The sequence below is a fragment of the Scyliorhinus canicula genome, chromosome 15 (genome assembly GCF_902713615.1).
Source record: "Scyliorhinus canicula chromosome 15, sScyCan1.1, whole genome shotgun sequence".
Lineage (NCBI taxonomy): Eukaryota > Metazoa > Chordata > Chondrichthyes > Carcharhiniformes > Scyliorhinidae > Scyliorhinus > Scyliorhinus canicula.
In genome coordinates, this window is record NC_052160.1 from 73,983,358 (window position 1) to 74,055,446 (window position 72,089).

Genomic DNA, 72,089 nt, shown 5'->3' on the forward strand with positions numbered 1-72,089 from the left:
ACAGCGTCTGAGGGAAAGGCGTTGGAGTTAATCGTTGATGTTCATGAGTAAGTGAGGTCATGGGTAAGGTTTCAAAGTTGCAGGAGTGTACTGGCAGGAAGGAAGGTGGTCTAAAGTGCGTCTACTTCAATGCCAGGAGCATCCGGAATAAGGTGGGTGAGCTTGCGGCATGGGTTAGTACCTGGGACTTTGATGTTGTGGCCATTTCGGAGACATGGATAGAGCAGGGCGAGGAATGGTTGTTGCAGGTGCCGGGGTTTAGATATTTCAGTAAGTTCAGGGAAGGTGGTAAGAGAGGGGGAGGGGTGGCATTGTTAGTCAAGGACAGTATTACGGTGGCTGAGGGGACATTTGATGAGGACTCGAATACTGAGGTAGTATGGGCTGAGTTAAGAAACAGGAAAGGAGAGGTCACCCTGTTAGGGCTTTTCTGCAGGCCTCCGAAAAGTTCCAGAGATGTAGAGGAAAGGATTGCAAAGATGATTCTGGATAGGAGCGAAAATAACAGGGTAGTTGTTATGGGGGACTTTAACTTTCCAAATATTGACTGGAAACACTATAGTTCGAGTACTTAGATGGATCCGTTTTTGTCCAATGTGTGCAGGAGGGTTTCCTGATGCAGTATGTAGATAGGCCAACAAGAGGCGAGGCCGTATTGGATTTGGTACTGGGTAATGAACCAGGACAGGTGTTGGATTTGGAGGTAGGTGAGCATTTTGGTGATAGTGACCACAATTCGATTACGTTTACTTTAGCGATGGAAAGGGATAGGTATAAACCGCAGGGCAAGAGTTATTGCTGGGGGAAAGGCAATTATGATGCGATGAGGCAAGACTTAGGATGCATCGCGTGGAGAGAAAAACTGCAGGGGATGGACACAATGGAAATGTGGAGCATGTTCAAGGAACAGCTACTGTGTGTCCTTGATAAGTATGTACCTGTTAGGCAGGGAGGAAGTGGTCGAGTGAGGGAACCATGGGTTACTAAAGCAGTTGGATCACGTGTCAAGAAGAAGAAGGAGGCTTATGTGAAGATAGACATAGACATAGAACATAGAACAGTACAGCACAGAACAGGCACTTCGGCCCTCGATGTTGTGCCGAACAATGATCACCCTACTTAAACCCATGTAACCCGTATACCCATAACCCAACAATCCCCCCATTAACCTTACACTACGGGCAATTTAGCATGGCCAATCCACCTAACCCGCACATCTTTGGACTGTGGGAGGAAACCGGAGCACCCGGAGGAAACCCACGCACACACAGGGAGGACGTGCAGACTCCACACAGACAGTGACCCAGCCGGGAATCGAACCTGGGACCCTGGAGCTGTGAAGCATTGATGCTAACCACCATGCTACCGTGAGGCCCCTCCAATGAGGGGATGGACACAATGGAACGTGAGACGTGATGGTTCAGTTGGGTCGCTTGAGAGTTACAAGTTAGCTAGGAAGGCTCTAAAGATGTGAATGTGTCTCTAATTTACTTGTCTCTCAGTCCGGAAGAAACGCACGTTCGTACTTTAGAATATTCTTTATTGGGCAGCCCTCTCGGTATTCCAAAGAAACACCTGTGGGAGAGTGCCAAAGTTTTGCTCAAAACCACCTATCTTTATATGGTTTTTAAGGGGCTGTCCCTTACATTCACTTGAGCTTGCCCCCATTACAAATGTTTTTACCAAAGATCTAATACATGATTAACTTGTTATTGCCATGTTTTCAATACATGATTTTACAGACATTGAGGTTATCTATTGGCACTTGAGCATATAGCAATTTTAGCAAAACAACAGGTGTTCGGCCACTTTATTAATGGCTCCCACATTTCATATTCCGTCATCCAGCCATCTTCCTTGTTTCTCAATGCTATTTGGCTTCCTGTCATGAGTCGGCTCACAAATTCAATAAATACTCCCTTATTAGTGACTTTCCACTAATGTGTCCCATTAATTCTGGCTTGTTCTAGCTATTAACCCTTGCTTCACATTCTCAAAGAGAGAGCTAAGAAGAGCCAAGCGAGGACATGAGAAGTATTTGGCAGGTAGGATCAAGGAAAACCTAAAGCTTTCTATAGGTATGTCAGGAATAAAAGAATGACTAAGGTAAGAGTAGGGCCAGTCAAGGACAGTAGTGGGAAGTTGTGCGTAGAGTCCGAGGAGATAGGAGAGGTGCTAAATGAGTATTTTTCGTCAGTATTCACACAGGAAAAAGACAAAGTTGTCGAGGAGAATACTGAGATACAGGCCACTAGACTAGAAGGGCTTGAGGTTCATAAGGAGGAGGTGTTAGCGATACTGGAAAGTGTGAAAATAGATAAGTCCCCTGGGCCGGATGGGATTTATCCTAGGATTCTCTGGGAAGCTAGGGAGGAGATTGCTGAGCCTTTGTCTTTGATCTTTAAGTCATCTTTGTTTACAGGAATAGTGCCACAGGACTGGAGGATAGCAAATGTTGTCCACTTGTACAAGAAGGGGAGTAGAGATAGCCTCGGTAACTATAGACCAGTGAGCCTTACTTCTGTTGTGGGAAAAGTCTTGGAAAGGTTTATAAGAGATAGGATGTATAATCATCTGGAAAGGAATAATTTGATTAGAGATAGTCAACATGGTTTTGTGAAGGGTAGGTCGTGCCTCACAAACCTCATTGAGTTCTTCGAGAAGGTGACCAAACAGGTGGATGAGGGTAAAGCAGTTGATGTTGTGTATATGGATTTCAGTAAAGCGTTTGATAAGGTTCCCCACGGTAGGCTATTGCAGAAAATACAGAGGCATGGGATTCAGGGTGATTTAGCAGTTTGGATCAGAAATTGGCTAGTTGATAGAAGACAAAGAGTGGTGGTTGATGGGAAATGTTCTGACTGGTGTCCAGTTACTAGTGGTGTGCCACAAGGATCTGTTTTGGGGCCGTTGCTGTTTGTCATTTTTATAAATGACCTGGAGCAGGGCGTAGAAGGATGGGTGAGTAAATTTGCAGATGACACTAAAGTCGGTGGAGTTGTGGATAGTGCAGAAGGATGTTACAAGTTACAGAGGGACATAGATAAGCTGCAGAGCTGGGCTGACAGGTGGCAAATGGAGTTTAATGCAGAAAAGTGTGAGGTGATTCATTTTGGAAGGAATAACAGAAAGGCAGAGTACTGGGATAATGGTAAGATTCTTGGTAGTGTGGACGAGCAGAGAGATCTCGGTGTCCATGTCCATAGATCCCTGAAAGTTGCCACCCAGGTTGAGAGGGTTGTTAAGAAGGCGTACGGTGTGTTAGCTTTTATTGGTAGAGGAATTGAGTTTCGGAGCCATGAGGTCATGTTGCAGTTATACAAAACTCTGGTGCGGCCGCATTTGGAGTATTGTGTGCAGTTCTGGTCGCCACATTATAGGAAGGATGTGGAGGCATTAGAAAGGGTACAGAGGAGATTTACAAGAATGTTACCTGGTATGGAGGGAAGATCATATGAGGAAACGCTGAAGGACTTGAGGCTGTTTTCGTTAGAGAGAAGAAGGTTAAGAGGGGACTTAATTGAGGCATACAAGATGATCAGAGGATTAGATAGGGTGGACATCGAGAGCCTTTTTCCTCGGATGGTGATGTCCAGCACGAGGGGACATAGCTTTAAATTGAGGGGAGATAGATATAGGACAGATGTCAGAGGTAGGTTCTTTACTCAGAGAGTAGTAAGGCGTGGAATGCCCTGCCTGCAACAGTAGTGGACTCGCCAGCACTAAACGCATTCAAATGGTCATTGGATAGGCATATGGACGATAAGGGAATAGTGTAGAGGGACTTTAGAAGGGTTTCACAGGACGGTGCAACATCGTGGGCCGAAGGGCCTGTACTGCGCTGTAATGTTCTATGTCTATGTTTGTATGTAAAATTGGATAGTTTGATTTATGAATTAATTTCAAACGCTTATTTTAGTCATGAATTTTATTTTTTGCATTGTGGCCAAGTGGACACAGTGATGATGGTCAGGGAAGGAGGCAAGGAAACGTATCAGATTGCTGGTGAATGAGATTGCATTTGCTTGGAAATGAAAGTGGCCAAAGTCCCAGAGGCTGCTCTCTCTCTTTTTTCTCAGTGCTTTTGGAATAAGGAGGCTCAGTGACCTCACCAGACAACCAACTGGGAGACGTTTAAACATCTCCTTCTCTAACCTGGAAGAAATCAGGCGTATTAAAGTTCATGGCCATGGTTACCTTTGAAATGAAAATCACTTATTGTCACAAGTAGGCTTCAAATGAAGTTACTGTGAAAAGCCCCTAATCGCCACATTCCGGCACCTGTTCGGGGAGGATGGTACGGGAATTGAACCAGCGCTGCTAGTCTTTGTCTGCTTTACAAGCCAGCTGTTTAGCCCACTGTACTAAACCAGCCCAGTCCCTTTAACTGGACTGGTAATGCTGTCCACACCCTGCTTTGATAATAAAGTCGAAACAGCACGCATTGTTTCACACTGACTTTTAAATAAGAGAATTGCTCCCTAAGACCCTGGGTAGAATATGGGCCGGGATTCTCCCTGCCCGGTGGGGCAGGGGGGTCCCGGCGTGTTGGAGTGGCGTGAACCACTCCGGCGTCGGGCTGCCCCAAAGGGGTGGAAGTCTCCGCGCCTTTAGGGGCCAAGCCCTCACATTGAGGGGCTGGGCCTGCGCCGGAGTGGTTCCTGCTCCGCCGGCTGGCATGAACGGCCTTTCATAGATCATAGATCATAGAATTTAAAGTGCAGAAGGAGGCCATTCGGCCCATCGAGTCTGCACCGGCTCTTGGAAAGAGCATCCTACCCAAGGTCAACACCTCCACCCTATTCCCATAACCCAGTAACCCCACCCAACACTAAGGACAATTTTGGACACTAAGGGCAATTTATCATGGCCAAGCCAGCCGGGGCCGAAAGGACTTCGCTGGCCGGCATAAGTCCACGCATGCGCCCGAGCGTCAACGGCTGCTGACGTCATCCCGGCGCATGCGCAGGGGAGGGGGTCTCTTCCGCCTCCGCCATGGTGAAGACCATGGCGAAGGCGGAAGAAAAAGTGTGCCTCCACGGCACAGGCCCGCCTGCCGATCGGTGGGCCGCGATCATGGGCCAGGCCACCGTGGGGGCAGCCCCTGGGGTCAGATCACCCCGCGGGGGGGGGCCCCAGGACCCCGGCGCCCGCCCGCGCCGCCAATCCTGCCGGTCAGGTAGGTGTTTTGATTCCCGCCGGCGGGGGAGGCTTGTCAGCGGCGGGACTTCGGCCCATCGCAGTCTGGAGAATCGCCACGGGGGGCCCGCCGACTGACGCGGTGCAATTCCCGCCCCCGCCGAATCTTGGTTGGCGGAGAATTCGGGACACGGCGGGGGCGGGATTCACGCCGGCCCCGGGTGATTCTCCGACCCGGCGGGAGCCAGAGAATCCCGTCCCTGGCCCCCTGCTGAAAGCCCTTCTCCCTCTGTCCCTCCCTCTTCTAAGCAGCTTGCCCTTCTTCAGCCCATTGAATTTGCACCAACCCTCAGAAAGAATACCTACCTAGGCCCACACCCTGCCCTAACCCCATGTCATCTAACTTGTACATCTCTGGACACTAAGGGTCAATTTAGCATGGTCCAATCACTTAACCGGCCAATCTTTGGATTGTGGGAGGAAACCAGAGCACCCAGAGAAAACCCACACACACAGATGGAGAAAGTGCAATCAACCACACAGTCACTCAATGTCAGAATCAAACCCTGGTTCCTGGTGCTGTGAGGCAGCAATGCTAACCACTGTGCCATCATGCCGCCAACCACTTCTACTAACTCAGCCACAGCCAATGGAGATCTATCAACAACAAACATAAAAGTAGTTACTGATCTCATTAAACAATGGGAGTTAGTGCCTGCTGCACTAAACGTGAGTGAGTGTGGTGCAAATGCCATTTTGGACCATAATGGCACCCATAGCAGTGAAAGTACGGGCGAGAGGCAACTATATTTTATCCACTACAATCTGAGCCCGCGCTGTTCCACACACAGTTCCCAGATGCCCTAAAGAGTGAACCATGCTGGATCAGGCATGTAATGACAGCAATTTGTCATTTAAATGATCATGGGAAGACTGTGAGTACCTGTGCGATGGTGGACAATGCTGTATCTTCACTACTAGTCACAAAGTATGTGCTTAATAACTCTGTTCACACTCTCACAACAGCTCCAGCTACTTTAATCACATTTAGTTATTTGATAATAGAACTTGAGTACTATTGAAAAAAAGACAGCTTGCCAAAACTTTTCATCTTGCACTCATCAGAACCTGTTTCAGCTGAACAAATTAAGTGTGGCCATTGATGCACGATCAATTGCACAGAGACGAGAGTTGAATACAACTGAGGCTTTATTACTCTAAGATGTGTGGCCTCCTACAGCAGCTGGCGAAATGGCTGCTGTACAGGGAGCATACATATTTATACTTCCCCTACTGGGCGGAGCCAGCAGGCAGGGACTACCCCCCATACCTGTAGTACAGGGTCTTACTACACATTTCCTAATATACACAACAGTGGTGATTATCATGGCCATTTATTGGTTTAATCCTCAGGTCAATGCCTTAACCAATCAAGAGTGAAGCTGCCCGGTTTAAATTTTTAAACAATTCTTGGTAACTATCTGTCAGGCACCATCAGCTAATGCATTCTTCATTGCAATACCTCTACCTTCTCCTTAGTGGGTGCAGTCGCCATCACTAAGGAGAAGGTTCTGGGGAAACTGAAAGGTCTGAAGGTGGATAAGTCACCTGGACTGGATGGACTACACCCCAGGGTTCTAAAAGAGATAGCTGAGGAGATTGTGAAGGCTTTGGTGGTGATCTTTCAGGAATCACTGGAGCCAGGAAGGGTCCCAGTGGACTGGAAAGTGGCTAATGTAACACCACTGTTTAAGAAGGGAGGGAGGCTGAAGACGGGAAATTATAGGCCGGTTAGCCTGACTTTGGTCATTAGAAAGATTTTAGAGTCCGTTATTAAAGATGAAATCGTGGAGTATTTGGAAGTGCATGATAAAATAGGACTGAGTCAGCACGGCTTCGTCAAAGGGAGATCATGTCTAAAAAATCTGTTAGAATTCTTTGAGGAAGTAACAAGGAAGTTAGACAAAGGAGGACCAGTGGGCATTGTTTATTTAGATTTCCAGAAGGCCTTTGACAAGGTGCCGCATAGCAGACTGTTAAATAAGTTAAGAGCCGATGGTGTTAAGGGTAAGATCCTGACATGGATAGAGGATTGGCTGACTGGCAGAAGGCAGAGATAAAGAGATCTTTTTCAGGGTGGCAGCTGGTGACTAGTGGTGTGCCTCAGGGGTCTGTGCTGGGACCACAACTTTTCACAATATGCATCTGGAAGAAGGAACTGAAGGCATAATTGCTAAGTTTGCAGATGTGACAAAGATCTGTAGAGGGGCAGGTAGTATTGAGTAAGCAAGGGACTTGGACAGGCTAGGAGAGTGGGCAATGAAGTGACAGATGAAATACAATGTGGAAAAGTGCGAGGTTATGCACTTTGGAAGGAGGAATTTAGGCACAGACTATTTTCTAAATGGCAAAATGCTTGGGAAATCAGAAGCACAAAGGGAGTCCTTGTTCATGTTTCTCTTCAGGTTAATGTGCAGGTTCAGGTGGAAGTTAGGAAGGCAAATGCAATGTTAGCACTCATGTCAAGAGGACTAGAATACAAGACCTGGGATGTACTTCTGAGGCTGTATAAGGGGTATTGGAGTATTGTGAGCAGTTTTGGGCCCCGTATCTAAGGACAGATGTGCTGGCCTTGCAAAGGGTCCAGAGGAGGCTCACAAGAATGATCCTTGGAATGAACAGCTTGTGAGGAATGGTTGAGGACTCTTGGTCTGTACTCGTTGGAGTTTAGAAAGATGAGGAGGGATTTTACTGAAAGTTACAGGATACTGCGAGGCCTGTGCGGAGTGGACATGGAGAGGATGTTTCCACTTGTAGGAAAAACTAGAAGCAGAGGACACTATCTGAGATTAAAGGGACAATCCTTTAAAACAGAGATGACGAGGAATTTCTTCAGCCAGAGGGTGGTGAATCTGTGGAACTCTTTGCCGCAGGAGGCTCTGGAGGCCAAATCACTGAGTGTCTTTAAGACAGTGATAGATAGGTTCCTGAATAATAAGGGGATCAGGGTTTATGGGGTGAAGGCAGGAGAATGGGGCTGAGAAATATATCAGCCATGATAGAATGGTGGAGCAGACTCGATGGGCCGAGTGGCCTAATTCTGCTCCTGTGTCTTCTGGTCTTATTGGTCCACTTGCCAACTAATCAGCACTCATTTCTCATACAATATAAGGCTGTTGTTTCCTCTGACACTGTTATTTTTTGCAATTGTCCTGATGAGTACACGATCAAAAGCTTCAACAAAATGTATTTTTTCAGCGTTTATCACGTTTATTCATTCAAGAGTTTTTTAATTCATCCACCTTAAAATATTGATTTCAAGTGATTAAACTTATGTAACAATCCAAGGTTGCACCCACAGGAATATCAATATGATTTGTATAATTGGTTGCCTGTGGTAGGAATTCTCAGGAAACCAGTTGTTATAATTTAATCAGTTGATCAAACATCCAACCTGTTGCTTTCAACTTCCAAAACCGAAGAAAGCAATATTGCAATTGCACCACACTTGTAAAAAATATACAGTGAAAGCAATTTACAAAAATAGGTCAACACTTGCTGATAGGAAAGATCGAAAAGCAGCTGATAGAAATGGGACTACAAAGGGTGAAGTTACTTCTTGTGCTGTGAAATGCTGCAACATTTAAAACAGAAAGAAGAGTGATTGCAATTTCTTTCCGCTCCTAATCCAGTTCTTAGGCTACGCATGTCTGTCAAAGTGCTCTCGGAACAATTCTCTGGCTGTGTTATGCCCGACGTCGATCCAGCTATGTCGGGAGAATAGCGGAAGAGCGCCAAAAACGGGGGTTCGCCATTTTTTCCTGGCCGGATCCAGCGGACGTGATCAGGCTCTCGCCCAGAAACGGCGGGAGACTGATCGCACCTCATTTGTATTAATTTTAATTTCATTAGTAAGATTAGTCAAATGCAGCAGCAGCCCAGGAGTCACACCTCCACCCCCACTCAGCGCCCCCCCCCCCCCCCCCCCCCCACGCAGCTCGCCGGAATGGCAGCAAGATGTCATGTGGGTGTAATTTAGCGCTGCTCTACAAAAGCGGGGATCAGTTGCCATGGACCCCGAGGGGGAGCAAGGAGAATAGCCCTCTCCATTTATCTGCATGCAACTCAAGGCCACTGTAGCTGATGGCCCAGCGCTGTGGGTGGGGTGTCGTTCAAGAGGGCTGGGGTTGTTTGGCAGGCTGGAGGGAGCCAGGTCAGGTGTCACCTTTTGGCTGGCGTGGGTTAGTGGTTTGCATATGTGAGGCGTTCAAGCCATTCCTATGCCTTGTGGACAACCACAGCTGCAGCCTGTCCCACCAAACTCTCACAGGACAGAGTTCTGCTGCAGTTTATGAAAGTCCATTTCACCCCCCTTGAGGTTCCAATAGGCTCTGTGGTTCCTTTTGTACCTTTGTTCTTTGTTGTTGACTTTCTGCCAGGATTCTCCTTTTGGGAGACTGTGGGTGGAATTATCCATTCAGCAACACCAGAATCGCGAAACACGGGCCAGGAATCGGCGTCAGCTGAAAACCATGGTCGGTGCAGACCGCCAAACGGAATGTCATGCTCCAGTCCATGGCCAGCTAGGTGAATGCGTTCTACGCCCCGTTGGCATGCTAACTTTACAGTAAACGCTGTTGTCATGTTATTAATGGACCAGACCTGGCAATTTCCGGGTACAGGCGATAGTCTGCCTCCGCCAGGAGGAATTACTGACGGTGAGGTTCACTTGCGGTGTTCAAAATTGGGAAGCAGATGGTGTGGCTGGTGATGGGGAGTGAGAGGGTTATGAATGGTGGGCATGGACCACCATTGTCGCAACCTGCAAGGCAGCCATCCGACTGTGCACGCTGCTGACTGTCCACTGTGAACTTTGCGGTACTTGTCGAATGGTTACCTCCCAGGCCCCCTCCCGAGGTATTCTCTGGCCCCAGCCGACCCATCAACAGAATAGGCATGCTCCAGTGCCATCTTCTTGGCTGAGATGAGGGTGCGTGGGGACTGGGGTGCCTATATCCAACACCTGCTTGCCAGGCTCTCCAGGGAGGATCCTGACCCCATTGTATCACATGCCGGCAAGCATTGGAATTACACTAGTTCCACATGGCACCAGTGTAAGCCCATTTAAGATGTCCTGAATCACTCTGGGACTGGCGCTGCTATCATGAACATAGAACACTCGCAATTAAGTCCCGGTATCAGCACTTAGTCTCTCAAACGGACAATTCCGCCATATGCATACCAGCCTCCCCGGACAGGCGCTGGAATGTGGCGACTAGGGGCTTTTCACAGTAACTTCATTGAAGCCTACTTGTGATAATAAGCGATTTTCAGTTTTCATTTTCATATGTTGTCCTGCTGGAGCTGTAATTGCTCCGGATTTGCACTCACGCTGGAAGCGCAAATCCGGAAGCGATTCCCAATCCTTAGCCATGCAAATTCATGCCTGGCGTGGACTGCGAGAGATTCCCAAGCGAATCCCGCTATCGACCCCATTTTGAGCGGGCGGCCCAATACTGAGGTCCAGTAGGTCTATCCCCTGCCCCCCTGCAACGCAATTCAGCCCCCAATTGCAGAGACCCCCACCATTGACCCTCCAATTAGAGATACTCCTGCCAGGTAGACCCCCCATAAGACGCCGGGCACCTATTCAATTTTTTGCCCGAAGCTGGATTCTCCACCCGATCGTGAATTGCCCTTCCGACGTAGGGAAACAGAATCTAGCCCTGCATTTCACACTCCATTATCTGTAACAAATCTCTAGCTTAACAGCTGAATGCTATCTCAAAGGAGGGAGTAGCCTTGTTAGTTGTGGTAGTACTTGACAGTCCCCAAACTCTGAAGTGGCTCCTTGAAAGATCAGCTGGCCTGTCTGAGAGGATGATTAGTGAACTGGATGTCCTGAATATTTGATGCCTGAAAAGTGTGCTTGAACTCTAGGAGCATCAGCATCATAGAGGCAGCAGCGAGCAATCAAACACTGAAGAGCAAGGCTTTACCACTAAGGACCCTCTCATGGCTAAAGAGTAAAGATCTGGCTCAGCGGAGGACAAATTGCTGATGGGGAAGACGGTTTAAACACCAATTTCCCTTTGGGGTTAAACGCAGAGTGCATGCTCTGGCAGCCCAGGTGCTTTAAATGCGATGGCATGACAGGAATAAGGTCTAGGTTTGTCCAAAGGCTGGGTCCCGGCCACGCATGGCTGTTCATCCCCTCGTTGGCTCTGTTAGAACTTGTGTCCTCTCACAGTTCAGTGAGTCAGGTCACTACAACCAGTTGGCCATCATCATTAGGCCTCAGTACCCTTGGCTGTATCATTCTCCAAGTCAGGGCCAGGGAACAATTCCCTCAAAAGCAAAGGCTGAGGGTCGCGGGCCAGGCAACTTGCGTGATGACCAAGGGGAGGCGGGGCAGTGATTGGCATAGCTCCAAGTGTCATGAGGACAAGGTGGTGTGGAGAGTGTTGGTGGATTTGAAAGTCCTGGGATGGAAGACCTAACTGAATGTCGGACTCTCTCCTCCAAATCCTTTCAGGTACAAGATGAATGTTGGGATTGATCCAGCTGAAGTTGTTGCCGTCCTGATTGTCGCAGCCGAAGTGGGCAAACATCGCCAAAGGCATCAAGGCCAACACAGGCTGGAGCCTGCACCACATCGGCAGGGGGCTGCCGCACAGGCGCAGGACCCTGACGCCCATCAAGCTGAGGGGTGGGGGACCAGAAGGGGAGATCATTGGCGAGCAATGGTGTACAGGGCTCAATAGTCCTACATGGACAGGAGGACGAGGGAGACTCTCATAGCCTCCAGATTCGCATGACAGGAGGTGGTGTGCCTGTCAGCTCAATACCCCTCCCCCCAGTCACCCTTCCCCGATCTCCCTGTTCCCTCTTTTTATATCCCCCATTCCCCTTCCCTTCCTTCAAGGGTCTATGTTACATGACACCAGGGTGATGGGCCTGTGTTGGCACTGGCAGATGACCACTCACAGTGAGGAAAGCTCTGGTACTCCTCATGACCTGATAAAGTCTGACTCCTGTCTTCTTCTGATAGTGTGCCCACACCCATCCTCATGACAGAGTCTGAATCAGGAGCATTTCATTTTGGACCACTGTGGAGAGGTGGTGGGATGCTGATCGTATGTGCCCAGTGAGTGATGGGGCTTACAGTCCAGGATGTCCGTCACTGTGGGTTTCCTAGGTTCTCATTGATGCCGTCTCTAGTGGGTGGGCATGTAGATTGAAGTGACTCCAGATGGGAAGAGAGTCCCCATTGTGAAGATTAAAATGTCAGAGGTGTTACATGTTGCAGGTGTGACATATTTTAATGGTGAACATTTAATGTGACTATTATCCGTTCCCCCTAACTATGAATACTGAGTTTACCAGTGCCCACTCAGTGCTCCGAAAGTCTGACTCCTGTGTTAAATGTTTTAAACTTCTACGTCTATGTGTGTTCCCAGGATGCACATTAGAGGTAGAGGCAGTCTGCTGCTTTCCACCCCCTGGGGCCTTGTATGCCCTTGGCAGATGTTATCTGGTGGGCCTGGAACCGGAGGGCCTCGGCCAACTTACTGGTAACACAGGTGTCACAGTGCCACCTGTTCTGTCTGCTGCCCTTGAGATAGAACATAGAACAGTACAGCACAGAACAGGCCCTTCGGCCCTCGATGTTGTGCCGAACAATGTGTCAGAAGGACTGGAGACCAATGGTGGGAGTCCCAGGGATAGGCTCCAGTGCTTCCTTCTCCCTCAGTTTGCTCAATAGGACGTGGGTGACTGCATGTGAGCTCCAGAAGCCTGTGAGTCATCTGGCTCCATCAGTCCTGGAGACTGCCCCCCACCATGTTCTGCAGTGCTTCAACAATGTCCCCTGACTTTTCCCCATACCCTTGTGCATAGAACATAGAACAGTACAGCACAGAACAGGCCTTTTGGCCCTCGATGTTGTGCCGAACATTGTCCGAAACCAAGATCAAGCTATCCCACTCCCTGTCATTCTGGTGTGCTCCATGTGCCTATCCAATAACCGCTTGAAAGTTCCTAAAGTGTCCGACTCCAATATCACAGCAGGCAGTCAATCCACACCCTAACCACTCTCTGGGTAAAGAACCAACCTCGGACATCCCTCCTACATCTCCCACCCTGAATCTTATAGTTATACCCCCTTGTAACAGCTAAATCCATCCGAGAAAATAGTCTCTGAACGTCCACTCTATCTATCCCCCTCATCATTTTATAAACCTCTATTATGTCTCCTCTCATCCTCCTCCACTCCAAAGAAAAAAGCCCTAGCTTCCTCAACCTTTCCTCATAAGACCGATCCTGCAAACCAGGCAGCATCCTGGTAAATCTCCTTTGCACCCTTTCCAATGCTTCCACATCCTTCCTGTAGTGAGGTGACCAGAACTGCGCACAATACTCCAAATGTGGTCTCACCAGGGTCATGTATAGTTGCAGCATAACCCCACGGCTCTTAAACTCAAGCCCCCTGTTAATAAACGCTAACACACTATAAGTCTTCTTCACGGCTCTATCCACTTCAGTGGCAACCTTCAGAGATCTGTGGACATGAACCCCAAGATCTCTCTGTTCCTCCACATTCCTCAGAACCCTGTCGTTGACCCTGTAATCCGCATTCAAGTTTTTTCTACCAAAATGAATCACCTCACTTAGGGTTAAACTGGGCCCAGCTCTGCATCCTATCAATGTATCTTTGAAGCCTACAACAGCCCTCCACCTCATCCACTAATCCACCAATCTTAGTGTCATCAGCAAATTTACTGACCCACCCTGCAGCCTCCTCCTCCAGATAAAAATCAAAAATAGCAGAGATCCCAGCACTGATCCTGTGGTACACCGCTGGTAACTGGTCTCCAGTCTAAAAATTTTCCATCCACCACCACCCTCTGTCTTCTATGTGATAGCCAGTTACTTATCCAATTGGCCAAATTTCCCTCTATCCCACACCTCCTTACTTTCTTCATGAGCTGACCATGGGGAACCTTATCAAACGTCTTACTAAAATCCATGTTTACAGCATCAACAGCTCTACCTTCATCTACACACTTAGTTACCTCCTCAAAGAATTCAATCAAATTTGTGAGGCAAGACTTACCCTTCATGAATCCATGTTGACAATCCCGGATTAAGCTGCATCTTTCCAAATGGTCATAAATCCTATCCTTCAGGACCTTTTCCATTAACTTACCGACCATCGAAGTAAGACTAACTGGCCTGTAATTACCAGGGTCATTCCTATTCCCTTTCTTGAACAGAGGAACAACATTCGCCACTCTCCAGTCCTCTGGCACTATCACCGTGGACAGTGAGGACCCAAAGATCAAAGCTAAAGGCTCTGCAATCTCATCCCTTGCCTCCCAAAGAATCCTTGGATATATAACATCTGGCCCAGGGGACTTGTCAACCCTCAGGTTTTTCAAAATTGCTAATACATCCTTCCTCAGAACATCTACCTCCTCCAGCCTACCCACCTGTATCACACTCTCATCCTCAAAAACATGGCCCCTCTCCTTGGTGAACACTGAAGAAAAGTATTCATTCAATGCCTCTCCTATTTCTTCTGACTCCATGCACAAGTTCCCACGACTGTCCTTGACCAGCCCTAACCTCACCCTGTGTTTTCCTTGATCCGACCCGCCAAGGACTTCTCATGCCCCCTCCTAGCTCTCCTAAGCCCTTTTTTTTAAGCTCATTCCTTGCTACCTTGCAACCCTCAAGCGACCCAACTGAACTTTGTTTTCTTATCCTTATATACTCTTTCTTTTTCCTCTTGACAAGACATTCAACCTCTTTTGTGAACCATGGTTCCCTCACATGGCCATTTCCTTCCCGCCTCACAGTGACATACCTATCAAAGACATGCAGTATTTGTTCCTTGAACAAGCTCCACTTTTAATTTGTGCCTTTCCCTGACAGTTTCTGTTCCCATCTTATGCTCCCTAATTCTTGCCTAATCGCATCATAATTACCCCTCCCCAATTATAAACCTTGCCCTGCCGTATGGCCCTATCCCTCTCCATTGCAATTGAAAGACACCGAATTGTGGCCACTATCTCCAAAGTGCTCTCCCACAAACAAATCTAACACTTGGCACGGTTCATTCCCCAGTACCAAATCCAATGTGGCCCCCCCTCTTGTCGTCCTATCCACATATTATGTCAGGAAACCCTCCTGCACACACTGTACAAAAACTGCCCCATCCAAACTGTTCGACCTACAGAGGTTCCAATCAATATTTGGAAAGTTAAAGTCACCATGACAACTACTTTGACACCTCCACATCTATCCATAATCTATTTTGCAATTTCTTCCTCCACATATCTGATACTATTTGGGGGCCTATAGAAAACTCTTAACAATGTGACTGCTCCTTTCCTATTTCTAACTTCGGCCCATATTCGGCCATTATGGGCAGCACGGTAGCATTGTAGATAGCGCAATTGCTTCACAGCTCCAGGGTCGCAGGTTCGATTCCGGCTTGGGTCACTGTCTGTGTGGAGTCTGCACATCCTCCCCGTGTGTGTGTGGGTTTCCTCCGGGTCCTCCGGTTTCATCCCACAGTCCAAAGATGTGCAGGTTAGGTGGATTGGCCATGATAAATTGCCCTTAGTGTCCAAAATTGCTCTTAGTGTTGGGTGGGGTTACTGGGTTATGGGGATAGGGTGGACGTGTTGACCTTGGGTAGGGTGCTCTTTACAAGAGCCGGTGCAGACTCGATGGGCCAAATGGCCTCCTTCTGCACGTAAATTCTATGAAATCTATGAACATTTGCAGGCTTTTTCCCAGGACGAAATGACAATTTCAAGGGGGAACAAGTTCAAGGTGAGGTGGGAAAGGTTCAGTGGAGATGTGCGGGGAGCATTTTTTACACAGAGGGTGGTGGTGGCCTGGAATGCACTGCCAAGTCAGCTGGTTGAGGCAGATACGTTAGCGACCTTTAAGACTTATCTGGATAGGCACATGAACAGACTGGGTATAGAAGGATACAGGCAGTTGGTCTAGATAGGACATGTGATCAGCGCAGGCTTGGAGGGCCGAAGGGCCTGTTTCTGTGCTGTATTGTTCTTTGTTCGAATATACACTCCCCTGCATTGAACTTAATCTGCCACATATCTGCCCACTCCATCAACTGTTTTAAATCCTTTTGTACACTGTCCTCTGTCAGATACTTTTCCCCACCCTCTGGGAGTCCTCCAATCGGCCCTATCGTTTCATTGTTGTTGACATTCCCTCCTGAATATCAGGCTCTGGTTTACCATATCTAGCAGCTCTGGGAGAACCTTGTCCAGAGGCTCGGCATCTGGTTGGGGCCCAGCTGAGTCCTGGGATCCAACACACCTCCGACTGCTGACTCCCTCGGATGTTGCTACCACCACCTGATGCGCCGCAGCAGCTCTGTGGTGCTCACCAGATTATGGCTTCAAAATGTCGCCCACCAAGATGTGTCTTTCTGCACTGCTGGAAGGTGTGGGTGATAGCTGTGACGGATCATTGGTGGTCTCCTTGGAGCTCAGCTCTGAGGTGTTCTCTTGGGTGAATTCTCTGAGTGGTGGGTGGGGCGGGGGAGGGGGGGGGGGGAAGTACAACTTGGTATGGCCCGGCCCAATCAGATGGAGATCCTGTGAGAGACAATGGAAGATATGGCTAGTTAGAGGGAAGGATCATTTTGCCTGGCATGAGCAACTCTCTTGAGGCCGGTCACCTGGGTGAAAGGGCAGTGGATCCTCACTTCTCTGGCACAGGCCCACCTCACCGTTGGTCATTGCTCTCTACTCGGGCAACACCACAATTTCCAGGTCCCGTTCTTCAAAGGGGGTGAGGACTGGATCTCTCGCATCCCACCCCCCATCTTCTCCCCCCCCTTTCACTCTTATTATGGGCTATCTTCCCCCGCGAGGACAAAAAGAGGACATTGTGAGCTTTGCGCTTGATGGGTCAGGGGTCTACAGCAGGTGGCATGTGTGGACACTAGACCAAGACATGAAGGGGCTGTGATGGTGACAGGGGGTTCTGAGGAGCAGTTTGATGGTTGGATCTTGAGAGGGTGCAAGGTGACAGTCACTGAATTGGGGGGGGGAGTTGGGAATTTGAGGGGTGGTTGGCGGGATTAATGCCAGGAGAGTGGTAACAATTTACCCTTGCAGCTCGTAGGATGCTGTTCATCTTCGTCCTTCATTGGATGGCGGTCATTCAGGTCATGTTGATTCAAAGCAAATTACTATGGATGCTGGAATCTGAAGCCAAAGGAGAAAAAAATGCTGGAAAATCTCAGCAGGTATGGCAACATCGGTAAGGAGAGAAAAGAGTGAACGTTTTGAGTCCAGATGACCCTTTGTCAAAGCCTTTGTCAAAGCACTCATTGATGATGCCTCCCAGCCGGCATTTGTCACTGAGTCGTTGGGTCTCCTCTGCCCTGCCTCTCCTCCATAGCGTACAGAAGCCTGGCCAGGTCTATATCCAGAAATCGAGGAGCAGATCTCATTGCTGCCATCCTCTGGCATGACTGAGAGTGAGTGCTGAGGGAACATTGAATTGCTGCTCCCCCTTGCCAGCAGTGAACAGCTGAACACCAAGTTGGCAAGTTGCACGCCTGGGGTTTCAGGCTCGGTGTGTCTCAAGTGGGGGTTTGGTTTTTTTGCACTCAGAGTGAGTGAATAGCGATCTGGACCATGCCATACACACGGCGGCACTCATACTGCGATCCCTGCCCAAGATGACACTTAATCATTGTTCAGGAGAATCACTTCCCTTGTCAATCTTTGCCACAAGAGCCTTACTTCCCTGATGCACTCTGAGTTTTGAGATAGTTAATTTTAACAAGGATTTTGCTCCTGAAGAAGCTCTATTTAGTTGCACATTAGTCTCACTGGTAAATATCTGGATTTATTTCTGTGCTTCAATTTCTAATATTTCCTGCTCATTCTCTTTTAACATAATTTTAAGGCCCGGCAGTATTTTTATGGGAGGGCTATCTGGTGAATGTGGGACATGGTGAATGGGGGCGAAACATTCCTGCTCCTCCCGTCCCGTCAGTTAAACTTCCTCCCTGACCCTGTCCTCCCTTCTCAGTGCTGAATATTGAGCAACATGACTGACAACTGTGAAAAATACAAAGCAGGTTAAACAGGGTGTTTCCACTTTCAACAAAACACTCACACGCCTGCTGGGTGAGTATCCAATCCGTGTCTCAGTGCAGTTAAAATTAGGTATCAGTTGTTTCCGGGTGAGTTGATTTAATTAGGGTAGATCATCAACTCCAGAGCAGATATGACCTAAATGGCAAAGACACTGGGCGCGATTCTCGGCAACGGCCGGCGCCAGGATGAAATCCGGAGTGTTTCACTCGGGCGTCGGAGGCCGCTCCTCGCCCCTATTCCCTCTCTCTCCCCCCCCCCCCCCCCCCCCGGGGGGGGGGGGCTAGGAGCAGCATTTGGTGAATCTGGGGCGCCGGGCCTTGACACATGCGTCAAAGCGGTGCGCCGAGAATGACGTGGCCGGCGGCACCTAAGTGACGTCAGCCGCTCATGCGTAGGTTGGCGGGCTCCAATCCACGCATGCGCGGTTGCCGTCTTCCCCTCCGCTGCCCCGCAAGATGTGGCGGATTGATCTTGCGGCGCGGCGGAGGGGAAAGAGTGCGTCTCTTAGAGACGCCGACCCGACGATCGGTGGGCACCGATCGCTGGCCAGTCACCTCACGAGCACGCCCGTGGTGCTCGATCCTCTCTCCGCCCCCCACAGGCCCCACACTAACCTGTCGCGTGATGTTCACACCGGCAGTGACCAGGTGTGGTTGCTGCCGGCGTGAACCGTTGGGGTCGTCAGGCCGCTCGGCCCATCTGGGCCGGAGAATCGCCGGTCGCTGGGAAAAACAACGAGCGCCGATTCTCCGAGCGGCGTTTCGCAAAACGCGACACGCCATTTTGGGGGGGGGGGTGTGGGAGAATCGCGGGGGGTGCCAGGGTGGCGTGGCATGATTCACTCGGCCCTCCTGCGATTCTCCCACCCGGCGTGGGGAGCGGAGAATCGTGCCTACTGGGCTGCATTTTTCAGCAATAGGATGAGTCACCAACTCATGATTTCCTCCCTTTCGCCTTCCCACTTCTAGATGAGGGTAACACTGCCTTTCCTCATGAATTCTGATGTGCGGCTGTCCAGAGGCGTACGCTTACAGCAGGTTGATCCAATCCCACAGGGATAAAAACAATTCAGTCAGTAAACCGCTGCTTCCGAGATTTATACTCGTCTCAGAGGCCCCGAGGGCCTTTGTCAACACATCCAGAGCTGTATGTCCCAGCTCTCCTGCTTGCTGTCGTCCTCCGTGATAGAGGACAGGAAGGATTGGGAGGCCATCCGGTCTGTGGGCTTCGGGTCACACAGTCCAGCATAAAAGGATTTGCTGATCCTCAGGATGTCAGACTGCGATGACTTTACTGAGCCGCCTTGTTCCTTCAGACTGCTGATTACAGAGCTCACTCTGTGTACCTTTCGAAGAAGAAACGCAAACGCCTTTTGGCCTGCTCCAAAGATCGGACTCTAGACCGGAAGATGACCTTGGAGACTTCCAAGGCAAAGTGCTATACTTGCTGACCCTTCAACTCTCAGAGATCCTCTTAGACAGCAACTCCAATACACTGCTGGAGCAGATGCTGTATACTTTTCTGGAGTCGCGACATTACCCTCTGCTCCTCACTCACCTCCTCAATATCTTTGAATATTGGAGAGGTGGTGGAATAGTGGTATTGTCAGTGGACTAATGCTCTGGGGTTCCAAGGTTGTATCTGACCATGGCAGAAACTTGAGTTCAATAAGAATCTGGAATTAAAAGCATAATGATGACCATGAAACCCATTGGTGATTGACATAAAACCCATCTGGTCCATCAATGTCCTTCAGTGAAGGAAGTCTTCCCTCCATACCTGGTCTGGCTGACATGTGACTCCAGAACCATACAGCAATGCGATTGACTCTTAACTACCTCTTAATTGGTTGAGCAAGCCACTCAGTTCAAAGGCAATTAGGGATGTAATGATATGTAGAATATCATTTGTGTATAGTTTAACAACTGAACTGTTAGTAAAGATAGGTGCCATACGCATTGGACAGAGATTCTAGCATCCGATCACTAGGTGGCATGATGACAGGAGAACGTTACTGGAACATATAAGTTGTGCAGCAGAATGTGGATTGCAGGTGTAGAGTCCAGTCGCATATCGAGTAGCTCCTTAGTCAATAGTAATTAATACTAGTTAATCATAATTAGCCATAGGTTCCAACTGTACTCGTTTAAATCGTAGAAACCTTTCTATTATTTAGTCAGTTAATAAATAGTTTTGTTCTGTAACAAAGCTGTATTATCTCTAATTGATTCAACCACAAAGACCTCGCCTTCCTTGAACATAGAGAACATTACAGAGGATGGGCAACAAATGCGGGCCCAGCCAGCGATGCCCATCCAAAGAAAGAATTTTTAAAAAAGGATGAAAAACCTCTTCATATTCACAATGATCACTTCCCACAAGTGTGTTGGAAACTCGAAGAAGGGTTTCACGGTTCTCCAAACTTCATGACACCTTTTGAGCTCTGTGATATTTCCTGAGGTCAACAGTTTCATATTCAGCTGCATCAATGCCAGTGAAAATCACCGCCCAGAATGACCAGTCTGGATGTCACCAGCAGCAGTGAGAGCCACAGGCTGCTTTGTGCCGGGGTGTACTCCTTAATTAACCAGTGTTTCTGCACATTACATCTGCCACGAGAAGGAACCCGCACACCACCTCCTTAACTGTACAGATGTGAAGTTGCCTCCCTGCAAGAGAACTTTCCCACCCAACCAGCTCGATAGCCCGAGGGACAACCCCATCACGACCAACAGGAGCTGAGGAGCGGTATTCCATGCTCCTGAAACAACAGATTGGCTTTGGCCTTGAAAGGGTAACCCAAGGTTGAAATCCATCGCTTGGTAGATTTAACACACACATAGTAGCAGAAGTGATCTTTATACCCAGTTTAAAGTTTTATTTTGTTTACAAGACCAATTGTCTTTGACAATTCCAGTGCATGGGTCTGCTCTTGCATAACGACAGTGTTCACAAATTGTCCTCACTTGTGAATAACTAAGGAAAACATGGCCGAATCTTGTTGATGTACCTGGTGAGAAAGGTGATCACATCCATGATAGAAACATGACTGCTGCCTGGTCCTGTTGTGATGCCAGAGTAAACTGTGGCTACGCTGTGAGGATTCTCAGGGATCTCTTCGTCTTGAATACCTTGAGGGATTTAATGCAGGCAGCAACATTCTTGAAGATCATGTCAAAGTATCCAGCACTGGGGAAGTCCTGCAAACGATAGATGTCTGCAGCTAAGAATCCACAGGATTCCGAACAATTTTTTCTCAAAGAAGAAGGCACGGTCAAGGGGTACATCTCTTTCACTGTCTTTCACCACCACCCTAACAGTGTTATGTAGCTCCTGGTTTGGGGCAGGATCGGTTAAAGCCACACCTCTCCAAATTCCTGATGTGAAACCCCTTCAAAAAAGATCATACAACCACTGAAGAGCTTCCAAAAGCAAAGGGCAAAAATGCCAAAGCCTTCACTGAAACCCCCAAAAAGTAAATTAAGGCTCAGAAGAGTCCCACAAATTTACAGATGTAAGGGGTGGATCATGACCGTGGTCTCTCCCCTGCCTTTATGTGGGACAAGAGGTTCCTACCCCTCTCATCAGCTTTACCAGGAGAGGGCCTTTGACAGAATATTGTGCATCTAAATGCGGGGTGTGCTTTCCAAAAATGGGGCGTGGAGCCTTGATGGCCCCAGAGAGCGAGATCAGGGCACAGCTGAGGCAGGGCAGCATGGTGGCATAGGGGTTAGCAGCGCTGCCTTGCAGCACCAGGGAATGGAACAATTCCGGCCTTGGATGACTGTTTGGAGTTTGTAATTTCTCCCCGTGCCTGCGTGGGTTTCTACCGGGTGCTCCGGTTTCCTCCCAGTCCAAAAATGTGCAGATTAGGTGGGGTTGCAGGAATTAGATGGAGGGGTGGGTCTGGATGAGGTGTTCGCTCAGAGGATCAGTGCATACACAATGGGCCGAATGTCCTCCTTTTGCACTGCAGGTAATGTACTATTCTAATACTCCAGATGTGGTTTATATTGTGTGGTTCTAGGTGGGGACGCACTAGTCCAGACATCAGCAAACAGGTAACCAGGAGCTCAGCCAAATAATACATAGGTGGCACAGTGGTTAGCACTGTTTCCTCACAGGGCCAGGGACCGGGGTTTGATTCCCACCTCAGGTGACTATCTGTGTAGAGTTTGTACGTTCTCCCCATGTCTCGGTGAGTTTGTTCCGGTTTCCTCCCACAGTCCAAAGATTTGCAGGTTAGGTGGACTGGCCATGCTAAATTGCCCCTTAGTGACCAAAGATGTGCAGGTTAGGTGGACTGGCCATGCCAAATTGCCCCTTAATGCAGGTTAGGTCTTGGAGTTGTGGGGATTGGGCGGGAGAGTGGGCTGAGGCAGACTGCTCTTTTGGAGAGTCAGTGCAAACCCGAATGGCCTCTTTCTGCACTATAAGGTTTGTATGAACACTGTCGGGGAAACCTGCACTGCTCTGACTTGGGCATGATTGCAGCCTTTTATGCCTATGGCCCTGTCATTGGAGAGCAGAGTTTCTGGCTTGAATGACCTGACATCAGACAATCTTGATCTCAGAACGTTTGGGGTAAGAGAAAGCTCAAAAGTGAGCAACTTCCTCAGTTGAATGAAAACGAGAGAGCATATATGGGACTGAGTTTTCGCTTGAATGACCCTCCAATGTGTCACAGAGAGGCTGCCTCCAATGAAGCAGCGGGATGCTCTCCCGGTGACAAAATGCTGATAAGACTGCCAAATCTTGCTGAATTCAGGCCTTAGCCAATTGACTCGATAGCCACTTCAAGGTGTACAAAATCTGGTTCGCGTCCTAACTCTGGTAACACTGCTGGCAGCAGCTTTGTACCGTGCTTCCGCCCGCACATACAGCCACCCCCCTATACCTCTCCAAGCCATTTCCCCCGGCTATCCCCTACTCCAATCCTACTTCTAGAAGGCCGCGAAAACTCAGTCCCATATATGCTCTCTCGTTTTCATTCAACTGAGGAAGTTGCTCACTTTAACTTTCTCTTACCCCAAACGCTCTGAGATCAAGATTGTCTGATGTCAGGTATTATGGAGTTAAAAGCTACAACCAGCCACACTGTAATAGAGAGTAATGATTAACAGTAAACAGGATACTAGCACTCTGGGCCACGAGTGCTCCAATTTATTGTTACCAATTAAAATGTCATGGAAATTTTCAGTTTAATTTTACATCTTATCAAGATTTACCAGCACCATTTGCTAATGGTGAAAGCGTACTGGCCAAATGTCCCAGTTATCTTATTTACTGTTCAAACAATTTGATCAGCTAGCTTTATGGCTATCGATATTTTAGAATGCCACAAAGAATTTTAAGAAGTAAATGTAAAAATAAACATTACGAGCACTCATAGTACTGAAGAAGTAAGTTCTGTTACAGCAACTGGGTTTGTGAGGAACTATTGTATGACAAGCTGAATTCAGCTGATAAGATAAAACATTTTGATGTTATGCTAATGCTGCTAAATATATATTTAAGATATGCAAACAGATTTTTTAAATGTTTATGTTTTTGGAGTTGAGTACAGAGATATTTATACAGCATCTGGATTGTTGGGCGATATGCAAGAAATTATTTGTTGAATAATTTGAGAAACCAGCACAATATAAATTTGTGTTAATGGTAGGTATCTGTCTGAAAATCAGCATATATATAAGTCTGTAATCTTACACAAGGATTGCACATTGGGAGCCACATTTCGAAACATTCCACATTTTGTAATATTTCACTTTGCCATATATGTGAAGATTCTGTAAGTAGCAACACAAAGCTTTGCATTTTGATCCTTCAGTCCTTCTCCCTTGAAATGCTTCTTTGATAACAGTTCAACTATCTATCCCAGGTTAAACAGGGCTGATTTATGTCAGTTGGTTGGACAGCTGATTTGTGATGCAGTGCAACACCAACAGTGTGGGTTCAATTCCTGTACTGGCTGAGGTTATTCATGAAAGCCCCACCTTCTTAATCTTGTTCCTTGCCTGAGGTGTGGTGATCCTCAGGTTAAATCACCACCAGTCAGCTCCTCCCCTCAAAGGGAACAGCAGACTAAGGCAAATTAATTCTTTACACTGAGGGAGCAATAGGACAGGAAAAGACAGGCACTAAGAGAATGCAGAAGGATTAAGTCGATATCTATTTGCAAAATGGCAGACTTTGGCAACTTTACTTTATCCCAGGCTGCAGAACAGAAAGAAGAAATGAGAGGGTCAGGGAGGAGAGTTCATCGTCCTAATGTTGGCTCAGAATCCTACACCTTGGCGTCCCAAACAACCACCTGTCCATGTGTAAACAAAGACAGGACAGGAACTGGCACGAAACAGTGCAAACCGCAGTCAAAAATCTGAACCAGTTATTTTATAGTGCATAATCCTTTCAGGAACTACAACATTTTCCTAGCTTCAATATTCTTATCATTGTGTACAAATAAAATAGCTGGGTGTGTGTGTGTTTTTTTTGGGGGGTGGGGGGGCTAACATTGTGGTTGTCAGCTGTCAGCCAGCCAGCCCAGACTGTTGCCGCACATGGCGAGCTGGTGCCCACAAGGCCCAAAGCTGCTACTGGTCGTCCTGCAAGGCCATCAGCAGTCTGGTCCAATGAAGGTCACCAGCCTTTCAACAGCCATGCTGTAACCACTGGGGGCTAGTTTAATCCAGTTGGCTGGACAGCTGGTTTGTTATGCAGAGCATGGCCAACAGCACGGGTTCAGTTTCCAGCTGAGGTCATCCACGAGGGGCCTACCTTCTCAACTTTGCTCTTCGCCTGGACAGCACGGTGGCGCAGTGGTTAGCACTGCCACCGCGTGGCACCGAGGTCCCAGGTTTGATCCCGGATCTGGGTCACTGTCCATGTGGAGCTTGCACATTCTCCCCGTGGTTGTGGGGGTTTCACCCCCACAACCCAAAGATGTGCCGGGTAGGCAGATTGGCCACGCTAAATTGCCCCTCAATAGGAAAAAATGAACTGGGCGCTCTAAATTCTTTTTTTAAAAACCTTGCCCCTCGCCTGAGGTATGGTGATCCTCAGGGTAAATCACCACCAGTCAGCTCTTGCCCCTCAAAGGGGAAAACAATCTACGGTGACTTTACTTTTTACTCTGAGGGAACAATTTTTACTCTGAAGGAAAAGCAGGCACTAGGAAAATGCAGAAGGATTAACTCGATATCTGTATGCAAAATGGCAGGCTTTGGCTTATAAATTTGCTTCCCCCCACTTTGCAGATATAAGTCTTGTGAGGTCAAATTAGAAGGATATTAGAATATTGTTTTTGTAATGGGATGTGGAATGTCAAGAAATATATATTTAAAATGGGGCAAAACTGCTCATCAGATGTGGATGCCAAATGACTGAGTGTCTTCAAGAGAGAGATAGATAGGTTCTTGATTAATAAGGGGATCAGGGGTTATGGGGAGAAGGGAGGAGAATGGGGATGAGAAAAATATCAGCCATGATTGAATGGCGGAGCAGACTCGATGGGCCGAGTGGCCTCATTGTGCTCCTATGCCTTATGGTCCAATTATATAAAATTTATCTTGTCTCGCTACTGATTTAAATTTAGAATTACAATGATGCTGAGAGCACCGTTGTTCAAAACAATACAGAAAATATTTCTCACTTCACATAATTTAACACTGCAGATGAATAGATATTGTAATTTATTTCATAGTTGATATTATTCATAGTTCTTTATTCCCCCATTATCAGTTTCAAAACATTATTGTTTGGAGATGATATAATGAGATAATTCATTCATCAGTTGTTAGAGCTCCATCTGCTCCAAGCTCCTTGTAGCAGTTTTCGAGATAATTGTAAATGATATTGAACACCTTCACCCAAGATTCACGGATCTGTGGTGTAAAGGATCCCCCCAGTGACTCTTCCAGGATCTTCACGATTATATTAAACAGAATCTGCAATAACAGAAAGCAAAAAACAATAAGAAAAATACACTAAGCTTCAGCGGGACATATTTGGCTTCAGGACATAGCAACGGAAGTAGGCCATTTGGCCCTTCCAGCATGCTCCATCATTCAACAAAATCATGGCTATTCTGGTTGTGGTCTTAACTCCATTTTCCTGTCTGCCCCCCATAACCTTTGACTGTCTTAGAGTCATAAAATCATACAGTACAGAAGAGGCCTATCAAGCCTTTGCCAACAAAAAACTCTAATCTACACTAATCCCACTTTGCAGCCTTGAATGTTATGACGTTTCAGGTGCTCATCCAAGTACATTTTAAAGGTTGTGAGGGTTTTCTGCCTCACTTACCCTCCCAGGCAGTGCATTCCAAACTACCACCACCCTCTGTGTGAAAATACTTTTCCTCAAATCCCCTCTAAACCTCCTTCCTTTCACCTTAAAATTATCCCCCTTATTGTTGGCCCTTCAACGAAGGGGTACAGCTGCTTTTTATACACTATTTCCATGCCCTTCATTATCCTCTATCAGGTCACCTCCAAGCCTTCTCTGCTCCAAAGAAAACACCCCAAGCTTATCCAACCTCTCGTCATAGCTAAAATGTCGCATTTCAAGCAACATCCTGGTGCATCTCCTCTGCGTCCTCTCTAGTGCAATCCCATCCTACCTATAGTATGGTGACCAGAACTGAACATAGTACTCCAGCTGTGGCCCAACCGAAGGTCTGTACAGCTCCAACATAACCTCCCTGCTCTTATAATCTATGCCTTCTTAACGACTCTGTTGACCTGTCTTCAGGGATTTGCCTTCAGGGATCTGTGAGCAAGTACCCCAAGATCCCTCAGTTCCTCTGAACTTCCTAGTGTCCTGCCATTCCATGAGTACTTTGTTGTCATGTTACTCCTTCCAAAGTGCATCACCTCCCACTTTTCAGGGTTAAATTCCTTCTGCCCATCTGATCTGCCCATCTGACCTACCCATGAATATCGTCCTGAAACCTAAGACCCACTTCTTCACTGTCAACCACCTGGCCAATCTTTGTGTCATCTGCAAACTTACTTATCACCCCACACTCCCCCCTCCCCCCACATTCTCATCATATCATTTTTATATACCACAAACAATAAGGGACCCAGCACTGATCCCTGTGATATGTCACTGGACATCGACATTCAGTCACACAAAAGGTCTTCTACCACCACCCTCTGTCCCCTGAGACTCAGCCACATTACCCTGGATCCCATGTGCTTTTACCTACTTTACCAGTCTCCTATGTGGGACCTTGGCAGAGGTTTTGCTGGAACCCCATATAAACAGCATCATCTGCACAACCTGAAGCTACACACCCAGTAACCTCAAAAAATTCAATCAGATTTGTTCGGCATGACCTCCCTCTGACAAAGCCATACTGACTGTCCCTAATCAAACATTGCCTGTCCAGGTGGAGATTGACTCTATCCTTCAGAATTTTCTCCCTACCATCGATGTGCGATTCACTGGTCTGTAATTCCATGGTTTATCTCTACAACCCTTCTTGAAAAGTTGTCCTCCAGTCCTCTCGTACCTCCCCTGTGACCAGAGAGGAATTAAAAAATTGGGCCTGAGCCCATGTAATTTCCTCCCTCGTTTCGCACAGCAGCCTGGGGTACAACTCCTCTAGATCTGGGGAGTTGACCACTTTTAAACCCACAAAGACCTCCAGTATATCCTCAAACTGCTTGAGAAACTCACAGTCCCTCTGTCTGAATTCTACACCTACATCCTCCTTCTCTGAGAAGACAGATGTGAAGCACCTGTTTAACACCCCACCAATGTCAACTGGCTCCACTCCCTTGGTGCCAATGGACGATCTTGGGTTTTCCTTAATCTTAGCTGGCAGTCACTATTCATGCCCCCCTTTGCTCTCCTAATTGTTTTTTGAGTTCCCCTGCACTTTCTATTCTCCACAAGGGCCTCTGTAGATCTTCTCCCTTTGTACCTGTTAAAAGCCTCTCTTTTCCTTCCTATCCAGTCCTGCATATTCTTAGACATCCAGGGTTCTCTGGACTTGTTACGCCTGCATTTTAGTCGAAAGAGAACATGTTGGATCTGTACTCTCGCCAATTCAATTTTGAATTCCCCCCCCGTCACTGTTCTGCTGTAGATTTATCCTGAAGTAGTTGTTCCCATTCTATTTGGCCAGATCCTGCCTTATTTTAATAAAATCTGACGTCCCCAATCCAAAACCCTTTTTTGCAGACCGTCTTTTCCCAAATTTAAAATGTACAGTGTTGTGGTCGCTATCACTAAAATGCTCCCCGACTGCTATCTTAAACACCGTCCGGCTTCGGTTCCTAATATAATCTGTGGGATTCTCCGTTGGCGGGATCCTCTGCTTTGCCGGCAGCGTACCCATAACCGTGGGTTTCCTGACGGCATGGAAGTGCCTCAATGGGAAATCCCATTGGCCGGCTGCCGGAATGGAGGATCCCACTGAGGATTGGGGTGCGCCGCACTGGAAAACAGGGCTGGCGGGACTGAGAATCCCACCAAGTGAACTGTCCATAATATCTGCTCCTCTATTACCCGCTGACTATTTGGTGGTTTATAATACACTTCCAGCGTGTGACTTCCCCCTTTTTATTCCTAAACTTTACCCACAAATCCTCATTTGAAGACCCTGATAAGATATCGTTCCTCCTTGCTGCAGTAACTGACTCCTTAATCATGAATGCCACACCACCTCCACTTTTCCATCCTCCCTTTTCCTGGGTGAAAATCGCATTCCCTAGAATCTTGAGCAGCCAGACATGCCGCTCCCTCAACCACGTCTCTGTGATGGAAACAACATCAAAACTCCAGGTGCCAATACATGCTGTTAACTCACCTGACTTCCTATGATACTCCTAGCCTTAAAAGTAGATGCCATCCAGCCTCGCCTTATTCCCTTGAAACACAACATGCCGCATTAACACGGTGCCCCCTCCCCCTCCCAACAGCACTAGCAAACCCACCCGCAAGGATGTTCATCCCATTCTGGTTCAGGTGCAAACTGTCCAGCTTGTACAAGTACCCCATTCCCCAGAAACAATCCCAGTGATCCAAAAATATAAACCCCTCCCTCTTGCACCAACTCTTGAGTCGCGCATTTATCTGCCCCATTCTCCTATATCTGTACTCAATAGCACGTGGCATCGGGGGTAATCCAGAGCTAACAACCTTGTCTGTCAAAGATCTGTCCACCTCAGCTTTAAATAAATTCAAATAATCAACCGCCACTACTTTCTGAGAAAGAGAATACCGCACACCAATGACCTTTTGGAAGAAACAAGTTCTCCTCATCTCTGTCTTAAACGGGAAGACCTCTTATTTTTAAACAACGCCCCCTCAGGAGGACAGTAAGAAGTCTTACAACACCAGGTTAAAGTCCAACAGGTTTGTTTCAAACACAAGCTTTCAGAGCACTGCTCCTTCCTCAGGTGAATGAAGAGGTATGTTCCAGAAACATATATATAGACAAAGTCAAAAATGCCAGACAATGCTTAGAATGCGAACATTTGCAGGTAATCAAGTCTTTACAGATCCAGAGATAGGGGTAACCCCAGGTTAAAGAGGTGTGAATTGTCTCAAGACAGGACAGTTGGTAGGATTTGGCCAAAGTAGAATGGGAATCTTAATCACTGATTTTAAAATGTCATAATTGTGCTGAAACAGCTTGAACAGGGAAGCAGGGATCTCTAACTCCGTCTTCAATAATACAGGAACTAGGAAGCTGTAGGTCTCATTTTTTGTGCTACAGTTAACCACTTACCAGAGCCACATGGATAAAACAGAAATGGCCTGACACTGCCACCTGTCATTGTGGAGACACTGGGAGCTTTAATCACTGACTCAGCTCTTTGGACAGATCGCACCTGCCAATATTTCAGCCTTGCCTTTTCAATTTTCAGGTGATGATAATGATAATCGCTTATTGTCACAAGTAGGCTTTAATGAAGTTACTGTGAAAAGCCCCGAGTGCTCCATGTTGTGCTTCATGTTACATTTGTGGACATTGACGGAATCCATTCCTGTTGGTTGGTGCATGTGGGAAAAGTACAACAGTTTGCTCTTATCCACATGATATGGTGTGGCTGAGCTCTGTTGATATGAAAATGAAATTAAAATCGCTTATTGTCACGAGTAGACTTCAATGAAGTTACTGTGAAAAGCCCCTAGTCGCCACATTCCGGCGCCTGTTCGGGGAGGCTGTTACGGGAATCGAACCGTGCTGCTGGCCTGCTTTCAAAGCCAGCGATTTAGCCCAGTGTGCTAAATATTACTGCCTTTGGTGTTTTGTGTGTCAGAAGCCTCCTGTGATAGCCTATCCCATTGGATTAGGCACCTGATGCTGATTCTGAAGCACCCTTCCACACTGAATTTATTTTAAAATTAATACCTCTTAATTTAAAATTGTTTTTTATAAATTTACTATTTGATTATTGCTCACCATCAACATTAACCTTTTGCTGACACAATATTAAGTTTAAACAATTGGAATATTCATCTTAAATACTGTACAATACTTTGTAAATTTTTCATGCCATTGGTATGAATGTTTATTGTCTTGTAAAGTATGATCATAGAGTTCCCAAGTAAAAACAGTGAGCTAAATAGTTGGCTTGTAATGCAGAACAATGCAAGCAGCGCGGGTTCAATTCCTGTACCGGCATCCCCGAACAGCAGGCGAAATGAGGAGACTAGGGGCTTTTCACAGTAACTTTATTGAAGTCTACTGACAACAATAAGCGATATTATTATAAAATCATTACATAGTCAACAGTAGTACAGACAATGATGTAGGTTGCATCGGAAATTATATGTAATTCAATAATGAAGGAAACCGAGTTTAACGGTATATTTTCAAATGTAGCGTCGGTTGTGGTGATTTGGCCTAATTACATTTTTCAGATCACATAAAGTATTTGGACTTTGCATTCCCTATTTATGATGCCAAAGTCAACTAATTTATGCCTTGTGCAATCGTTCCTTGGCATCCATTATACTCTATATAATTATTAATGTTATTTTTCAGTTTATTCATTAGCTGAAACTATTATTTTTCTCAAGTTCGGTAAAACATGAAGTTAGCATATTCATTGATATAGAACATAAAACAAAGAACAATACAGCACAGAACAGGCCCTTCGGCCCACGATGTTGTGCCGAACAACCAAACTTTGGACCTACAGTCCAAAGATGTGCGGGTTAGGTGGATTGGCCATGCTAAATTGCCCGTAGTGTAAGGTTAATAGGGGGGTTGTTGGGTTATGGGCATGCAGGTTACGTGGGTTTAAGTAGGGTGATCATTGCTCGGCACAACATCGAGGGCCGAAGGGCCTGTTCTGTGCTGTACTGTTCTATGTTCTATGAACGTTTGTCCTAGAGTAAGAACAAATTAATCTACACCCCATCATTCTACCGTAATCCATGTACCTATCCAATAGCCGCTTGAAGGTCCCTAATGTTTCTGACTCAACTACTTCCACAGGCAGTGCATTCCATGCCCCCACTACTCTCTGGGTAAAAAACCTACCTCTGACATTCCCCCTATATCTTCCACCATTCACCTTAAATTTATGTCCCCTTGTAATGGTTTGTTCCACCCAGGGAAAAAGTCTCTGACTGTCTATCTATTCCCCTGATCATCTTATAAAGCTCTATCAGGTCGCCCCTCATCCTTCTCCGCTCTAATGAGAAAAGGACTAGCACCCTCAATCTTTCCTCGTAAGACCTACTCTCTATTCCAGGCAACATCCTGGTTAATCGCCCTTGCACCTTTTCCAAAGGTTCCACATCCTTCCTAAAATGAGGCGACCAGAACTGCACACAGTACTCCAAATGTGGCCTTACCAAGGTTTTGTACAGCTGCATCATCAGCTAACGGCTCTTAAATTCAATCCCTCCGCTAATGAATGCCAGCACACCATAGGCCTTCTTCACAGCTCTATCCACTTGAGTGGCAACTTTCAAAGATCCATGAACATAGACCCCAAGATCTCTCTGCTCCTCCACATTGCCAAGAACCCTACCATTAACCCTGTATTCCGCATTCAGATTTGTCCTTCCAAAATGGACAACATATTTCTCACATATGTGTAAAAGGCCTTGGGGTTTTCCTTGATCCTACCCGTCAAAGATTTTTCATGCCCTCTCTTAGCTCTCCTAATCCCTTTCTTCAGTTCCCTCCTGGCTATCTTGTATCCCCCCCAGCGCCCTGTCTGAACCTTGTTTCCTCAGCTTTATATAAGTCTCCTTCTTCCTCTTAACAAGACATTCAACCTCTCTTGTCAACCATGGTTCCCTCACTCGACCATCTCTTCCCTGCCTGACAGGGACATACATATCAAGGACACGTAGTATCTGTTCCTTGAACAAGTTCCACATTTAAATTGTGTCCTTTCCTGACCGCCTATGTTCCTAACTTATGCACTTCAGTTCTTGTCTGACAGCATTGTATTTACCCTTCCCCCAATTGTAAACCTTGCCCTGTTGCACGCACCTATCCCTCTCCATTACTAAAGTGAAAGTCACAGAATTGTGGTCACTATCTCCAAAATGCTCCCCCACTAACAAATCTATCACTTGCCCTGGTTCATTACCAAGTACCAAATCCAATATGGCTTCCCCTCTGGGTGGACAATCTACACACTTTGTTAGAAAAGCTTCCTGGACACACTGCACAAAAACTACCCCATCCAAACTATTTGGTCTAAAGAGTTTCCACTCAATATTTGGGATGTTGAAGTCACCCATGACTACTACCCTGTGACTTCTGCACCTTTCCAAAATCTGTTTCCCAATCTGTTCCTCCACATCTCTGCTGCTATTGGGGGGCCTATAGAAAACTCCCAACAAGGTGTCTGCTCCTTTCCTATTTCCGACTTCAACCCATACTACCTCAGTAGGCAGATCCTCCTCGTACTGCCTTTCTGCAGCTGTTATACTATCTCTAATTAACAATGCCTACCCCCCACCCCCCACCTCCTTTACCACCCTCTCTAAACTTATCGAAACATCTATAACCAGGAACCTCCAACGACCATTTCTGCCCCACTTCTATCCAAGTTTCCGTGATCGCCATCACATCGTAGTCCCAAGTACCGATCCATGCCTGAGGTTCACCCACCTTATTCCTGATGCTTCTTGCGTTGAAGTATACCCATCTCCGTGCCTGCAAGTACTCTGCTTTGTCAGTGATACCTTCCTCACTGCCTCACTACACACTTTGACGTCCTGAACATCGGCTACCTTCGTTGCTGGACTACAAATCCGGTTCCCATCCCCCTGCCAAATTAGTTTAAACCCTCCCGAAGAGTGCTCGAAAACCTCCCTCCCAGGATATTGGTGCCCCTCTGGTTCAGATGCAGCCCATCCTGCTTGTACAGGTCCCACCTTCCCCAGAATGCGCTCCAATTATCCAAATACCTGAAGCCCTTCCTCCTACACCATTTCTGCAACCATGTATTCAACTGCACTCTCTCCCTATTCCTAGCCTCGCTATCACGTGGCACCGGCAACAAACCAGAGATGACAACTCTGTCCTGGCTTTGAACTTCCAGCCTAACTCCCTAAACTCATTTATTACATCCACACCCCTTTTCCTACCTACGTCGTTGGCACCAATGTGCACCACGACTTCTGGCTGCTCCCCCTCCCCCTTGAGGATACTGAAGACACGGTCCGAGACGTCATGGACCCTGGCACCCGGGAGGCAGCAAACCATCCGAGAGTCTCGCCCGTGCCCACAGAACCGCCTGTCTGTACCTCTAACTATCAAGTCCCCTATAACTAGTGCTCTCCTAATCTCCCCCCTTCTGAGCCCCAGAGCCGGACCTCGTGCAGCCTGCTAGGTAATCCCCCCCAACAGTATCCAAACCTGTATACTTATTGTTGAGAGGAACACAGGGGATCCCTGCACTGACTGCTTCCTCCTCTTCCCACCTCTAACTGTGACCCAGCTACCTTTGTTCTCAGGTGTAACTATGTCCCTGTAGCTTCTATCTATCACCCCCTCAGCCTCCAGAATGATCCTCAGTTAATCCAGCTCCAGCTCCAGTTCCCTAACACGGTCTGTGAGGAGCTGGAAATGGCTGCACTTCCCGCAGGTGAAGTCAGCAAGGACACCGGTGATCTCCCTTACCTCAAACATTCTGCAGGAGGAACATTCCACTACCCGAGCTGCCATCACCTCTACTTCGTCTCCCAGTAAAAAAGAAAAAAAAAAGTAAATAACTTACCTGCTCACAGCACTAAGTCTTTTTTTTTAGGTTAGAGGAGGAGTGAGGGTGGGAGACACTACATGTGTAGTGTCTCGAGTTTCCTCACTGTTCAAATTTATTGGCTAATACAAACCTTCCCAGGTCTCCCCACGGCCGACTTCCGGTTTCCTGCTCCGAAAAAGTAAGTTAAAAATCAAAAACTCAGCTTACCTTTCAGCTCTCCCCTCTCTGCCCGCTGCGCTGGAAGAATGATATATCAAAGAAGATTTGATAATATTTTTAGGCAGCTATATACGATTCATCTGAGGTATGTAATTGAACATTGACACACTTTACCCTGCTCTGGCCAAAACGTATTAGTAAGTACTCACTTACTTACGTTATAATTTCCAAACATTCTTGTAACTCAGGATTAGCATTATCCAATTAAAATCTACAATCAGACTTGTCGGATGGAAACTTACCATATTTTTTTCAAAGCTCAGACTGAAAATCAGCGTTTACCTCTCAAGCTGCACAGACCAGTTTTCTCTCCAGATATTGAGCGTCTTGAAAGAAAATAAGTGAGTGGGTGGGTTTACACCACCCTGCTGGTGGGCCAGTGCTTGATAGAGCCGGCACGTGGCTCCACAGAGATCAGGCTGCCATCTTTAAAGGGCACCCCAATCAGAACTGAAACTGAACGGCCCCATCACGGAGGCTTCAGGGGTTCCCTCCCTACCCGACTATCATCACTGGCATTTCCACAAGCTCTGCCCCCCCATATCAACACCAGTGTTCCTCACTGCCCTCAAAGCCCTCCCCCCACAAATAAATGAACCTCCTTCCCGCCCCCTGGGACTCCCACTGGTGCCCATCTCTAGCACTGCCCCCTGCACAGATTCGCATGCCTGGGGATGTCCATCATGTGACATGAGCGAGGTTTACCACAAGTTTGGCCAAACGTGAAATCCTCCAGGGGCACACAGGTAAGTATCGCCCCCGGGTGTTGAATATTTATTGAGGTGGAGACCATGTGGCGGAGGACTCGTTAATAAAATCTATTTAAATTGTGCCACCAGTGAGGGGTGGGTAAAATCGGGAAAAACGATTATTGGCGGCGCGGTAGCACATTGGTTAGCACTGTTGCTTCACAGCTTCAGGGTCCCAGGTTCGATTCCCGGCTTGGTCACTGTCTGTGCGGAGTCTGCACGTTGCCCCCATGCCTGTGTGGATTTCCTCCGGGTGCTCCGGTTTCTTCCAAAAATGTGCAAGTTAGATGGATTGGCTATGCTAAAATTGCTCTTAGTGTTCAAGAAGGTTAGGTGGGGTTACTGGATTATGGGGATGGGGTGAAAGTGGGGGGGTTAAGTAGGGTGTTCTTTCCTCGGGCTGGTGCAAACGTGATGGGCCGAATGGCCTCCTTTTGCTCTGTAGATTCTATGACCTCTCTGACCCTCCGGAGAGCTTCTCGTTTCCGGGTCTCTCCGGATTTCCCGCCCGCGTCGCCATTCCCCCTGACGGTGATTGTGGGCTGAAAATCACGCCCCGCAGCTTTTTTCCTCAAATTATGTAAATTACTTTTCACTGTGAATGCAGAGAAACAATATGTTCCATAAATCAGGGATTTACCTGAAAGTTGTGCACATCTACTTTATGCACAGAGACATGTCTTTCTGCCAGGGTATCCAGAATGGCACAGGCTGCTGTCCAATCATCCAAGTTCTCAAATACGTCATTCAGCCTGTTCATCACCTGTTTGCCATGTCTTTTAATCTGAGCAGATTTTTGCATTCCTTCTGGAGTTGAAATGTTCTTAAAATTCTTGAAGTACTTCTTTGTTTCGGGATGATCTGTGAATAATCTGATTCACACAAGAAGATGATTTTTTAAAAATATCATTGGCAATAGATACACGTTAATGATCTAGACTTGGAAATGAAGAGCGCACTTTCAAAATTTGTGGCTGACATAAAACCTGGAGGTATTGTGAACTGTGAAGTGGATTGTGACAAACCTCAAAACACAAAGATATTAATGTCTTGTCAATTATACTGAAAGGTGATGGGTATTAATTGTCTTTGAGCCAATAAAAAGAGCAGGGTGTGGGGGGGTGGTCGGGCACAGTGGTTATAACTGCTGCCTCATCCGTATTTATGTGGGTTTCGCCCTCACAACCCAAAGATGTGCAGGCTAGGGCACGCTAAATTGCTCCTTAATTGGAAAAAATGAATTGGGTACTTTAAATTTAAAAAAATAATAAAATAAAAATAATTGCTGCCTCACAGCTCAAGGCACTGGGGCTCGATTCCAGCCTTGGTGGATTTTGTTTGTGTGGAGCTTGTGTGTGCTCCCCGTGTCTGCATAGGATTCCTCCGGGTGCTCCAGTTTCATCCCACAGTCCAAAGATGTGCAGGTTATGTGGGGTTACAGGGATAGTGCGGGGAGTGAGCCTTGGTAAGGTGCTCTTTTAGAGGGTCAGTGCAGACTCGATGGGGCGAATGGCCTCCTTCTGCACTGTAGGGATTCTATGGGATTGCCTCTCCAAGGGCTGTCACCTCTTCCATTTTTTAATCTATTGATTATTGGCTTTATTAAAAGAATAAATTTAAGGGATAAATCCCTCTTATTAATTTATTGATTGTTTTACTTTAAAAGAAAATAATTAGGAGATATACCCCATTATGGACTGTCACCCCTTTAAATAGTTTATTTTATTGTTAATTAGTTATATTTAAAAGAAACATCTATCTAGGAGATTGCCTCACCAAGGGCTGTCACCCCTTCCCATTTTTGTTTAATTTACTGATTTTCCATTCTAATCAAAAGAGTATAAATAGGGGATGGCTGGGACAGTAGGAGACCTGTCAATAAACTCTTAAAGAAAAAACTATTTTTGTTTCTTCTTCATCAACCGGTTTGGATCCTGTTAAAATTACACAAGTTGGTGCAATGGGTCGACACATGGCAGGTGAAAATTTAATGCAGGGAAGTGTGTAACTGAATCATTCTAGTAGAAAGAAAAGAGATAATACAAAATAAAGTGTTTAATAAATGGGGAGCAGACGCAGTAGGGCCTGGGGGGGGGGGGGGGGGGGGGGGGGGGGGGGGGGGGGGGTATGGGTACAAGTTGTGAAAAGTAGCATGCAGGTTAAGAAAATGGCTAATAAAAGATAGGGCATAAAAACAAGGAAGTTACAATAAATCTGCATACAACACTGGTTCAGCCTTAACTGAGATAACAAGTCCAGTTCTGGGCTCCACACTTTAAGATGTGTGTAAAAGCAGTTGAGGGTTGCAGGATAGATTCATAAGAATGGTCTGGGGGTGAGGGACTTCAGGGGCTGGATTCTCCGCCAGTGGGATGCTCCGTTTTGCCGGCAGCCCGGGGGTTTCCCAAAGGCGTGGGGCTGCCCCACAATGGGAAACACCATTGACCGGTTGTCGTAACGAAGCATCCCGCTGGCTTGATGAAATAGAAATGTGGCACAGCGGGGCGGAGAATCCAGCCCCAGTTACGTGGATAGGTTGAAAAAGCTGGGGTTATTCTCCTTGTAGAAGAGAACTACAAAGAGATTGAACCAAAGTGTTCAAAATCATGTGGTGCCTGTCAGAGTAAGTGGTAAGGCAGACACAGAGGTAGATAGATTCTTGTCAGGCAAGAATCAAAGGTTAACAGGGGTTAGATGGGAATGTGGAACTCGAAATACTATTAGAACAGCCATGATCGCATCAAATGGTGGAGTAGGCTCAATGGACCAAATGGCCTACTCCCACTCCTATTTTATATCTTCATGTAGTAGATGGGAAGAAACAGTTCCCATCCACGATACAATCTAGAGCAGTGATTTATGGTGATTGACAAAAAAGCAATGGCGACATGAGGAAAAAGTTGTTGCTCAGTGAGTGGTTAGGATCCGGAGTGTACTGTCTGAAAGTGTGGTCAAGGCTTTCAAAAGAGAACTGGATAATTACCTGATGAGGCGGAAATTGCTGAGCTATGGGGCAAGGTCAGGGGAGTGGGACTGGCTGAGTTGCTGTTGCCGAGAGCCTGCACAATGACAATGAGCTGGGTTTCCTCAAAAATGAAAATAGAATATTTTCTTACTTTAAACCCATCATAAATAAATAAAGGTCCGTCAAACGTTCAGAAACATAGAACATAGAACATAGAACAGTACAGCACAGAACAGGCCCTTCGGCCCTCAATGTTGTGCCAAGCCATGATCACCCTACTCAAACCCACGTATCCACCCTATACCCGTAACCCAACAACCCCCCCTTAACATTACTTTTTAGGACACTATGGGCAATTTAGCATGGCCAATCCACCTAACCCGCACATCTTTGGACTGTGGGAGGAAACTGGAGCACCCGGAGGAAACCCACGCACACAGGGGGAGGACGTGCAGACTCCACACAGACAGTGACCCAGCCGGGAATCGAACCTGGGACCCTGGAGCTGTGAAGCATTTATGCTAACCACCATGCTACCCTGCTGCCCGAAAACAGTTTTGTTAATCTCAATCAAATAGAATTGCAAAGTAGAAATATATCATTGTCAGGGAAGAGTTGCTGAATACTCTCCTCACATCTCCAATAAAGGAAGAATGAAATTGTCAGATGAAAACAATTTGAAAATAGGATAAATGGATGAGAGGTGATGGAGGGGTTAATAGTGGATACTTTGAGTCATAGTGATGAACATAAGCCGGATTTTCTGAGCTCTGTCTACAGCTTTCACTCATAGAATAGAGTATAAATGGGACTTTCATAAGAAGCACTGGTCTCATGGACAGTGAAGACCTGTGACGGACAGCATTACTTGGAAAGTTTCCTGAGTAAGCAGACAAAACCTGAAGTTACTGGAACAGCAAAAAACACATTAGTAATTTGTGGATAACATTTGTGGGCCCAAAACCTTTGGTTAAGCAATTCATAATGTAACGTCTCATCCAGCCCTTCATTTTACACTAAAAAAACTCAACTCAAGTTACAGGTGAAAAGGTATCAGAAAATATGGGTCAGAAATCTGAGAAGAAACTTAGCCATTGGACTGGATTCTTCCGCCACAACCACTGCAAGAACGCCATGGGCGAGACGCGGACAATGGAGAAGTCCATTGACCTTGGTGCGGGATTCTCCGGTCACGGGTGGTGCAGCTGGAGAATCCCGCCAATTGATTCATAGAATGTCTGCAGTGCAGACGGAGGCCATTCAACCCACCGAGTCTGCACTGACTCTCTGAAAGAGCACCCTACCTAGGCCCACTCCCCCGCCCTATCCTCATTACCTCATAACTCCAACTAACCTTAGGACACTAGGGGGCAATGTATCCCGGCCAATCCACCTAAACTGCACATCTTTGGACAGTGGGAGGAAACCGGAACACCTGGAGGAAAGCCACGCAGACACGGGGAGAACGTGCAAATGCTACACAGTCTCCCAAGGTCGGACTCAAACCCGGGTCCTTGACTGTGAGGCAGCAGTGCTAACCACTGTAATTGGTCACCTTATCTGAGGAAGGATGTTCTTGCTATGGAGGGAGTGCAGCGAAGGCTTACCAGGCTGATTATGGGATGGCGGGACTGTCATCTGAGTAGAGGCTAAGTCGCTTAGAATTTATACATTGGATTTTAGAAGAGTGAGAGGGGATCTTACAGAAACTTACAAAATTCTAACAAGATTAGACAGAGTAGATTCAGAAAGAACGTTACCGAAGGTGGGGCAGTCCAGAGCTAGGGGTGACTAGTGTCTACGTTCTACGTTCAGCAGTGCCCACAAGGTGCCTACAGTTTCTTACTTTTCCTCACCCTCTCGCTTGGTTTCCTCAGGATCCACAGCTGAGGTTGAGGCAGTCTGCTGCCTTCCTTACCCTGTTGCCTGAGATGACCTTGGCGGGCGTCCTCTGGGGGGGGGGGGGGGGGGGGCTGGACCTTGAGGGTCTAGGCCTACTTTCAGACAGCAAGGGTGTTGTAGTGCTATCCGCCTCAGTGTGCTAGGCTGGAGGTGCATGGTTCACAGGGAGGAGGGTTTCAGATGGGCTGGACATTCCCAGGGTCCTCTGGGTGGAAGGCCCCAAGCTGAGTTCCTGCCAATCCTGTTCTTTTTAGGTGCCTGGGGATCCCTGTGCTCCTACATATAGAGGGGCAGCAGGAGTGAGATCCAGAAGCCTTTGGCGCTGACACCCGTGGATTCCCACCAGTACCTTCACCATGCAGCCTGCACAATGGACGTCATGCCCTCAGCCATGGAGGTCATGAGCTGAACCATGGAGCAGACATCCCCCGCCATGGAGTACATGACCTGTATCAAGGTGTCCACTGACCACTCTCACAATGTCAGCCTCGTTACGTTGGAGTGACAGCAGCATCTCCTCGGACAGAAGGCAATGGGGCTCCTCCAGTCAGCAGTCTGAGGCAAGATGCTGTTATCCCTTCCTGATGCTCATAACTGTCTCTGCAGTTCCAGCAGTTCTGGGATGACAGGACCATTGCCAGAGTTCAACAGTGCCCTGTGCTCTGGCATCCCTCCGAGTACTGGACCCCTGGGATGTCTCCACCTCCGCCTGCTGTGGACCATCAGCCGTGAGGTGCTCACAAGTGAATGACCGAGAAGTCTGCCTACTAGTTAATCCCAACGAGGTGGGAGTATTTGCGGGTGTGGGTGACAGGTGTGATGCCTCTTCTATGGTGACGTCAAAGAATTCTCCCTCAGAACTGCTCGTGTCAGTGGTATCTAGGGGGTGTGAGGATGGTCCGGCTTCTCATCTGATTGCCTTGTAAGGGAAGGGAGGTGGCATTATAACGGCATGGGGAATAAATGATGCACGATGTTTGCTCACGTGAGGCTTGAGGAATGACTGTGTGTCCTCACACAGGGTTCTCACTTTTGCTCACTGCCCCCACTTTGTCCTCTGCACAGGCTTGCTCTTCCCCAGCCAGCTCAAGGACTCTTTCCTCAAATGGGGTGCAGCATCGGAGCTCAAGCTTCACTCCAGGTGGCTGTGGCCTCTCACACCTGTTATGCTCGAGTTTATCCTGTAACTGGACAGATGGGAAGATTGTGGGCACGATCCCTATCAGTTCAGATGGTTGAGGAGTGTCAGGCGTGGGATTAAGTGCGAGCGAGGATGGGAGGAGCAGAGTAGATACTGGGGAACACTATGGAGATGGGGGAGTGGGAAGAAGGCCTTGTGACAGGTGTTGGTAACCCGCGCAGCGGCTGGGTGAGAGGTAACCTTGGAGGTGTGAGGGGTGTGTGAATGGCGAGAGACTGGAGGTGGCAGACTTACCCTGGCCACGCAAAGTAGGCCATTCATTTTTGTGCAGCGGTGCTGCCCCATCATTTACTGCTGGCACTGGCTAGGGCTGCCATTGCCTCACAAGGCTGGGGTGGTCACCTTGCTGGAGAGGCACATTCTGGACTGCGGGTATCGGAAATCCTGCCTCTGCTGCTCTCCACCCAGGACTCTGGTCTGTGCTCCATCTGAGAATCTTGGAGCAGGTTTCCTGGCTGCCATCCCCTTAGTTGGATCTGGAACAAGCACTGAGGAGGTGTTTAAAAGGAGCTCCCCACTGATTGCAATGATTAAGTTAACCCGGGACGAGCGAATCAGCGAGAGGCCGCCATGAGCGTGACGTGATTCACGTGGAGAAAAGAAACTTGTGTTTAAGAGGCTCAATATTCCATGAGATCTCCCGCCGGCGGAATTCACACCGGAACTGACACTTTGCCAGTTTTTGGTCAGGTTTCAACACGGTTCTAACACTGCAAACATTTAGCATACCGTTTCGATCACCCAGCCCAACATTAGGTCGCTTTGTTGCATTCAGTTTATTTATTTTGTGAATTTAATCACAGATACTGTTCCAGTATGAAGGATAAATATAGCAAAACAAATGCCTGAAAACAATCAGAAGCAGATTCAGGTCACCTCCACATTCTCCGCTCCCATGGCCTATAATTAACTATAACAGCTGGGCAGCCTGACCAAACCACTCAAAGCTTGCATGATGTCACAAAGAAAAAATAAAATTGAAGTTTAAGAACGTTCCCGCAAGGCAGCACATATTTTGTTGTCCTTTATTGTGGTAAATAATTAACAATGCTCTACAGCCAAGCATAGCTGTGCCGCTGGTTTTCCCACTCCAGCAGCTTTCAACAAAAAGTCAATGTTATTCAACATTTCACAGAAGCACTCTCGTAGCTCCAGGTATCTGTGGCTTAATGAGTATTTTCAACAAAGCAATTATTTGTGAGATGCTTTACAGTCCGATGAATACTACAGTACATAGAATAATAGAATTTACAGTACAGAATGACACCATTCGGCCCATCAAGTCTGCACTAGCTCTCGGAAAGTGCACCCTACCTGAGCCCCTACCTTTACCCCATCCCCGTAAACCCAACCAACCTTTGGGCACTAAGGGGCAATTTATCATGGCCATCCACCTCACCTGCACTTCTTTGGACTGTGGGAGGAAACCGGAGCACCCGGAAGAAACCCACGCAGACACGGGGAGGACGTGCAGACTCCGCACAGACAGTGACCCGAGGTCGGAATTGAACCCGGGTCACTGGAGCTGTGAGGCAGCAGTGCTAACCACTGTCACCCATCCCCGTCCCCCACCCACATGTCAGTTTAGATGGTTTTAGATAGGTTGGGTTATTTTGTATCACAAAAATACAAATGCTACACATACTCAACAGGTCGGGCAGCATCTGTGCAGGGTAATCGAGTTCCTATTCAGAGGAGGAACCCGAATTAAAGGCTGACTCAGTTTTAAACCCGTTCACTTAATTGCACATTGGAAAATCGGATTTCTGTTTCTCTCTCTCCACAGATGCTGGATTAATTATTAACCCCCAAAAAAATTCTAAAATAAAAGCAAATTACTGGGAAGGCTGGAATCGGAAACAAAACAGAAAAATACTGGACAATGTTAGCATGTCTGACAGTATTTGTGGGGAGAGTAGGGGGCTAACGTTTCGAGTCTGGGCGGGTTTTTTTTTTCAGTTTGTTTCAGATTTCCAGCATCCGCAGCATTTTGTTTTTATAGTTAGTTTGCATCTTCACTGAGGTTACAGCACACCATCGCCTTTCATACAACAGGTCTAAAAATAGACCCTTGCTGGGGAATGTACTTCGCCGAGTCAATCAGAGATGCTAAAGGAAAGCTATTAGTGCCCTGCCAGATTCAGACATATGCATTGAATGAGAGCAGCCCGGGAGAGCTCAAAGGTTTCTCTCTCACCTCAGTACCACCGCTCTGCCGTTTTCTTCGGGATCCGCAGCCAGTTTCTCCCAGATCCCGCGGATGTGGGCTTTGTCAGCTTCGGTCATGTCACTCATGGTGCCAGAGATCGGTGGATCGAGCTGGAAGGGAAGCTGTGTGTGTGTGTGTGTGTGTGGACTGTGTCTGCTGCACGGACTAAGCCCAGACTCACTTTTAACTTGTTTCAGGGTTCCTGCAGTGTCACGTGGCGTGTGTAAGTGACGCCTCTTCGTCTGCAATCGCAACCGATTGAGCCAGCAATCTTTCAAGATCAGTTTCTCTCTCTCTCTCTCTCTCGGTGTATATAACACAGCGGGACTTTGGAACGCTCCACACTGTGTGCAGAATCCACAGTACAGCAGCCTTATCTTCAGAACCACCAAACCCAGTCAATTCTTGCATTGTTTAGATCAATAATCATTGCACCGTTTATAAAGTTGCTACCACCTTTTACACTACTCCAGCAATAGTGAAAATATGGAATCTGGAAGTATTTGAATGGTTGACAATGAAAAACATCTGGAATCTTTTACCCAGTTGCTATTTAACTGGAGGACAATGGCTCAGGTGCAAGGTGAGTGAATTTCATAGAAACATAGAATCCCTCCAGTGCAGAAGGAGGCCATTCGGCCCATGGTGACTAGGGGCTTTTCACAGTAACTTCATTGAAGCCTACTTGTGACAATAAGCGATTTTCATTTCATTTCATCTCAGAGTCCAATTAGGGTTTCTTCACGTCGGAGTGAAAGTTCCGCTGAGTTCAGCTGGCTGAAAGCAAGAGTGCAGAATTCCATTAAAATTCTGATGATTCAGCCAGCGACTTTGTCAGCTCCACAGGTATTGGCAGGAATCAGAGAATCATAGAAAAGTTACAGCACAGAAAGGCCATTCGGCCCATCTTGTCCATGCCAACCCGAGGACATCCAGGTACACTTTTTAATCCCACCTTCCTGCACCCGGTCTATAGCCCTGGGGGGGAGGGAATGGAATGCCCAAGAGGAATTTCAGGGGTGGGGGGCATCTCCGATACTTCCTTGATGGGGGCTGGTGGCCGTTAGGCAGCAGCGCTGATATGGGTGCCAGTTAAAGATGGCGCCTTGATCTCTTTGGAGCCGGTTGCCGCCTCTATGAGGCTCCGCCCTGCCAGGATGATGCCGTAAACCATGCCCACTCATTTTCTTTTGTAGAGAAAACTTGGGCAGGATTCTCCGTGTCAGAAATCAAGTGTTGATGCCGGGACTGAATCGATGGACTGCTACAACAACTAAATTGGCGCTGGTCCAGAGCAATTCATGATCCGTTAATGGGCTAGCACCAGCGCCACGTGGAACTCAATCGATTCCAATGAAAAACAGTGTCCGATTCGCCGGGGTCGGGATTTCCACTTGAGAGGCTGACAAGCTGCAGCCGCATATTAGAACTCCACTCGACTCACACACTCATTCCAGCCAACAAGATGGCAGCATGGAGGGCAGCACCCCAGTTTGTGGACGCCGAGCTTGAGACTCTGCTGGACACCACGGAGAAGAGGTGGTGAGCCTGGTATCCAGGGTGGGAAGGAGGCTGCCACCCATCGCCGTACACCAGGCCTGGGTGCAGGTGACTGAGGCCATGAGTGTCGTGGGCTCCACCGCCTGGACCTGATAGCAGGGCAGAAAAAAGCTCTACAACCTCCTCAGGATGTCCAGGGTGTGTAGACAGCACTGTACACCTGGCACCAACACCCATCCCAAATGTGACCTGGTGTCCTTGTACACCAGTCACTGAATGTAAGCATGCAGGTATAGCAGGTAGTAAAGAAGGCAAATAAAATGCTGGCCTTCATGGCAAGAGGATTCAAGTACAGGAGCAGGGATGTCACTAGCTTTTGGAGCGCAGCTCCTTCCTCAGGTGAATGAAGAGGTAGGTTCCAGAAACATCTGTATAGACAATGTCAAGGATGCAAGATGATATTTTGAATACAAGTCTTTGCAAGTAATCAAGTCTTTACAGGTCCAGATGGAGAAACTGGAGAGAGGGATAATCACATGTTAAAGAGGTGTGAAACATATATGTTTCTGGAACCTATCTCTTCATTCACCTGAGGAAGGAGCAGTGCTCCGAAAGCTCGTGTTTGAAACAAACCTGTTGGACTTTAACCTGGTGTTGTAAGACTTCTTACTGTGCTCACCCCAGTCCAACGCCAACATCTCCACATCATTGCAATTAGACAGGGCCTTGGTGAGGCCATACCTGGAATATTGTGCACAGTTTTGGTCTCCTTATCTAAGGAAGGATGTTCTAGCTTTAGAGGGAGTGCAGTAAAGGTTTACCAGATTGATTCCTGAGATGATGGGACTGACGTGCGAGGAGGGATTGAATTGGTTAGGATTGCATTCGCAGGAGTTCAGAAGAATGAGGGAGGATCTCATATAAACCTATCAAATTCTAACAGGACTGGACAGGGTAAATGCAGGAAGGATGTTCCCAATGATGGGTGTATTCAGAACCAGGGGTCACAGTCTGAGGATACGCAGTAGACCATTAAGGACAGAGATGAGGAGACATATTTTCACCCACAGAGTGATCGACCTGTGGAATTCATTACCACAGGAAGTAGTTGAGTCCAAAACATTGTACGATTTCATGAAGCAGTTAGATATACCACTGAGGGTGAAGGGGATCAAAGGATGTTAGGGAAAGTGGGATGAGGCTATTGAGTTGGATGATCAGGCATGATCATAATGAATGACAGAGTGGGCTTGATGGGCCGATTGGCCTCCGCCTGCTTCTATTTTTTCTGTTTCTTTTCTATGTTTCTAAACACCTGTAACCAACTCCCCCCCAAACACACACACACCACCAACCACCTGGATGGCAACCAAACCTCACTCGCTGGCAGTATGCATGCTCCCCACACTGCACCACATGCCAACACCCATATCAGCTGCCATGGCCAGGTGCCCTGGCCACAAAGACCACCAGCTGCCCACCCCCGTGCTGCACGTGTCTAACAGTTTAACAATGTACGCTTCCTGTCTCTCCCCCCCCCCTTCCACCCTACCCCCTAGGAGAAGACAGCGCGTAACCGGAAAGAGAAGACAAGAGGGCGACCGTTGGACCTGCAGCCTCTAACCGTCATTGAGCAGTGAGCGCTGGGGAGACGATAGTCACCAGAGCGGAGGTCGGCACGGACAATCAAATGAGACCCTGATGCGTTGCAGTTTCCCACGGCATGAGTGGCACGACCCTCAACCTACCTCCCTCACCACCCCCTTGCCACCCTCTCGCCACCTCCTCATCACCCACACACCACCCACCCCAGGATCCAATCATGTCTTGTGCCTTGTGATGCTTGCAGGATGAACTGGCGACGAGGCGGGTCCTTCTGGTGTCCCCCAACCCCGATTCCAATGCCAAGTAGATTCCAGCAACAAGGAGGCACACGTGATTTCAAGTCGCCTCTCCCCAGCATACTCCTAGCAAACGTCCAAACGATCAAAAACAAGCTGGACGAGCTTAATGCCAGATTTACCTTGCAGAAAGAAGTAAGAGACTGCTGTGCCCTCCATTTCACAGTAACGTGGCTCACCCCTGCCTCACCGGACTGTGCCATATAACCTGACGGCTTCTCAAACACGGATGGACCACACCGCGTCATCAGGCAAAGCAAAGGGTGGAGGGGTTTGCCTCCTCATCAACTCCTCCTGCTGCTTTGATGTGGCGACCCTGGTGATATCTGGAATGTCTGACCACGGCAGTTCACTTTGCCATCATCGCACCCCAGGTAGAAGTCAAGAAGGCGCTTGATGAACTGTACACTGCCAGAAACAAAATACCTGGAGGCCTTGTTAATCGTGGCCGAGAATTTCAACCAGGCCAACCTCAAGACTGTACAGCCAAAATTCCACGGACACATCTGTCCCACCAGGGCTCCCAACGTCCTTGATCGCTGCTACACAAACATCCAAGGCACCGACCAATCCATCCCCCTTCGGTGCTCCCTCTCCCAGCGTACATGCAGAAACATATGTGGGAGAATCCGGTTATGAAGGTCCTGCAATGCTGGTCCAAGGAAACAGAAGAGCTCCTACGTGACTGCTTGGAGTCAGTGGACTGTCCATATTCAAGAACTCAGAAGCCAACCTAAACGAGTATGCCAGCACCATCACAGACTTAATCAGCAAGTGTGTAGAAGACTATGTGCCAAAAAAAGGAAACCATGGTTTAATAGGGAGATTTACTCCCTACTGAAGGCCAGGTCTGAGGCGTTCAAGACAGGCGACCATGACCAACACAAGAAATCCAGGTATGATGCCAAGAGACAATACCAGACTAAGCTAGAGTCACAGACTAACATCATGGACTCTCGTCAGTTGTAGCAATGCTCAAATAACATAATGGGCTACAAAGCAAAGCCAAGTAAAATTTCTGACAACAGCGCATCCCTCCCGATGAACTCAATGTCTTCTATGCTCATTTCAAGCAGGGAACCAACAAACTGTTGTCAACTGTCCTAGCAGCCTTGGACACACCCATACCTGCCATCACAGCTTCTGAAGTCAGATCGGCCTTCTTGGAAGTGAACCCTCGGAAAACAACAGGTCCTGACAGAGTCCCTAGTTGTGCACTCAGATCCTGCGCAGACCAACTGCCGGATGTGTCCACGGACATCTTCAACCTCTCCCTACTCCATTCTGATGATCCCACCTGCTTCAGGAAGACCACCATCATACCAGACCAAAAGAAGAACCAGGCAACGTGCCTCAATGACCACCTGGCCTTGACATTGATCATTATGAAGTGCTTTGAGAGATTGGTCATGAGACACATCAACTCCCAGAATGCCTAGATCCACTGCAATTCGCATACCATAATCGGTCCACAGCAGACGTCACCTTCCTGGCCCTACACTCATCCCTGGAGCATCTCAACAAGCAGGACTCCTACGTCACACTTCTATTCATTGACTACAGCTCCACCTTCAACACCATAATCCCAGCCAGGGTCATACCAAACTCCAAACCTTAATACTTGGCTCCTCCCTCTGCAACTTGATCCTCGACTTCCTGACCCACAGATCATAATCAGTAAGGATAAACAACAGCACCTCCTCCATGATAGTCCTCAATACCGGGGCCCCGCAAGGCTACATACTTAGCCCCCTTCTATACTCCCCAAATACACCCGACTGGCTGGCAAAATCTGGCTCCAACTCCATCTACAAGTTTGCTGATGACATCACCGTAGTGGGCTGGATTTCGAATAATGGTGAGTCATAATACAGGTGGGAGATAGAGACCTAGTGGCGTGGTATAACGACAACAATCTCTCGCTCAACGTCAGCAAAACTAAGGAACTGGTCAATGATTTCACAAAGTTTAGTATTGTACTCATCCCTGTCTGTATCAATGTAACCATGGCACCATGGTTGAGACGGTTGACAGCTTCAAATTCTTAGGTGGGCACATCATCAACAATTTGTCCTGGACCACCCGCGTGGACACACTTTGGGGGGGAGGCTAATTATAACAATGTTCGGCAAGAACTGAAGAATCTAGATTGGGGCGGAACTTTGAGGGTAAATCAACATCTGGCAGGTGGGAGGCTTTCAAATGTCAATTGAAAGGAATTCAGGATTGGCATGTTGACATAGGGTTTTCCTTGATCCTATCCGCCAACGACTTTTTGTGTCCTCTCCTCGCTCTTCTTAACTCTCCCTTTAGGTCCTTCCTGGCTAACTTGTAACTCTCAAGTGCCCTAACTGAGCCTTCATGTCTCATCCTAACATAAGCCTTCTTCTTCCTCTTGACAAGTGCTTCAACTTCCTTAGTAAACCACGGTTCCCTTGCTCGACAACTTCCTCCCTGCCTGACAGGTACATACTTATCAAGGACACGCAGTAGCTGTTCCTTGAAAAAGCTCCACATTTCGATTGTACCCATCCCCTGCAGTTTCCTTCCCCATCCTATACATCCTAAATCTTGCCGAATAGCATCATAATTGCCTTTCCCCCAGGTATAATTCTTGCCTTGCGGTATATACCTATCCCTGCCCATTGCTAAAGTAAACATAACCGAGTTGTGATCACTATCACCAAAGTGCTCACCTACATCTAAATCTAACACCTGGCCGGGTTCATTACCCAGTACCAAATCCAATGTGGCATCGCCCCTTGTTGGCCTGTCTACATACTGTGTCAGAAAACCCTCCTGCACACACTGCACAAAAACTGACCCATCTATAGTACTCGAACTATAGTATTTCCAGTCAATATTTGGAAAGTTAAAGTCCCCCATAACAACTACCCTGTTACTCTCGCTCCTGTCGAGAATCATCTTTGCAATCCTTTCCTCTACATCTCTGGAACTATTCGGAGATCTATAGACAACTCCCAACAGGGTGACCTCTCCTCTACTGTTCCTAACCTCGGCCCATACTACCTCAGTAGACGAGTCCTCAAGCATCCTTTCTATCGCCGTAATACTTTCCTTGATTAACAATGCCACACCCCCCCCCTCTTTTACCATCTTCTCTGTTCTTACAGAAACATCTAAATCCTGGAACCTGCAACAACCATTCCTGTCCCTGCTCTACCCATGTCTCCAAAATTGCCACAACATCGAGATCCCAGGTACCAACCCATGCTGCAAGCTCACCCACCTTATTCCGGATGCTCCTGGCGTTGAAGTAGACACACTTCAAACCAGCGTCCTGCTTACCGGTGCCCTCTTTCGAACTTTTAACCCTATCCCTGACCTCACTACTCTCAACATCCTGTACACTGGGACTACAATTTAGGTTCCCATCCCCCTGCTGAATTAGTTTAAACCCCCCCGAAGAGCACTAGCAAATCTCCCCCCCAGGATATTGGTACCCCTCTGGTTCAAGTGAAGACCATCCTGTTTGTAGAGGTCCCACGTACCCCAGAATGAGCCCCAATTATCCAGGAAACCAAAACCCTCCTTCCTGCACCATCCCTGTGGACTTACGTCCACAGCAATCGGGAATCCTCCTTTATGAGCGATGAGCTGCGTCAGTTCCTGCTCAGCAAGGGCATCGCCTCGAGCAGGACGATCAGCTACAACCTCCGGGGAAATGGGCAGGTGGAGAGGGAGAACGGGACGGTGTGGAAGGCCGTCCTGCTGGCCCTCTGCACTGCAACTAACGAAACCCCCCATGAACGTCTCTTCGCCTTCCCCAGGAGGTCCACCTCCGGGGTCTTGCTCCCAACCTGGCTGGCAGTTCCTGGACCCGTCCTCCTTCGCAAACACGTGCGGACCCATAAGTCAGACCCGTTGGTCGAAAGAGTCCACCTGCTGCACGCGAACCCGCAGTACGCCTACGTGGCGCAGGACACAGTCTCCCTCCGATACCTGGCACCCGCTAGATCCTCACCCACGGCCCACCACCCGACACCCCCCTCCGGATCCATCGGCGCCACTCACCCTTCCCCCAGCACACCTCACCACAGCCCCTGCCCCAGGAGGATCCGTCTTCCCACTGGTTCCACTCGGGGGCGATGAACATAAGAACATAAGAACTAGGAGCAGGAGTAGGCCATCTGGCCCCTCGAGCCTGCTCCGCCATTCAATTAGATCATAGCTGATCTTTTGTGGACTCAGCTCCACTTTCCGGCCCGAACACCATAACCCTTAATCCCTTTATTCTTCAAAAAACTATCTATCTTTACCTTAAAAACATGTAATGAAGGAGCCTCAACTGCTTCACTGGGCAAGGAATTCCATAGATTCACAACCCTTTGGGTGAAGAAGTTCCTCCTAAACTCAGTCCTAAATCTACTTCCCCTTATTTTGAGGCTATGCCCCCTAGTTCTGCTGTCACCCGCCAGTGGAAACAACCTGCCCGCATCTATCCTATCTATTCCCTTCATAATTTTAAATGTTTCTATAAGATCCCCCCTCATGCTTCTAAATTCCAACGAGTACAGTCCCAGTCTACTCAACCTCTCCTCATAATCCAACCCCTTCAGCTCTGGGATTAACCTAGTGAATCTCCTCTGCACACCCTCCAGCGCCAGTACGTCCTTTCTCAAGTAAGGAGACCAAAACTGAACACAGTACTCCAGGTGTGGCCGCACTAACACCTTATACAATTGCAACATAACCTCCCTAGTCTTAAACTCCATCCCTCTAGCAATGAAGGACAAAATTCCATTTGCCTTCTTAATCACCTGTTGCACTTGTAAACCAACCTTCTGTGACTCATGCACTAGCACACCCAAGTCTCTCTGAACCGCGGCATGCTTTAATATTTTATCGTTTAAATAATAATCCCGTTTGCTGTTATTCCTACCAAAATGGATAACCTCACATTTGTCAACATTGTATTCCATCTGCCAGACCCGAGCCCATTCACTTAACCTATCCAAATCCCTCTGCAGACTTCCAGTATCCTCTGCACTTTTCGCTTTACCACTCATCTTAGTGTCATCTGCAAACTTGGACACATTGCCCTTGGTCCCCAACTCCAAATCATCTATGTAAATTGTGAACAATTGTGGGCCCAACACGGATCCCTGAGGGACACCACTAGCTACTGATTGCCAACCAGAGAAACACCCATTTATCCCAACTCTTTGCTTTCTATTAATTAACCAATCCTCTATCCATGCTACTACTTTACCCTTAATGCCATGCATCTTTATCTTATGCAGCAACCTTTTGTGTGGCACCTTGTCAAAGGCTTTCTGGAAATCCATGAAGATGAGGACAACACACTCCCGGAGTCACAGATGACCAAGTCGGCGCCCGCACCACCACCAGGACCGAGGCGATTACAGCGGAGGATCAAGGTCCCCGACAGACTAGACTTGTACATTTTTCCACAACCCCCACCGGTCTCTTTTTTAACAGGGGGTGAATGGGTAAATCCCTTACCTGCTGGCTCCGCCCAGTCGGCGGCGTATAAATGTGTGTGCTCGCCGGTGCTGCAGCCATTCTGGTTCCAGCTACAGGAGGCCACACATCTTTGCTCAATAAAGCCTCGATTATTCACTACTCTCGTCTTTGTAGTAATTGATAGTGCATCACACACTTTTACACTCATTTAGAGTCTTAACTACATGGTTCAACCAGGAAAGTAATTGATGTCATATTGGAAGCGTGGTTTTTCAGTTGAGCTATTTCCTGAAGTTGCGCATACGCAGTTGCGAAAAGAGCGCACAGTAAAGGAACCTCGGCGTGCGCATGCGCTATTGAGTCCTATGCATGACGTCACGAGCGTCATGACATCAGAGGCCCCAGACCACGCCCACTTAAAGGGGAAATGCCTGAAAATGAAGAGTTTTAAAGCCACAAAACACAGTTCTTTCACTTCAAAAGACCGAACAATGCCTGAACTTCCACCAGACGTTGAAAATAACCTCCACAGCACCCTGGAACAAGCAGTTTGCACCACCCGAAGTGAAGGGCACGATGACAAATCCAAAACAAAAGAAGACGATTTGTTCATTGAACAAGAAGAAAACAATGCCACACAGCGAGTACTGAACAACTCCGCTGGCATCAGGAGTGTGCGAGTGTGAGCATGACTCTGATCAAGGCAGTGCTATAGATCCAGACGATGACTACCTGGATAACGCATACCGAGTAGGCATCATCACGAAGTGCGAATACGCCACACCGGGCACATTGCAAGTCCCGTCAATCCTTGCCGTGGATTTTGAGGACGAATGGAATGGAATGATAGATGACAACGAATGCCCCATCCAGTTCAAACTGCACACAGGTGCCTCCGCCAACCTGATCTCAAGTCGGACTTCACGAGAATCAAGAAGGCACCCAAGCTCCTTCCAGCTCACTGCAAACTCCAAGACTACACTGGCAATGCAATTAAGGCACTGGGGTCTTGCCACTTGACAGTGTCCAACCAGCACATACAGACAAGCCTACGCTTCAAGATTGTTCAGCCAAACAGGGCATCCCTGCTAGATGTGAACACCTGCAAGCACTGAACCTCATCCGATGGGTCTACACCATGACGCTGTCTCATCCGGATCCTCAGGACGCCAAGATCAATGCAACATCAGATCATTCACACAATCCTCAAGAAGAAACGCTTAGTGAAACATCAGATACCACAAAGGACACTGACACAAGTAACTTTGAGAATGACTTGAATTATCCACACGGAACAGTCATTGAGTGCGACAAGCATGACAAAAACAACATCAACATCACCACTTCAACAACAGAAGAAAGCAACTCAACCGTCCAATTTCATAAGATTGGACTCATAGATATTAATTGATATTGTATAATCATCAATATCATCACAACTTGTACATGTCATCATTCATCTACCTGTTTTCTACCATTTTCTTTAACAAAGTACAAAAAATATGTAACACGAAAAAAGGGGGGACGTAGTGATATGCATCACTGTATAAGCACAAGGGGTTAATGTAAATACACTACAACTAAGGAACCACTAGAGGGAGCACCAGAGATGTCATGACATGCAGGCAATCAGGACACCCAAAGGTGGCATTACCACAAGGGGGCACTACACAACCCATATAAAAAGGACAAGGCACACACGCTCTGCCTCTTCCACCAGCAGAAACTAGGAGAGCAGGACAGGGTTGATTATCAGCAACATCACTGTGGTGAATGTGATTCACACTATATATAGTTGCTAATATCACTCCATGTATATATGTTCGTTATCTACCCGTTGTAAGATCAATGCTGTATATAGTTGCCAATATAACTCCGTGTATATATGTTCACTATCCAGCATTGTAAGTGCAGTTGCACTATCCGACCACCAGGGGGAGTCGCTCTGGGAGTACGCGAGAGTTTGTACTGGGCTCCTCCCTTGGCTCCGCCCAGGACTCCTCCCCCTGGGACCGATGTATAAAGACCAGTGCCTTAGAGCCAGCCGGCCAGTTCATCTGAAGTTCAACGACGAATAGGCTGGCTCTGTTGTAAGTGTATTAAAGCCTCTGTTCAGATCCAACTACACGTGTTCACTGAATTGATGGTTCCATCAATCACATCCTAGCACATGATCGAGAGCAGGCTTGTATAGTTAGCAGAATAGACTATTCCATCAAGTCCTTCTCTTTGGCGAATACTGATACAAAGTGCTCATTTAGTACCTTACCCATTTCCTCTGACTCCACGCAAAGATTTCCTCCTCCATCCTTGAGTGGGCCAATCCTTTCCCTGGCTACCCTCTTTCTCTTTATATATGTATAAATTGCCATAAGACTTTCCATGACCCTTTTTAGCCCTTCTAACTCCTTGCTTAACGTCAAGGAACTTCAAATATTCTACCAGTGTTTTATGTGGCAATTTTGACAAATGTTTTGAATGTCTACGGTGTCAGCGTGCTGGCCATGTACCTCACCATCAGAGACTCACCTCCGAGCATCCCCCCCGTCCCCGTCTTTGAAACCAGTATTGATTCCCATCTAGCTAAACGATATTGGCTGCGATTTTTTCGGCCCGTTTGCCACAGGTGCAAATTCCGCAATGGCCGCTAACGCTCATGAGAGACCACTGCCTCTATGTAATCACCCAGCTAGGACATTAATTTAAATAAATTTCAATGACTGAATGCCATTTCTTCCAGCGATGTCAGGTGTTCAGAACCCCCCCCCCACTCCTGGTCAGTGTGATGTCAAGCTTATGGGAATCGTTGCTGATTTCCAAAACGGTGGGGGGGGGGGGGGGGGGGGGTGTGTGCGACGGAGGTGAGTATAGTTTCTGGTGGTGAAGGACGCAGCCAGCACCCTGACACTGCCAGGTTGAAACTGTCAGGAGTTGGGGTCAGAGGCAGGAGCACAGGAGCAAGGGCAGGGGCAGTGCCAGGGTGGGCCAGGGCTGGGGCCTCTGGGGGGGGGGAGGCACTATAGAGGCAAAAAGAATGAAGCCCCCATGCTGATAATGATGCTGAGGGGTGAGGGAATGACGCACCGATATCAGCGCTAGTCGTTAGAAGGAGGGAGTGAAGCCCCGATGCAGGCGATGGTGGTAAGGTAGGGTTCTTCACTTGCTGGTGTCTTTAGGCCCTATCCCTGAAGATTGATGGCGTAAAACATGCTCCCTTGCTTTTTTGGACCAAGTGTGAGAAAACGTGGCCAAAACACTGCTTTTCAATCAGAACCTGACACTTGGTCATTTTGGGGAAAATTGCACCCATGGTTTGGTCATTTATTTCATTGTTGTTTGTGTGACTGACCTTTCATGGTACAAATTGACTGCCAAATAAATACTTTATTTATTTCACACACTATTGGATGTATTGAGGCTGTGAAGGCTGCTACAGAGGTAAAAGTCCCTATGAAAACTTCATTCCATTCAGATTTTATCTCCATTTGTTTTGTTTTTTTAAATCGATTCAGAGAAATTGTGTAATTAAATAATTAAAAAATTAAAATAATGTACCACAACCTGCTTAACAGCATCAGTGAAACATGACACATGTAGGAATTCGAAATGGCTCTTTGAGCACTGAAATGACCTCACAGTGAATATGATAAGCAGTTAGGAAAGTAGAGGCAAAAGACAGAGGCTGCGATCCTGAACCCACACTCTCCGCCGATCGAAAAATCTCCCTGGAATCAGGAAACGCCATCCTCACCGGAGAGATCGCATTTCCTGATTTTCCCCACCACTGATTTTGGTGTCGGAGCGAATTCTCCAGCCAATTGAGTTTCGCGATTTCAGCATGATGCCACGGAGAATCCAGCCCCCTATCTCTGAGAATCTTTTCCAACAATTTCCGCAAAAGGACCCCAAGAAGCCGGGAAGGTCAAACCCTCAGAGAACGGGAGCCCCCTTCTCAGAATAACCCGAACGTACCCCCACAACAATTGCTATCTCGGTGCCCGCCCACAAGTGAGGAACCCATGGCTGTGGGTTTGCCAAAAGCCCCCCTTCAGAACCACCCCTTAGAGGCCTTCCTTAAGTCCCTCTTCAGGCCCTGCTCCTTGGTAGTGCCAACCTGTCCGTGACCTAGCACCCTGTTGCACAGTTGGCGTCACAGTGGCAGTGCCAAATCAATGCCCAGCCATGTCCCTGACCATCCAGAGACTCCAAAGGCCTCCAAACAACACCCACTCACCCTCATCCCATACCCCGTCATCCCTCACCCCACCATGCAGCGCCCCTCATCCCAGCCTCACCCCCGGTCCTACTGTCTAACCATGCATTCTGCCTTGTGTCTCATAGAACCAGCCGGGATGGGCCCCCCATCCCCAGCCAGTGGCAGAGCCGATGCCCCCAGATAGCCGAGCACCAACGGGGAGAGCAGCCGGAATACCAGCCCTCTGCCTGAGCCCAGGACACTGACATTCCGTCACTGCTGGCTCAAACACTGTCCGCCATCTCAGAGACTATCACCTCGGTTTGGCAAATTAGTGAAGAGGCTCCTGGGACACTAACTGGTGGGCACCACACAGCCGCTCTGGTACAGCAGGTGGAGCTAGGAGCTGCAGAGGGGCTGGACAGTCGGAGGGCTATCCGGCCCCAAGAGCCAGCTGCCGACCAAAAGAGCCCCGGGCTCCAGTCCCACCCATGGTGCAGGTGCTGTCATAGTCCCAGGGACTAGAGGAAGGGATAGAACATAGAACAGTACAGCACAGAACAGGCCCTTTGGCCCTCGATGTTGTGCCGAGCTTTGTCTGAAACCAAGATCAAGCTATCCCACTCCCTGCCATTGTGGTGTGCTCCATGTGCCTATCCAATAACCGCTTGAAAGTTCCGAATGAGTCCGACTCCAATGTCACAGCAGGTAGTCCATTCCACACCCTAACCACTCTCTGAGTAAAGAACCTACCTCGGACATCCCTCCTATATCTCCCACCCTGAACCGTATAGTTATGCCCCCCTGTAACAGCTAAATCCACCCGAGGAAATAGTCTCTGAATGTCCACTCTATCTATCCCCCTTTCAAATGTCAATTGAAAGGAATTCAGGATTGGCATGTTCCTGTGAGGAGGAAGGATAAGTATGGCAAGTTTTGGGAGCCTTATTTAACGAGGGATATTGTGAGCCCAAAAGAGAACAGAAGCATTTGTCAAGGCTAGAAGGCTGGGAGCAGGTGATAGCCATAAGAAATATAAGGAAAGTAGGAAGGAACTTAAGCAGTCAGGAGGGTTAAAAAGAGCCATGCAAACAGGATTAAAGAGAATCCCAAGGCTTTTTATACATATATAGAGAGCAAGAGGGTAGCTAGGGAAAGGATTGGCCCACTCAAGGACAGGGGAAGGAATCTCTGCGTGGAGCAAGAGGAAATGGGAGTGATACTAAATGAGTACTTTTCATCAGTATTCATCAAAGAGATGGATGATGAGTCTGGGGAAAGGTGTTTAGATAGTCTGGGTCACATTGAGATCAAAAAGGAGGAGGTGTTGGGCGTCTTGCAAAACATTAAGGTAGGTAAATTCCCAGGGCCTGATGGGATCTATCCCAGAATACTGAGGACAGCAAGGGAAGAAATTGCTGGGGCTTTGACAGGAATCGTATCCACATTGGCTACAGGTGAGGTCCCAGAGGACTGGAGAGTAGCTAATGTTCCATTGTTTAATAAGGGTAGCAGGGATAATCCAGGAAATCACAGGTCAATGAACAGTTACGTCAGTGGTAGGGAAATTATTGGAGAGGATTCTTCGACACAGGATTTATTCCCATTTGGAAGCAAGTGGACATATAGTGAGAGGCAGCATTTTTTTGTGAAAGGGAGATCGTGTCTCACTAACTTGATCGAGTTTTTCGAGGAAGTGACAAAGGTGATTGATGAAGGAAGGGCAGTGGATGTTGTCTATATGGATTTCAGTAAAGGATTTCATGGCAGACTGGTGGAGAAGGTGAAGTCAAATGGGTTAAGAGGCAGGGCGTCATGTGGTGCAGGAGGGTTAGCACTGGGACTGTGACACTGAGGACCTGGGTTCAAATCCCGGCCCTGGGTCACTGTCCGTGCGGAGTTTGCACATTCTCCCCATATCTGTGTGGGTTTCACGCCCACAACCCAAAGATGTGCAAGTTAGGTGGACTGGCCATGCTAAATTGCCCCTTAATTGGGAAAGAAAATAATTGGGTATTCTAAATTTTAAAAGAAAATGGGTTCAGAGCTGGCAAGATGGATACAGAACTGGCTCGGTCATAGAAGGCAGAGAGTAGCAATGGAAGGGTGCTTTTCTGAATGGAAGGCTGTGACTAGTGGCGTTCCGCAGGGATCAGTTTTGGGACCTTTGCTGTTCATACAATATATAAATGATTTGGAGAAAAATGTAATTGGTCTGATTAGAAAGTTTGTGGACAACACAAAGGTTGGTGGAATTGCGGATAGCGATGAGGACTGTCAGAGGATCCAGCAGGATCTAGATCATTTGGAGACTTGGGCGGAGAGATGGCAGATGGAGTTTAATCCAGACAAACGTGAGTTAATGCATTTTAGAAGGTCTAGTTCAGGTGGGGAATATACAGTAAATGGTAGAAGTGTATTGACAGGCAGAGGGATCTAGGTGTACAGGTCCATAGGTCACTGAAAGTGGCAACGTGGATGGACAAGGTAGTCAAGAAGGCATACGGCGTGCTTGCATTCATCTGATGGGGCATTAAGTATAGAAATTGGCAAGTCATGCTCCAGCTCTATAGAACCTTAGGCCACACTCGAAAATAGTGTTCACACTGACAGAAGGATGTGGAGGCTTTGGCGAGGGTACAGAAGAGGTTTACCGGCATGTTGTCTGGTATGGAGGGTATTTGCTATGAGGAAAGGTTAGATCAACTCTGTTTGTTCTCACTGGAACAACGGAAGTTGAGGGGCATGGACAGAGTGGCTTGTCAGCTTTTTTCCAAGGTGGAAGAGTCAATTACTGGGGGACACAGGTTCAGGTGCGAGGAACAAAGTTTAGAGGAGATATGGGGGGAAAGTATTTTTACACAGAGTAGTGGGTGCCTGGAACTCACTGCCAGAGGAGCAGGTGAAGGCAAGTACGATATTGATGTTTATGGGGCATCTTGACAAACACATGAATCGGATGGAAATAGAGGGATTCAGACCCCAGAAGTGTAAAAGGTTTTAAGTTAGACAGGCAGCAAGGTCAGCGCAAGCTTGGAGGGTGAGAGAGTCTTTTCCTATGCAGTACTTTTCTTTGTTCTTTGTTCTTTGTCGATGCCACGACCAAAAAAGCACAACAGCGCCTATACTTCCTCAGGAAACTAAGGAAATGTGGCATGTCCACATTGACTCTTACCAACTTTTGCAGATGCACATAGAAAGCATCCTACCTGGCAGCATCACAGCCTGGGAGGGCAACTGCTCGGCCCAAGACTGTAAGAAACTACAGAGAGTTGTGAACACAGCCCAGTCCATCACGTGAAACCGCCTCCCATCCATTGACTCTGGCTACACCTCCCGCTGTATTGGAAAAGCGGGCAGCATAATCGAAGACCCCTCCCACCCAGGTTATTCTCTCTTCCAACCTCTTCCATCGGGCAGAAGATACAAAAGTCTGAGAACATGCACGGACAGATTCAAAAACAGATTCTTTCCCGCTGCTACCAGACACCTGCATCTTATGGACTGAACTGATCTCTTCACACATCTTCTCCACTGAGTAGTACTATATATGCTCACCTGGTGCGTCTGTCAGTAATTCCTCCTGGCAAAGGTGGAGCATTGTGCAGACCCTGGAAAATACCAGTCGGGCCCATTAATGATATGCCAACGGCATTTACTGTATGCATGGTTTAGAATGCATTGATGCTGCTGTTGAGGCACCTGAGCATGGCATTTCATCGGGTGCCAGGCATCGGGCATGAATTTTGCCTTGCGCAATACTCCATCCAACCTCGTTTTGTGATTCCGGCGTCCGGTGTGAGATCTTGAGGTGGAGGATTGAGCTCTCCATCTATAATTACGAGATTTTGTATCACCCCGGGAAGCTCAACGAGCCCCCCGATGCCCTATCCCGAGGTACATGTGCCGGCGCACAAGTGGACCGATTCCGGGCTCTACACAATGGCCTCTGTCACCCGGGGGTCACCCGGTTCTTCCATTTCATCAAGGCCCGCAATCTGCCCTACTCCATTGAGGAGGTTAGAACCATCATCAGAGACTGCCAGGTCTGCGCGGAGTGCAACCGCACTTCTACCAGCCAGATTGAGCGCGACTGGTGAAGGCCTCCCGCCCCCTTGAGCGCTTCTGCATGGACTTCAAAGGGCCCGTCCCCGCCACCAACCGTAACACGTACTTTCTGAACGTGGTCGATGAGTATTCCTGGTTTCCCTTCGCCATCCCATGCCCTGATATGACGTCTGCCACGGTCATTAGAGCACTCCACAGTATCTTCGCCCAGTTCGGTTTCCCCACTTACGTCCACAGCAATCGGGGATCCTCATTTATCAGCGATGGGCTACGTCTGTTCCAGCTCAGCAAGGGCATCGCCTCGAGCAGGACAATCAGCTACAACCTCCGGGGAAATGGGCAGGTGGAGAGGGAGAACGGGACGGTCTGGAAGGCCGTCCAGCTTGCCCTACTGTCTAAGAATCTCCCGGTCTCCCGCTGGCAGGATGTCCTCCCTGACGCGCTCCACTCCATCCGATCGCTCCTCTGCACTGCAACTAATAAAACCCCCCATGAACGTCTCTTCGCCTTCCCCAGGAGGTCCACCTCCGGGGTCTCGCTCCCAACCTGGCTGGCAGTTCCTGGACCCGTCCTCCTTTGCAAACACGTGCGGACCCATAAGTCGGACCCGTTGGTCGAAAGAGTCCACCTGCTGCACGCGAACCCGCAGTACGCCTACGTGGCGCAGGACACAGTCTCCCTCCGGTACCAGGCACCCGCTAGATCCTCACCCACGGCCCACCACCCGACACCCCCCTCCGGATCCATCGGCGCCACTCACCCTTCCCCCAGCGCACCTCACCGCAGCCCCTGCCCCAGGAGGATCCGTCCTCCCACTGGTTCCACTCGGGGGCGATGAAGATGAGGACAACACACTCCCGGAGTCACAGATGACCAAGTCGGCGCCCGCATCACCACCAGGACCGAGGCGATCACAGCGGAGGATCAAGGTCCCCGACAGACTAGACTTGTAAATTTTTCCACAACCCCCACCGGACTCTTTTTTAACAGGGGGTGAATGGGTAAATCCCTGCCTGCTGGCTCTGCCCAGTAGGCGGCGTATAAATGCGTGTGCTCGCCGGTGCTGCAGCCATTCTGGTTCCAGCTACAGGAGGCCACACATCTTTGCTCAATGAAGCCTCGATTATTCACTACTCTCGTCTTTGTAGTAATTGATAGTGCATCACACACTTTTACACTCATTTAGAGTCTTAACTACATGGTTCAACCAGGAAAGTAATTGATGTCATATTGGAAGCGTGGTTTTTCAGTTGAGCTATTTCCTGAAGTCGCGCATACGCAGTTGCGAAAAGAGCGCACAGTAAAGGAACCTCGGCGTGCGCATGCGCTATTGAGTCCTATGCATGACGTCACGAGCGTCATGACATCAGAGGCCCCAGACCACGCCCACTTAAAGGGGAAATGCCTGAAAATGAAGAGTTTTAAAGCCACAAAACACAGTTCTTTCACTTCAAAAGACCGAACAATGCCTGAACTTCCACCAGACGTTGAAAATAACCTCCACAGCACCCTGGAACAAGCAGTTTGCACCACCCGAAGTGAAGGGCACGATGACAAATCCAAAACAAAAGAAGACGATTTGTTCATTGAACAAGAAGAAAACAATGCCACACAGCGAGTACTGAACAACTCCGCTGGCATCAGGAGTGTGCGAGTGTGAGCATGACTCTGATCAAGGCAGTGCTATAGATCCAGACGATGACTACCTGGATAACGCATACCGAGTAGGCATCATCACGAAGTGCGAATACGCCACACCGGGCACATTGCAAGTCCCGTCAATCCTTGCCGTGGATTTTGAGGACGAATGGAATGGAATGATAGATGTCAACGAATGCCCCATCCAGTTCAAACTGCACACAGGTGCCTCCGCCAACCTGATCTCAAGTCGGACTTCACGAGAATCAAGAAGGCACCCAAGCTTCTTCCAGTTCCCTGCAAACTCCAAGACTACACTGGCAATGCAATTAAGGCACTGGAGTCTTGCCACTTGACAGTGTCCAACCAGCACATACAGACAAGCCTACGCTTCAAGATTGTTCAGCCAAACAGGGCATCCCTGCTAGATGTGAACACCTGCAAGCAACTGAACCTCATCCGATGGGTCTACACCATGACGCTGTCTCATCTGGATCCTCAGGCCAGCATTGACGACATCCTGACTCAGTACCTGTCTTCAGCGGGATGGGCACACTTCCGTACGAGTACAGGGTTCTACTGCGGCCTGACGCCAAACCAGTGGTCCACGCACCACGAAAAGTCCCCGATTCCACACAGAGAGCAATGAAAGACTCCACAGAGAGAGTGATACAAGCCTCCACAGAGAGCTTACTGACAGACTCCACAATGGAAGCAACTCAAGACTCCATAACGAAGTCCATGCATGAACAAGACCATGAAGGTCTATCAACCTTACCTGAGCAACCAGCAGCAGACTATGAAAGTCTACCCAGCTCATTTAACCAACAAGACGACATTGAATGTCTCCCCACTGTATGTGAGTCAAGTGACGAAGAAATCATAATTCCAATACAAGATGTGAAAGATCACAGTGAGACTGACAGATCGCAGCTCATATGTACAGAAGCACCAAATAATCAAAGTGAAACGACTCTTGAGTCCAGTGAGACCATGTCAATTAAAACCTCATCCACTCGAGTCTATCCACAAGAAAATTAAATCTTGAGGATTTTGACTCCAGACGAGGAGCATCATGAAACCAATGATGATTCAAGTGAACCTGAAATGACTCCAGAAAAGGAGCACCAAGGAATCAAAGAGGAATCACATCATTCACAAAGGAGTGATGCTACCAAGATCAATGCAACATCAGATCATTCACACAATCCTCAAGAAGAAACGCTTAGTGAAACATCAGATACCACAAAGGACACTGACACAAGTAACTTTGAGAATGACTTGAATTATCCACACGGAACAGTCATTGAGTGCGACAAGCATGACAAAAACAACATCAACATCACCACTTCAACAACAGAAGAAAGCAACTCAACCGTCCAATTTCATAAGATTGGACTCATAGATATTAATTGATATTGTATAATCATCAATATCATCACAACTTGTACATGTCATCATTCATCTACCTGTTTTCTACAATTTTCTTTAACAAAGTACAGAAAATATGTAACACGAAAAAAGGGGGGATGTTGTGATATGCATCACTGTATAAGCACAAGGGGTTAATGTAAATACACTACAACTAAGGAACCACTAGAGGGAGCATCAGAGATGTCATGATATGCAGGCAATCAGGACACCCAGAGGTGGCATTACCACAAGGGGGCACTACACAACCCATATAAAAAGGACAAGGCACACACGCTCTGCCTCTTCCACCAGCAGAAACTAGGAGAGCAGGACAGGGTTGATTATCAGCAACATCACTGTGGTGAATGTGATTCACACTATATATAGTTGCCAATATCACTCCATGTATATATGTTCGTTATCTACCCGTTGTAAGATCAATGCTGCATATAGTTGCCAATATAGCTCCGTGTGTATATGTTCTCTATCCAGCATTGTAAGTGCAGTTGCACTATCCGACCACCAGGGGGAGTCGCTCCGGGAGTATGCGAGAGTTTGTACTGGGCTCCTCCCTTGGCTCCGCCCAGGACTCCTCCCCCTGGGACCGATGTATGAAGATCAGTGCCTTAGAGCCAGCCTGCCAGTTCATCTGAAGTTCAACGACGAATAGGCTGGCTCTGTTGTAAGTGTATTAAAGCCTCTGTTCAGATCCAACTACACGTGTTCACTGAATTGATGGTTCCATCAATCACATCCTAGCACATGATCGAGAGCAGGCTTGTATAGTTAGCAGAATAGACTGAGTTACTATTCCATCAAGTCCTTCTCTTTGGCGAATACTGATACAAAGTGCTCATTTAGTACATAGAACATAGAACATAGAACGATACAGCGCAGTACAGGCCCTTCGGCCCTCGATGTTGCACCGACATAGAAAAAAAACTAAAGGCCATCTAACCTACACTATGCCCTTATCATCCATATGCTTATCCAATAAATTTTTAAATGCCCTCAATGTTGGCGAGTTCACTACTGTTGCAGGTAGGGCATTCCACGGCCTCACCACTCTTTGCGTAAAAAACCCACCTCTGTCCTATATCTATTACCCCTCAATTTAAGGCTATGTCCCCTCGTGCTAGCCACCTCCATACGCGGGAGAAGGCTCTCGCTGTCCACCCTATCTAACCCTCTGATCATTTTGTATGCCTCTATTAAGTCACCTCTTAACCTTCTTCTCTCTAACGAAAACAACCTCAAGTCCATCAGCCTTTCCTCATAAGATTTTCCCTCCATACCAGGCAACATCCTGGTAAATCTCCTCTGCACCCGTTCCAAAGCTTCCACGTCCTTCCTATAATGAGGCAACCAGAACTGTACGCAATACTCCAAATGCGGCCGTACTAGAGTTTTGTACAACTGCAACATGACCTCATGGCTCCGGAACTCAATCCCTCTACCAATAAAGGCCAACACACCATAGGCCTTCTTCACAACCCTATCAACCTGGGTGGCAACTTTCAGGGATCTATGTACATGGACACCGAGATCCCTCTGCTCATCCACACTACCAAGAATTTTACCATTAGCCAAATATTCCGCATTCCTGTTATTCTTTCCAAAGTGAATCACCTCACGCTTCTCCACATTAAACTCCATTTGCCACCTCTCAGCCCAGCTCTGCAGCTTATCTATGTCCCTCTGTAACCTGCAACATCCTTCCGCACTGTCTACAACTCCACCGACTTTAGTGTCGTCTGCAAATTTACTCACCCATCCTTCTACGCCCTCCTCTAGGTCATTTATAAAAATGACAAACAGCAACGGCCCCAGAACAGATCCTTGTGGTACGCCACTCGTAACTGAACTCCATTCTGAACATTTCCCATCAACTACCACTCTCTGTCTTCTTTCAACTAGCCAATTTCTGATCCACATCTCTAAATCACCCTCAATCCCCAGCCTCCGTATTTTCTGCAATAGCCGACCATGGGGAACCTTATCAAACGCTTTACTGAAATCCATATACACCACATCAACTGCTCTACCCTCGTCTACCTGTTCAGTCACCTTCTCAAAGAACTCAATAAGGTTTGTGAGGCATGACCTACCCTTCACAAAACCATGCTGACTATCCCTAATCATATTATCCCTATCTAGATGATTATAAATCGTATCTTTTATAATCCTCTCCAAGACCTTACCCACCACAGACGTTAGGCTCACCGGCCTATAGTTACCGGGGTTATCTCTACTCCCCTTCTTGAACAAAGGGACCACATTTGCTATCCTCCAGTCCTCTGGCACTATTCCTGTAGCCAATGATGACCTAAAAATCAAAGCCAAAGGCTCAGCAATCTCTTTCCTGGCTTCCCAGAGAATCCTAGGATAAATCCCATCTGGCCCCGGGGACTTATCTATTTTCACCTTGTCCAGAATTGCCAACACTTCTTCCCTACGCACCTCAATGCCATCTATTCTAATAGCCTGGGTCTCAGCATTCTCCTCCACAATATTATCTTTTTCTTGAGTGAATACTGACGAAAAGTATTCATTTAGTATCTCGCTTATCTCCTCAGCCTCCACACACAACTTCCCACCACTGTCCTTGACTGGCCCTACTCTTACCCTAGTCATTCTTTTATTCCTGACATACCTATAGAAAGCTTTTGGGTTTTCCTTGATCCTACCTGCCAAAGACTTCTCATGTCCCCTCCTTGCTCGTCTCAGCTCTCTCTTTAGATCCTTCCTCGCTTCCTTGTAACTATCAAGCGCCCCAACTGAAACTTCATGCCTCATCTTCACATAGGCCTCCTTCTTCCTCTTAACAAGAGATTCCACTTCTTTGGTAAACCACGGTTCCCTCGCTCGACCCCTTCCTCCCTGCCTGACTGGTACGTACTTATCAAGAACATGCAATAGCTGTTCCTTGAACAAGCTCCACATATCCAGCGTGCCCAACCCTTGCAGCCTACTTCTCCAACCAACACATCCTAAGTCATGTCTAATGGCATCATAATTGCCCTTCCCCCAGCTATAACTCTTGCCCTGCGGGGTATACTTATCCCTTTCCATCACTAACGTAAAGGTCACCGAATTGTGGTCACTGTTTCCAAAGTGCTCACCTACCTCCAGATCTAACACCTGGCCTGGTTCATTACCCAAAACCAAATCCAATGTGGCCTCGCCTCTTGTTGGCCTGTCAACATATTGTGTCAGGAAACCCTCCTGCACACATTGTACAAAGAACGACCCATCTAATGTACTCGAACTATATCTTTTCCAGTCAATATTTGGAAAGTTAAAGTCTCCCATAACAACTACCCTGTTACTTTCGCTCTTTTCCAGAATCATCTTTGCCATCCTTTCCTCTACATCCCTAGAACTATTAGGTGGCCTATAGAAAACTCCCAACAGGGTGACCTCTCTTTTCCTGTTTCTAACCTCAGCCCATACTACCTCAGAAGAAGAGTCCCCATCTAGCATCCTTTCCGCCACCGTAATACTGTCCTTGACTAGCAGCGCCACACCTCCCCCTCTTTTGCCCCCTTCTCTGAGCTTACTAAAACACCTAAACCCCGGAACCTGCAACAACCATTCCTATCCCTGCTCTATCCATGTCTCTGAAATGGCCACAACGTCGAAGTCCCAGGTACCAACCCATGCTGCCAGTTCCCCTACCTTATTTCGTATACTCCTGGCATTGAAGTAGACACACTTCAAACCACCTACCTGAACACTGGCACCCTCCTGCGAAGTCAATTCTGTGCTCCTGACCTCTATACTCTCAATCTCCCGTACCCCAAAACTACAATCCAGGTTCCCATGCCCCTGCTGAATTAGTTTAAACCCCCCCCAAAGAGCACTAACAAATCTCCCCCCCCAGGATATTGGTGCCCCTCAGGTTCAGATGTAGACCATCCTGTCTATAGAGGTCCCACCTTCCCCAGAAAGAGCCCCAGTTATCCAGAAATCTGAATCCCTCCCGCCTGCACCATCCCTGTAGCCACATGTTTAATTGCTCTCTCTCCCTATTCCTCATCTCACTATCACGTGGCACGGGCAACAACCCAGAGATAACAACTCTGTTTGTTCTCGCTCTGAGCTTCCATCCTAGCTCCCTAAAGGCCTGCCTGACATCCTTGTCCCCTTTCCTACCTATGTCGTTAGTGCCAATGTGGATTACGACTTGGGGCTGCTCCCCCTCCCCCTTAAGGACCCGGAAAACACGATCCGAGACATCACTTACCCTTGCACCTGGGAGGCAACATACCAAACGTGAGTCTCTCTCGCTCCCACAAAATTTCCTATCTGTGCCCCTGACTATTGAGTCCCCAATTACTAATGTTCTACTCCTTTCCCCCCTTCCCTTCTGAGCAACAGGGACAGACTCCGTGCCAGAGGCCCGTACCCCATGGCTTACCCCTGGTAAGTCGTCCCCCCCACAAGTATCCAAAACGGTATACTTGTTACTCAGGGGAACGACCGCAGGGGGTCCCTGCACTAACTGCTTCTTCCCAGTCCCTCTTACAGTTACCCATCTATCTCCAGTCTTTGGTGTAACTACTTCCCTGAAGCTCCTATCTATGACCCCCTCTGCCTCCCGAATGATCCGAAGTTCATCCAGCTCAAGCTCCAGGTCCCTAACACGGTTTTTGAGGAGCTGGAGTTGGGTGCACTTCCCACAGATGAAATCAGCAGGGACACTGACGGCGTCCCTCACCTTAGTACCTTACCCATTTCCTCTGACTCCACGCATAGATTTCCTCCTCCATCCTTGAGTGGGCCAATCCTTTCCCTGGCTACCCTCTTTCTCTTTATGTATAAATTGCCATATGACTTTCCTTAATGCTGTTTGCCAATGACTTTCCATTACCCTTTTTAGCCCTTCTAACTCCTTGCTTAACGTCAAGGAACTTCAAATATTCTACCAGTGTTTTATGTGGCAATTTTGACAAATGTTTTGAATGTCTACGGTGTCAGCGTGCTGGCCATGTCCCTCACCATCAGAGACTCACCTCCGAGCATCCCCCTCGTCCCCGTCTTTGAAACCAGTATTGATCCCCATCTAGCTAAACGATATTGGCTGCGATTTTTTCGGCCCGTTTACCACAGGTGCAAATTCCGCAATGGCCGCTAACTCTCATGAGAGACCACTGCCTCTATGTAATCACCCAGCTAGGACATTAATTTAAATAAATTTCAATGACTGAATGCCATTTCTTCCAGCGATGTCAGGTGTTCAGAACCCCCGCCATCCCCCTCCCCCACTCCTGGTCAGTGTGATGTCAAGCTTATGGGAATCGTTGCTGATTTAAAAAACGGTGGGGGGGGGGGGGGGGTTGCGACGGAGGTGAGTATAGTCTCTGGTGGTGAAGGACACAGCCAGCACCCTGACACTGCCACACTGCCAGGTTGAAACTGTCAGGAGTTGGGGTCAGAGACAGGAGCACAGGAGCAAGGAAATGAAATGAAATGAAAATGAAATGAAAATCGCTTATTGTCACGAGTAGGCTTCAATGAAGTTACTGTGAAAAGCCCCTAGTCGCCACATTCCGGCGCCTGTTCGGGGAGGCTGTTACGGGAATCGAACCATGCTGCTGGCTTGCCTTGGTCTGCTTTCAAAGCCAGTGATTAGCCCTGTGAGCTAAACAGGGCAGGGGCAGTGCCAGGGTGGGCCAGGGCTGGGGCCTCTGGGGGGGGGGAGGCACTATAGAGGCAAAAAGAATGAAGCCCCCATGCTGATAATGATGCTGAGGGGTGAGGGAATGACGCACCGATATCAGCGCTAGTCGTTAGAAGGAGGGAGTGAAGCCCCGATGCAGGCGATGGTGGTAAGGTAGGGTTCTTCACTTGCTGGTGTCTTTAGGCCCTATCCCTGAAGATTGATGGCGTAAAACATGCTCCCTTGCTTTTTTGGACCAAGTGTGAGAAAACGTGGCCAAAACACTGCTTTTCAATCAGAACCTGACACTTGGTCATTTTGGGGAAAATTGCACCCATGGTTTGGTCATTTATTTCATTGTTGTTTGTGTGACTGACCTTTCATGGTACAAATTGACTGCCAAATAAATACTTTATTTATTTCACACACTATTGGATGTATTGAGGCTGTGAAGTCTGCTACAGAGGTAAAAGTCCCTATGAAAACTTCATTCCATTCAGATTTTATCTCCATTTGTTTTGTTTTTTTAAATCGATTCAGAGAAATTGCGTAACATTTACCTGGATTAATTCTATAATGCCTCTTGTGCATCATTCATATAATTAAATAATTAAAAGATTAAAATAATGTACCACAACCTGCTTAACAGCATCAGTGAAACATGACACATGTAGGAATTCGAAATGGCTCTTTGAGCACTGAAATGACCTCACAGTGAATAAGATAAGCAGTTAGGAAAGTAGAGGCAAAAGAAAGAGGCTGCGATCCTGAACCCACACTCTCCGCCGATCGAAAAATCTCCCTGGAATCAGGAAACGCCATCCTCACCGGAGAGATCGCATTTCCTGATTTTCCCCACCACTGATTTTGGTGTCGGAGCAAATTCTCCAGCCAATTGAGTTTCGCGATTTCAGCATGATGCCACGGAGAATCCAGCCCCCTATCTCTGAGAATCTTTTCCAACAATTTCCGCAAAAGGACCCCAAGAAGCCGGGAAGGTCAAACCCTCAGAGATCGGGAGCCCCCTTCTCAGAATAACCCGAAAGTACCCCCACAACAATTGCTATCTCGGTGCCCGCCCACAAGTGAGGAACCCATGGCTGTGGGTTTGCCAAAAGCCCCCCTTCAGAACCACCCCTTAGAGGCCTCCCTTCAGTCCCTCTTCAGGCCCTGCTCCTTGGTAGTGCCAACCTGTCCGTGACCTAGCACACTGTTGCACAGTTGGCGTTACAGTGGCAGTGCCAAATCAATGCCCAGCCATGTCCCTGACCATCCAGAGACTCCAAAGGCCTCCAAACAACACCCACTCACCCTCATCCCATACCCAGTCATCCCTCACCCCACCACGCAGCCCCCCTCATCCCAGCCCTCACCACCACACGCCTCACCCCCGGTCCTACTGTCTAACCATGCATTCTGCCTTGTGTCTCATAGAACCAGCCGGGATGGGCCCCCCATCCCCAACCAGTGGCAGAGCCGATGCCCCCAGATAGCCGATCACCAACGGGGAGAGCAGCCGGAATACCAGCCCTCTGCCTGAGCCCAGGACACCCCAGAGTTCTCGTCAGACGAGGACACTGACATTCCGTCACTGCTGGCTCAAACACTGTCCGCCATCTCAGAGACTATCACCTCGGTTGGGCAAATTAGTGAAGAGGCTCCTGGGACACTAACTGGTGGGCACCACACAGCCGCTCTGGTACAGCAGGTGGAGGTAGGAACTGCCGAGGGGCTGGACAGTCGGAGGGCCATCCGGCCCCAGGAACCAGCTGCCGACCAAAAGAGCCCCGGGCTCCAGTCCCACCTATGGTGCAGGTGCTGTCATAGTCTCAGGGACTAGAGGAAGGGATAGAACATAGAACAGTACAGCACAGAACAGGCCCTTTGGCCCTCGATGTTGTGCCGAGCTTTGTCTGAAACCAAGATCAAGCTATCCCACTCCCTGTCATTATGGTGTGCTCCATGTGCCTATCCAATAACCGCTTGAAAGTTCCGAATGAGTCCGACTCCAATGTCACAGCAGGTAGTCCATTCCACACCCTAACCACTCTCTGAGTAAAGAACCTACCTCGGACATCCCTCCTATATCTCCCACCCTGAACCGTATAGTTATGCCCCTTTGTAACAGCTAAATCCACCCGAGGAAATAGTCTCTGAACGTCCACTCTATCTATCCCCCTCATCATCTTATAAACCTCTATTAAGTCGCCTCTCATCCTCCTCCACTCCAAAGAAAAAAGCCCTAGCTCCCTCAATCTTTCCTCATAAGACCTATCCTGCAAACCAGGCAGCATCCTGGTAAATCTCCTTTGCACCCTTTCCAAGACTTCCACATCCTTCCTATAGTGAGGTGACCAGAACTGCACACAATACTCCAAATGTGGTCTCACCAGGGTCATGCACAGTTGCAGCATAATCCCACAGCTCTTAAACTCAAGCCCCCTGTTAATAAACGCTAACACACTATAGGCCTTCTTCACGGCTCTATCCACTTGAGTGGCAACCTTCAGAGATCTGTGGACATGAA

The 72,089-nt window shown here is 47.9% G+C and overlaps 1 protein-coding gene across 1 annotated transcript; it reads right to left on the reverse strand.

Annotated features, from left to right (window-relative positions):
- Nucleotides 1-25,970: 25,970 nt before the first annotated feature.
- Nucleotides 25,971-43,953, reverse strand: LOC119978470 (cytoglobin-2-like). Its single transcript, XM_038820130.1, has 3 exons — nucleotides 43,726-43,953; nucleotides 36,101-36,332; nucleotides 25,971-26,242 (listed from the first exon to the last, which is right to left on the reverse strand). The coding sequence occupies exons 1-3, from the start codon at nucleotides 43,821-43,823 to the stop codon at nucleotides 26,078-26,080; spliced, it is 495 nt and encodes a 164-aa protein (XP_038676058.1). The 5' UTR covers nucleotides 43,824-43,953; the 3' UTR covers nucleotides 25,971-26,077.
- Nucleotides 43,954-72,089: the final 28,136 nt, after the last annotated feature.

Excerpts from the sequence above, each read along its gene's own strand:
- LOC119978470 (XM_038820130.1), bottom strand. The coding sequence starts at position 43,823 with ATGAGTGACATGACCGAAGCTGACAAAGCCCACATCCGCGGGATCTGG. Across the intron at positions 36,333-43,725 it reads GGCAGAGCGGTGGTACTGAG|ATTATTCACAGATCATCCCG; the intron begins GTGAGAGAGAAA and ends TGTGTGAATCAG. Across the intron at positions 26,243-36,100 it reads TAGATGTGCACAACTTTCAG|ATTCTGTTTAATATAATCGT; the intron begins GTAAATCCCTGA and ends CTGTTATTGCAG.